Here is a 72,089-nt window from a genome sequence, read left to right as displayed (position 1 = left end):
TGGTGGGTAGAGTAGATGTCATTGTGTTATTGAGAGAATCAGCTACGTGCAAAACATTTAAACAGTATCAGATTCTCTGTCAGCATGTAAAATATGCAGTGTGAATTAAATGTTCAAACGCTGAATGTTTCTAGAAGAAAATAGAAGTGCTCCAATGACCCTAAGTAATTCAGTAATCTTTGGTAAGATAATTAGTGTGTTATTTTCAGTGAGAAAGGAAAGAACACACAGTCACATATTCCAAGCTAGCTGTGTTGATGTATTCCCATCTGGCCTTGAGCTAAGATGATGGCAGGAAGTAACAAAATACATGTTTATGGGCATGTGTGTGTGTTTAAAAGAGGCAAAGAGTGTACTTTATATATCAAATAACTAAAATAATAAATATTAAAAATGTAAAGACTTTCTATACTAATATATAAGACTTAGGATAACCATAGTTTCATGTTATTTTGCCATTAATTTCTCTTCTTGCCCAATCTCTGTTTCTTCCAGACAGAATTTTCTATTTGTTTCTTTCCCCTCCTATCTCTCATGCTGCATGCTTTACCAAATGCCTGATAATTCATAAATTTCTGTTCACTTTGAAGACTTGGAAAGTTGAAATTCAGAGTGAGAGTTCTATGTTCTTGTCAATTAATAATTTCGGTTTTAGAATGGACATTTAGGGAGCCAGGCAGTAAGCTTCCCCTCAGCCATGCGAGATGAAAGACATAGCTCTTGGATGCTAACAACTCCTAGCTTCCCTGCTTGCTTCAGCTTTTATACATTTTTAAAGAACAAACTTTTGTTGTATTTGTGTAGGGTTTAACACCTGGATGTTGGGTATTGTGGATGGAGGTGGATAAAGGGCACGTCTTTGTGCATTTGCTTTCAATCAAGTAATGTATCTATCTGTAAGAAATAAATGGTTTAGACAGAAAAAGATATAATTGTGTGTCTTTTTCTACTATTTTGAAAGACCACTAATAATGTAGGTTAGAAGTCCATAAATATAACTTCAGCATTAAAAAAAAAAAAAGCCTTCGGCCGGGAGCGGTGGCTCAAGCCTGTAATCCCAGCACTTTGGGAGGCCGAGGCGTGTGGATCACGAGGTCAAGAGATCGAGACCATCCTGGTCACATGGTGAAACCCCGTCTCTACTAAAAATACAAAAAATTAGCTGGGCATGGTGGCACGTGCCTGTAATCCCAGCTACTCAGGGGCTGAGGAAGGAGAATTGCCTGAACCCAGGAGGCGGAGGTTGCGGTGAGCCGAGATCGCGCCATTGCACTCCAGCCTGGGTAACAAGAGCGAAACTCCGTCTCAAAAAAAAAAAAAAAAAAAAAAGCCTTCAGCATTTTGACCATTTGCAAGTGGTCAAAATGGATTCCACAACCTTACAAGGTATGGGTTAAGAACTGAACTTTATTGTCAAAGAGGAAATCTCAGAAAGATCGGCAAAACTCAAAGGTATATTATTCTCAATCTTCATTAAAAACAAATCCACATGTCACACATACATATCATAAAATTCAACCACTGAACAATTCAATAGCTTTTAGTACATTCACATATAAGTGCAATCCTCACTACAATTTTAGAACGTTTCTTTGTCTCAGAAACAAACCCTCTACCCTTTAGTACCATCCCTGTAGTTGCTCACCCAACACAGCCCTAGGAATCCACTAATCTACTTTGTGTCTCCATAGCTTCCCCTATTTGGACATTTAATATAAATAGAATCTTGCAATATGTGACCTTTTTTCGAACAGCTTTTTCACTAAACATACTGCTTCAAGGATTATCCATGTGGTGAGACATATATCAGTACTCCTTTCTTTATATTGATGGATAATATTTCATCAGATGTATATATCATACTTCATTTATTCATTTGTCACTTGATGGACATTTGGAATATTTCCTCTTTGAATATTATAAATAGCAGTGCTATAAATATTTATGCAAAATTTATGTGAATATAGGTTTTCATTTATCTTGTTTACATAACAAGGAGTGGGAATCCTGGGTCATGATAATGCTACGTTTAATAATTTAATGAGATGCCAGACTGCTTTTCAAACTGGTCACACTATTTGATATTTCCACCAGTAGTATTTGAAGGTTTCAATTTTTCTATATACTCAACAATGTTTATTATTTTCTATTTGTTAGTGGTGGTGGTAGTGGTATTTTGTTTTGTTTCATTTTGCTTTTGCTATTCTAGTGGGTATAAAGTGGTATTTCTTAGTACTTTTGATTAGTATTTCTTGGATGAATAACAATGATGAACATTCATTTATGTACTAATTAGCCAGTTAAATTATTTTCTTTTTTCTTTTTTCTTTTTTTTTTTTTTTAATTTTTTATTGCATTTTAGGTTTTGGGGTACATGTGCAGAACATGCAAGACAGTTGCATAGGTACACACATGGCAGTGTGTTTTGCTTTCTTTCTCCCCTTCACCCACATTTGGCATTTCTCCCCAGGCTATCCCTCCCCACCTCCCCCACCCTCCCCATTTCCCCCCAATAGACCCCAGTGTTTAGTACTCTTCTCTCTGTGTCCATGCATTCTCATTTTTCATCACCCACCTATGAGTGAGAATATGCGGTGTTTCGTTTTCTGCTCTTGTGTCAGTTTGCTGAGGATGATGTTCTCCAGATTCATCCATGTCCCTACAAATGACACAAACTCATCATTTCTGATTGCTGCATAATATTCCATGGTGTATATGTGCCACATTTTTCCAATCCAGTCTATCATCAATGGGCATTTGGGTTGATTCCAAGTCTTTGCTATTGTAAACAGTGCTGCAATGAACATTCGTGTACATGTGTCCTTAGAGTAGAACGACTTATTATTTTCTTTGAGAAATGTCTATTCAAATTCATTGTCAGTTTTTTAATTGAATTATTTTTTTGTATTATTGAGTTGTAAGAGTTCTTTGTATTTTCTGAATATAAAGCCCTTATTAAATGAATGATGTATGATTTGCAGATATTTTCTCCTATCTCCTGAAGTGTATTTTTATTTTCTGATAGTGCACTTTGAACAACACTATTAAAATTTTATTTATAGTCAGGCGTGGTGGTGGGTGCCTGTAATCCCAGCTACTCAGGAGTCTGAGGCAGGAGAATTGCTTGAACCTGGGAGGCAGATGTTGCAGTGAGCTGAGATCTTGCCACTGCGCTCAAGTCTGGGTGACAGAGAGGAACTTTGCAGAGCTCTGTCTAACTATATATCTCTATATAGATAGAGATATATAGATACGGCATTATGTGACCCACATATATATTTAGATATTTGTTGCTCTACTTTTGGTCTTATATTTAATAATTCATTACCAGTTCCAAGGTGATTAAGATTTATTCTTACTTGTCTTGTAAGCATTTTATGTTTTTAGCCTTCTATTTAGATTTTTTTATCCATTTTCATAGGTTGTGAGATAGATGCAAGCTTTATTTTGTGGATTTCTATTTCGTCATAGTACCATTTGTTGAAAATATGATTATTTCCTCCCTGAATAATCTTTGCACCTTTACCAAAAATCTGTTCGTAATGGACACATAGATTTATTTATAGACTCTCCAATATTTATTGATCTATGTGTTTATTCTGTTACTATATACTATTTCAATTACCTTTCCTTTGTAGTGAGTTTTGAAATTGGGAAGTATAAATCCAATTTTTTTTCTTTTTAAGATTACTGAATATATTCTGAGTTCCTTGTGATTATATAGATATTTTAGAATCACTTTGACCATTTCTAAAAAACGATCAGGCAGAATTCTGCTAGAGATTGCATTGACTCTGTAGATTAATTTGGATTTCATTGTCATCTTAACAATATTAAGTATTCTCATCCATAATCATGAGCTGTTTCCTATTTATTTAGTTCTTCTTAATTTACTTCAACAAACTTTATTTCAACAACGTTTTATAGCTTCCAGCATATAATTTTTGCAATTTTGTATTAAATTTGTTCTTAAGTATTTTATTATTCTTAATAATATGATAAATATAATTGTTTTATTAATTCTATTTTCTAGTTTTTCACTGTATATATAGGGAAAAAAATTGACCTTTGTATATTAACCTTATATTCTGCATCTTTGCTGAATTCATTTATAAGTTCAAATAAATTTCTGGTGGATCTGCAGGATGTTCTATATACCAAGACTGTGTTATCTGTAAAAGAGCGATAGTTTTACTTCTATCAGATTTGAATTCCTTTTATTTATTTTTCTGGTGTCTAATTATTCAGACTGTTCTTCACTGTTAATCCATCCATGGAGACCTTCAGCAGAATCTAGTGACACCTGAACATGGTGTGGATTTCATTCCAGGTGAGCAACTCCTTCTTGAGGCACTACCTTCTTAAAAAAACAAGCATGAAGATTATGGATGCTGTTTGTTTTCTGCCAGCAGTCTGTGTTTAGGCACCAGTTGCATTCCATTATCTAACTATAATAAACACCTTAGAGTCCAAGTAGTTTCACAGTTCCTTGAAAGCTGAAGAAAGCTTGGCTTGAAAGCAAACTTTTACACTGGAAAAGCAGAACTTATCAATTCATTGTTCGTACAACTTTGAGTAAGGTCCTGAGGTATTTCCACGCATTACTCCAAACTATAAAATTAATAATTTTGGATACTCATTTGTTATGTGAGCGTATTATTATTATTACTGGATGATGCTCTTTTCTTGAGGCAAGAACCTGACCACGAACTTCATTCTGTAAGTTCACTTTCAATGTAGTATAAACCCCAGGGGATTTGGAACCTAACCTCCAAGAAAAGAAAACCTTAATATTTCATCTAAAGAAAATCATTTCATGCTATTTTTGCAACTTTGCCAAGTTAGGTGTTAAGAATAACCTAGACCCAATAATATTTAAAAATTATAATGGGACAGTAAAACTTTAAAGACACACACACACACACACACACACACACACACACCTACTCATTTAGATGGATTTATTTACTTAAGTAGATTCAAAATATTTGAGGTCCCTTTTCTTCTGAAGTGGTAATTCCAGCTTATATTAATGCCTACGTTTATGTTCATTTAATCATGGTTTTAAATGAAAAGTGAATTGGATTCTTCTATAGGAAAAACTCTGTGTAATAGATCAGTTTCTACCTACCTTCAATATTATATTTGTTTCTTTCATCTGTCAAACATCTGCTCCAGGGGAACTGCTCATTTCATTGATTTATGAAAAACACCATGCACATTCTACCTTAAGACCGTGTCATTCCTTAACCTGCAAGCTCTTCCCTCATCTTAAGATCTGACTAAACCTTAACCTCTCTTTCCAATGCAGTTTATATTGTAGCTCCTTTTTACAGCATTCCCTGGGTATATGGTATGGAGGACGCTCATTTTTGAATACCTATTCATCCACTCTTTTAACATTTATGAAATACTGCATTTCTTTACTTATTCTGTAATACAACTGTTGTTTCTTTCTCACAATTGGGTTAAAATATTATTAAAGGAACACATTTCATGAATGTTACTTCAATGCAGAATCTGTTAAAAACACAAAAAATTTATATATGTATATATTACATATATATGTATACAGCTATTGAATTTCCTATTCAAAATGGACAATAAAATAATACTCGATTTTTTTTTAATTTTTTATTGGATTTTAGGTTTTGGGGTACATGAGCAGAGCATGCAAGACAGTTGCGTAGGAACACACATGGCAGTGTGCTTTTCTTTCCTTCTCCCCTTCACCCACATTTGGCATTTCTCCCCAGGCTATCCCTCCCCACCTCCCCCTCCCACTGGCCCTCCCCTTTTTCCCCCGATAGACCCCAGTGTTTAGTACTCCCCTTTCTGTGTCCATGTGTTCTCATTTTTCATCACCCACCTATGAGTGAGAATATGCGGTGTTTCATTTTCTGTTCTTGTGTCAGTTTGCTGAGGATGACGTTCTCCAGATTCATCCATGTCCCTACAAACGACACAAACTCATCATTTCTGATACTCGATATTTTCTAAATGTCATTTGTAAAGGTTCCCTTTTCACAGAGCAGAAGAATCCATATAGAAGTTTTGTTACCAGGGAAAGATGATTAGGAAGAGGTTCTATCCAGACTTGTCAACTGATCATGATACTTCTACACAGACTTGACTGAGAATTCCTATGTTCCTAAGCAAAATTTGGTCTACTTAATGGTGAATTCAATTGATCAAAATGTATTACATGAAGCTCCCTAGAGATAGATAAAATCCAACAGTTAGATAAAAACTGAATTTCATTGACTTTTCTAATAGGAAACAACTAAAGCTACCCATGAGCACATTTATCACAGACAAACTTAATATCATCTTTTAGAGGCATTCTTTATTGAATCTTAATCTGATGGTTCTTATGAGGTAATGTGAGGAGCTTGGTAAAACGCAGTTTACAGCCCCTTTTTTCAGGTGTGATATAAGAGCAATCTCCCAAAATGTCAGAGGTGGATAACTTAACGTTGACTTCGGCTCATAATTCTTCCACAATAAGGAATTCTGATTGACCTCTTTCAACTCAATGTCTTTCATAAATACGAAATCTAATCTGAGACTCAAATGCAATGCAGGAAGTAGAAGACACCCGGGAATGGGTTATGAAATTCTTAACCAAAAAATGTTTAAAGCAGCAGAAAAGAACATACAGATCATAATCTGGATTGATTTTAAGGGTGAGAGGTAGCACAATTTCATCAAGTCATAAGATTTCACATCTGGCAGGTTCTTATTTGTGCATATGGAGCAGAAAAGTTAATTTTTATTATCAGTTTTTTCTCTTAAATTCTTAGTGACTTGAATGTGAAAGGACTGGCAGCTTTTTAGGAAAAATTGTTTCACCACATTATTTATTACTGCAGGATCGTTTTATAAGGCATTTTTAGTACTTGATTAATTTGTTAATGGGACAAGTCAACTTAGCTTATAACTTCATATTAATATTTCCTAAATGGGCCCGATTATGCAAGCAATAAAATTTTGAGACAAATCAAAGCTGCTGGCTGTATTCTTTCTCATTTAATTCCAATGAAAGTGGCAAAAGGATCCCCAACATAGTTACACAAAAAGGGTAAAGTCTGAGGTATTAGACATGATTAAATCATACTTATTTCATTAATAATTAAAACTTAATAATATACCCCAAGAAATTTGAGATTCACCAATTTGAATAAAATCATAGAAAAAACCAAAGAGGGTATTTTCCCCCTCTGGTGGGGAATTTTACATTTTTCTCATGTTTGTGGCCATCATGTCCCTGGTGGGACAGTAGTCTTGTTTTTGAGCAGCAACAGTTTGGACCCTAGTTTTCTCACGCAAACAAGAAAAGAACAGATCTTGCAAAATATTGTGTATGTCTCCACTAACCTGTCTGAGGTAGATTCAGTCATGATGGACTGAACATTACAATAACAGAAGGTTAAAATAGTAGGGGTTTATTGTATTATATATTCAAAAGAACTGAAATCCAGACTAGAACAGATATTTGTACACCCATATTCATATCAGCATTATTCACAACAGCCAAAGGTTGCCAAATTTCATCAAGAGATGATTGGATAAAGAAATGTGATACATATTTATAATAAAATATTATTCAGCCCCAAAACAAAATTCTGATACATTCTGCGACATGAATCAAACTTCAAAACATTATGATAAGTGAAATAAGCCAAACACAAAAGAGAAAATATTGTATGCATCCATTTACGTGAGGAATCTAGAATAGGCAACCATACAGAGATAAAACTATAATATGATTTACATGGGACATGGGAATAAAAAAATGGAAGAGCATCTATTTGGGATGATACAAATTCTAGAAATTGGCCAGGCATTGTGGCTGATGCCTGTGATACCAACACTTAGGGAAGCCACGGCAGGAGGATCACCTGAGGCCAAGAGTTCAAGACCAGACTGACTTCACGTGGTGAAACCCTGTCTCTATTAAAAAGAAAAAGAAGAAAAACAGCCCAGCATGGTGGCAGGCACCCATATTCCCAGCTACTGGGAATGCTGAGGTAGGAGAATCACTTTAACCTGGGACGTGGAGATTGCAGTGAGCCGAGATTGTGCCATTGCATTCCAGCCTAGAGCAAACTCCATTTACAAAACAAAACAAAAAAATTCTAGAAATACATAGTGGTAATAATTGCAGAATATTGTGAAAGTACTTAATGACACTGAATTGGACACTTAAAATGGTAATTTTATGTTATGTTTATTTTACTACAATAAAAATGCAAAACAGTCAACGTGTTATTTTGTAAGTAAGCATTTGTAATAAGATCCCAATAACTAAGATTCCAAAATATTGTTTTATTAAACATTCATATACATGCTTCAAGCATGTCAAATAATCTTCCAAGTGCTTTAGGAATTTTAATTCATTTAATCATTATAACTTCTATAAGAAATAGGTATTATTATCATCCCAGTTTTCCAGATGAATGAATTGTGGCACAGAGTCTTTAGGTTATTTGTCTAAGGTCATACATCTACAGAACACTATATCGAGGATTCGAACCCCTGCTATGCAGCTCTACAACGTGTACTCTTCATCACTGTGCTACCTTGGTTACCTGATTATAAGATCAGAGAACAAACAGATCCTTCATTTTAGAAAGCCACTTTTAGCATACAGTTGGGAAATATAATTCTCATTTTCGTGATACTCCAAATGATACATTTACTATTTATCTTGTTTACAAACTCAATTTGTGCAAAATTCAGATGTTTCCTAGATTAACATATTTTCTAGTAATAGTTTTATGTAATTTTAGAAATCATTTAATACCTTGTATTTAACTACTAAATAGTTGTTTTGGTTACTTGTTTCATCATTTTTTGTAACCTAGAATTTTAAATATCATTTATTCTATTAAGCCATTCATGAGTGTGTAACATATGTAAATAATTATGATATATAAGAAGAGCCACATATGTATCTACTCTCAAGCTTATCTACCAAAAATGCAGGCATATGAAAATGTGCTTATAAAATAGTTGTGGAAGAGATAGAATATAAGCAAAGGGATGCCTTAAAACAATATGCCATAATAGAGAGCTATAATGTTTGTATTTGCTGGAGTACACTGTGATTCTTCTATCATAAAGGCACATACACATGTGTTTATTGTGGCACTGTTTACAATAGCAAAGATTTGGAACCAATCCAAATGCTCATCAATGATAGACTGGATAAGGAAATATGGCACATATACATCATGGAATACTATGCAGCCGTAAAAAAGGATGAGTTCATGTCCATTGCAGGGACATGGATGAATCTGGAACTATCATTCTTAGCAAACTGACACAAGAGTAGAAAACCAAACACCACATGTTCTCATTCACAAGCAGGTATTGAATAGTGAGAACACATGGACCCAGGGAGGGGACCATTACACACTGGGGTCTGTTGAAGTGTGGCGGGCTAGGGAAGGGATAGCAGCAGGCAGGGACATTGGGGAGGGATAACATTAGGAGAAAAACCTAATGTAGGTGATAGGGGATGGAGGCATACATACACTGTGTCCTGTGTATACCTGTGTAACAATTCTTCAGTATCTGCGCATGTACCTCAGAACTTAAAGTAAAATTTTTAAAAAATTGAAATTAGAAAACACCTTCAGACAAACAAAACTAAAATACAGCATACCATAATTAATAAGATGCTGCCAAAGCAGTACTGACTGAGAGGGAAATGAATAATAATAAATGTCTATGTTAAAAAGGAAAAAAAAAATCTCAAAAATCTAGCTTTATACCTCAAGTAACTAGAAAAATAAGACAAACTAAACTGAAAATTAACAGAGAAAAAAGTAGTAAAAATACAGTAGAAATAACCAAAATAGATAATAAAAAGAACACACACACACATACACACACACACACACACACCCAAATGCAACTAAAATTTGGTTTTGAAAAGATCACTAAAATTGGAAAGCCATTAACTACAGTAAGAAAATAAGACAGAAGACTCAAAAAAGAAGAAGAAAAAATAACAGAGGAGACACTAAGCTGAAACCATAGAAATACAAAGGATCATATGGGACTATTATGAATAAAGACATGTCAAAAAATATAAGATAATCTAGAAAAAATGAAGAAATTCCTAGAAACATACAACCTATGAAGACAGCCATGAAGAAAAAGCCAGCCTAAACAGACCAACAATAAAGAGATTAAATAAAAAACCTCCAAATAAAAGAAAGCCCAAGTTCAGATGGTTTCACTGCTGAATTAGCCCCAATATTTAAAAAGAAATGCAAATAATATTTTTCAAACTCTTCCAAAAACCTGAAGAGGAGGGAATGTCTCCAAATCATGAAATCACCATTGCTCTGATACCTAAACCAGACAAATATAAAAGAAAACTGCCAGCCAGTATCTCTGGTGACTATAGATACAAAAATATTCCAAAGAATACTAGCTAATGGAATTTAATGACACACAAAAATAATCTTACAGTATGACCAAGTGAGTTTTATTCCTAGAATTCAAAGATGGTTCAACATAGCAAACACTCTTTATATGATGCTTGTTATTATCTATTAGAATCTCATTGACTACAAATCAACACAACCTACTCTTAGGTTAATCACAAGACTCTCCTTTCCATACTTCTAATCTCTCTTAAAATGTGGATGGGCCAGGGTCTAGGATGTGGGACATTTATTGGAAAAGAAATTGGATTAAGATTCTATTATCCCATGACATCTATTTGATTTACAGTGGCCATTCTGGAGACCAGTTCTTTATTTTTTTTCTTAGCATCCTTCACTGTTCATTTGGCTAAAAAATATAAAAAAGAGGTTGTAAAATGGTTATTTCCCCACTCTTGTTTACAAAATATTTTAGAACAAATGTGGGAACCAGAGTAGAGTAAAGAAAATAAACAGGTATACAGTTAGAAGTTATACTTAAGGCTCTATGCCTTAAGGAAAACCCATTTCTTAATACCTTTCTACTTATCATTTGAGTATTACTATGGGCTGCTTTAAGAATAATGACAACCTCAAACAGAATTAAGTTAAACATAATGGGCATGCACTACTTTTTTAAGCAGTGATCTCACTTCAGGTGGATATATGTCCAAAGAGATATATGACTGTCATCAATTATCTACCTCTCTTCCTGTAAGGAGAAAAGAAGCTATTAGAGTGAGAATATAAAAGTGTTTACTTTTACACTAAGCTATCATCCCTTGATAATTATCTGGAAGTCCCACCCATTGTAACAACAAAGACATGTAATGATTTGTATTTGTAAAATGCAAAGAAACTAAGTGATCAAATGTAAAATGTTATATAACTTTTTCAACATATAACACAGCTCATAGAACACAGTAGGTACATAATTTTATTTCAATTTGACATAGAAAGTAAAATAAGATATATATATATATATATATGGAGAGAGAGAGAGAAAGAGAGGGAGAGAGAGAGAGACTGGTGTATTTATGTGACTTTTATTAGAAGCAGAAGCAGAAGCTTTTCTATTTTAAGTAGTGAAGAATTAAGTATATTTATTGCAAACACCGAGACAAAAATATGACAAAGAGCTTTTATTCTTTAAAGGGGCTATAGGTATTGGGCAGTGTACATCCCAGATAAGCTCTAGCTGGCTCAATGATGTAAACTTTCCAGGAGCATGGACTAGGAAGAGTGTCAGTTTTTCTGATGCCCAGTGCTCTTGGGTTTGATTATAATGGAGACATAATGGGACTAACTGGTGTGAAGGTTGCATAAGGAAAACTCTAAAATACAAACCTGCTTATGTGCTCTTCTGCCTCAACTTTAGCATTATTGTAAGAGTTTTCAGACCTCTCTTCCTATTTTAACCTACAGCCTGTGTGTATTTGAGCCATCAAAGCAATTGACTGGAGTTATGTAGTGGAAAGGTTTCAAATGAGAGTTTCACTCACATTTAAGAAGTCATATTGCTGTAGCTTTCTCTGCTTAGCCTTGGGAAAAGAAAAAAAGTCATATATCAACATCTAAGTGCTGCAAAAATCACGCCATGCACTTTCTCCTTTAACTGCTTCATAAAACTGAATTTCTGTCTATAGAACAGAAGCTAAATATGAACTCATTCTGTAAGGGCAGAAAGACTAATTTTCTTTTTAGTGTTCCATATGGCTAAATTTCACATAAAAATCCTCATGTGACTAGGAAGGACTAAGGCAATTTCTTATGGTGCACCACCAAATACAAGGAAAATTTCTAGAAAAATAAGAAAATACATGAGTCAGATCAAGGTGTTAAGTTGCTCAGTCTCTTAACAATAGTAAATGCCTAATATGTGCTAAGAAATTTAAGACGCAGAAAGCAAAAGGCCAAATCTAAGACAGTGCACCAAATTATTAAGTGAATAACACCAATATGAGAAAAGAATGGTATAAGCAAGGATGGGATAATATGCTATAAATATCACTAACTTTGATAATTTCATCCAGTGAAAATGTATAGTTCAACCTCAGTTATATCTTTTGAAAATAGTATATATCCAAACCAAAATAGCTCCCTCTCAGTCATTTAACTGCTATCTCTAGTCACTTCTTTTTCATGTCAGGAACTATTACTAGTCATATATGAGGGACCAATAAGTGCTACTACTTCTTTAGCACTTTCTATCATTTAAAAATTAGTATTACATGAATTATTTCTCTAAAATCATGACTTACCCTAGGTTCTCTGATCTGTGTGTAACAAGCCTGGGTCAAAACCAAAATTATTTATGGGTTATAAAAACAACGAGACTTGAGAGATGGGTATCAGCTCTGGGTTTTACTATGAATATGGTGGTGGCTTGTATCAAGTTTTAGCAATTTTTCTCCCCAAGGTAAGGCTCACTTGCATAGTTAGAAGATATAGGTGCATTTTTGCATTTTCAGGGTGTTATTGAACCAATCTGTAGAAGCAATTCTCTGCAAAATCAAGTTGGTCTCTCAAATGGTTCTCCTTGACTTGTACTACGAAACTCTCTTCTAGCTTATTTTGAATGTTAGGGGATTCACACAAAACATTTTATTCCAATTCTTCAGAAAGCCAGAAACATATTATTCATTGCTTCATTAACAGTCTTCCATAGAAAGACCAAAAGAAGAAAAAAAAATCCATCATATTTAAATGCCAAGAAAATATCTGTTTCCTTGAGAAGCTTTCATGATTTTCCTTTGGACATTATGAATTCTGTAACTCATTGCTTCCATTTGTGCTTTGGCTTTCCAAATATCAGAGTTAAATTTATGATTTGGTTTAAAAACTGTGAATTTCTCTATAGCCTGGATATTATTGTTTTAGAGTTCTAATCCCACTTTCGAAATGGATTTGATATTCTTTTGTATCATTACATCCCAATCTTCTATTCTTTTTTGCTTCATGTTAGGTTACCCAAATCTAACAACGTATATGAAAAATACAAAATAAGTAATAAGAGATTCAATTATTTAGAATTGTAATTATCATTTGCTATGATAAAGCAAGCATACTATAAGGATTTGAACTTTTTACAGGGACTTTGCCTATCGAATGTAATTTAGAGTTTATGAATCTAGATTTTTAATGGAGACAGGTTCATGAATTAAAAGCTCAGTTCTGCTTAGTTACTACTATTTTGAAGGTGAATTTGATTTTTAGAATCTGATTCAATGGCCCAATTATATTGTCCTTCTATTTTTATCTCACTGAACTATTTTCATGCTTGTTGGATTAAATATCTATAAAAAATGCTTGGCAAAATAAAAAAATGCATGTATAATAAATTGAACACAATAAGTTCTCTACTTCATTCCTGCCTTGAAATGAAAGCAATATAGCACAATCATTGTAAAAAGTGACAGGGCAGACAGAGGCTTATTAAAAATATATTATCTTTACAGCTTTACATGCATTAAATATGTCAACGCTTTTCCAATTCTTTTACTTTTTCAGCCTAAAACAGAAGGGGATTCAACAGGGGAACATCTCTTGTGCCAGGGCTCGGCTGAGTTATCGCATTTCCTAATCCAAAAAACCAGATTTCATTATTTTATGCAAAGATAAATCTTGTTAAATGTCTGTGTTATATTTTTCTCTGAAAATAAGAAGCCGACTTCTTTCTAATACCACTTGGCAATCATTAAAACATATAAATTTAAAAAATTATTGTCTGTAAACTCTTGCTAAGTTTGTTCAGAAGCAAAACATCAGCCTCACCATGAAAAAATGAGTATGAGATCACAAACCAAAGTTCCAGAACCAAGGTGGAATGTGACATTCATGCGGGAAAATGAAAAGACATTCTATAGGCTCTGAACTGTTCACTCTACTTGGGCTGGTCTTCATAAGGCTGCCCTCCACTGACTGAACAAAATTCTCTAACAGGGAAAACATGCCTCTGGCTACTATACTCCTCCCAGCCACTGTGATATTAAGTCTATATCAAGCCCTCTTCCCACAACCATATCACCCCTCAGATCTTATTATTTGTGTAAGTATGTAAGAGCTTGGCACTACTTTCACAAGGAATTTGAGTTTTAATAAGAACGATAAAATATTAATAGAGTGATATTCAAGAATGCATTGTGGAAAATTGCCATTGTGGAAAAAGGAGTAGCAGACCCAAAATCATGCCACATAGAGAATCACCTAATATTGATGCTATCATCCTAGACCAGAAATCCGGGACTATGAGGAGAGATGACCTTTGCTAATGAAGATGTAATAATGTGCTCTTTACACTGGTATTTTCTATGCATTGCAGTGAAAATTTTGTAACAATGTAAATGCTTAATGGGTTAAACTAAGTATTCTGTACAACTACCAGGTAGCCATTCAAAGGAATATAGTAGAAAAATGTTTATTGGGAAAAATGTTCAAGATAAATTATTGACTAAAACAGAGGGCAAATATACAAACAGCTATTTTCCAAATTTTCTAAAAGTAGCAAGGTAATAACCTCATGTGGGGGAAAATACTCAAAAACCTTTATTCTATTTTCTTTTCCTAAAATAGAAAAAGACAATTTACTTTTTAAATAAGGCTTCTGAATGAAAAAGAAAAATTCTGCTTTTCTTAGTTTTCACTTAAATTTGAAAAATATTCTAATTTAGAGACCTAATTAGATACCTAATTTTGTTGATGAATTTCTTATCCCTTTTCTAATTGAAATTTGAGAGGTGTGGGTCTCACCTGAATACCTCAGGTCTATAGCAGTGATTTTAACCAATAAAAGCAATAATACACTTCAAGTAGCAGTGATCATCAATCTCTATCAAAGAGTTTTACATCAATAAACCACATACTGATTTAAGAATATCAATTAGGACTCTTACAGTTTAGCAAGAAGTTGAAAAGCTGCCATCTTGTTTCGGAAACCGTCAGGGTGATTGAGCCACTGATATAAGAAAGGCCCCTTATATGAGGAGGGAAAACAATTGCAGGGAAAGGGGAAATTTCTCATAGCCCTGGATCCTAAAGAGTAAATGTGACTTCACAGCTCATCAGCACATGGATTCTTCTCACTAAACTAATCTTGGTCAGGCAAATATTGCCTCAAGATGACACAATATCACTGCAGATAAGCCCATTTTTTTTTTATTTTTATTATTTATTTATTTATTTATTTATTTTAAGAAAGAAAGAGAAGGAGAAAAGGGGGAGAGAGAACAGGAGTCTTGCTCTATTGCCCAGGCTGGAGTGCAATCTAAAAGTAGGTATTGAAAATCTCTTTTATGCTGATAATTGTGCTTAACAGTGGAGGCAGGAAGGAAAAAGGAAAGAAAATAACAAGCAGCCAACCAATATTTCATTTAAATCTGTGAAATGCTGAAGAGTGATTTGCTTACATTTATTTGGTCACTTTCAAAATAGGTGTAATGTGATACTAAAAAAAATGTATGTTCTGTGGACCTGGGGTGAAGAATTCTATAAATATTCACTGAATTTACTTGTTCCAGGTCTGAGTTCACATCAGAAATGTCCCTGTTAATTTTCTATCTTGTTGATCTGTAGAATATTAACAATGTGGCGTCAAAGTCTCCCTCTATTATTGGGTGAGAGTCCAAGTCTCTTTATAAGTCATTGAAAACTTGTCTTATGTATCTGGGTGCCCCTATATTGGGTGCATATATATTTATGATCATTGACTCCTATTGTTGCATTGATCCTTTTATCATTATGTAATGTCCTTTTTTGTTTCTTTTAGTCTTTGTTACTATTGTAGTCTATTTTGTCAGAGACTAGATTTACAACTCCTGTTTTGTTTTGTTTTTCTTTTTCTCTTTTCTCTCTTTACTGTTTAAAAAAGCCCATTTTTTAACAGTACATTAGAGGATAATGGTAATGTCACATTTCAATCATCACACATGTTCTTGTTTTGTTCACATGGTGAGGTTTCTGCCAAAATAAGCTAGGGAGGAAAAAGAAAATTATCTTTTATTGGCCCTTGAATATGAGCTCCACCATAAGAATGGAGCAGGAAGTTCCCTTTGGGCCAATAGTCTTGTCTGTTTTGCTGACAATCAACTGTGTGCCATGATTTTTCCTTATGGTATTTTATTTTATCTCTGTAGTAACCCTATAAGATGGACACTATTTATTTTACAGATATGGGAGTTGAGGTTAAAAGGGATTCTCTGATTTCCTAAAAAAAGGTAGAGCCTAGATGTGAAATTTGTATCGATCACAGTGTGGTGAGGTTAAAGGGAACATTTTCTGAGACTATAAGGTATTGGTAATATCTTCAGAGGATTTCTACAATTTTCATATTTGGAGACTAAATTTATTTTCAATTAACATACAGTAATATCAACATTTTTTAATATGATATTTATAATAGAAAGCCTACTGTCGCTCTTTTCCCACCAGTTTTACCTGTGACATCTCTAATATACCCATGGGCCACTTCCAATCTGTTTATTCATAGTACCATGGATTACCTAAGACTGAATTGCTTTCATTCTCTTGTGAAATTCCATAGAATATTTGTTTATTCATGTATTTATTAGCTAATATCTTTCAAAATGTGTTTTCTTAGTTTAGTTCACTCTTACATGGCCTCTTTATCTTACTTAATTTTAATCTGCATTTTACTTGACTTAAATATGTTAACGATATCAACCGTTATGAATTGTTTTAAAAGATCATCTCATGTAATAATCACAAAACCGCTGTGATGAAATAGAGATTAAATGCTAATGATATTGTTTGTACATTTATTCACCCCAAATTTCATGCTGAAATTTGATCCCTATTATTGGATATGGGGCCTGGTGGAAGGTATTTGGGTAGGAGGTGGGCAGATCCGTTTTGAGTGGCTTGATGCCTTCCTCAAGGTTATGGGTGGAATATTGCATTATTAGTTATCTTGTGCTGTGGTTGTTAAAAAGAACCTAGCCCTTCCTCCACTCTCACTTGTTCCCTTGCTCTAGCTTTCTCAGGCCTACTTCACTCCACCTTCCACCGTGCTTGCAAGCTTCCTGCAAGCTGCTGCTATAGTGCTTGTACAACATGAGAGACCATGAGCAAAATAAACTTTTGTTAAGGGAATTGCTATAAAAAGCTATACTTGCATATCTCTTTACAACAAGACCAAACAGACTAATCTAGGTAGTATATTGTGGTGGAGGAAAAATATTTTCTAAATTAAATCTGAAGAGTAATTGCAAAATTACAAAATTAGAAGTTTGGAAATGCTCTTCGAAGTGACTAAGTGGCATATTTTTCTTACTGCACTCTGCGGCAGCTGCCAGTGATGCATGGTGCTATGCATTTGGGGACAATCAAAGAGCAGTAAGAAGTCACGGTTCCCTACTTCCTAGTTTATTAAAACACTTTTCCTCTGTCTGTTTTATATTGTATATATGAATAATTTCATTTAATAAAAGTAATCTAGGCTATGAAATTTTGGAAATGGACAACCAAATCTCCTAGTGAAATATAACATAAACGTCTTTAGTATTTCAACTGATGTTTGCATTTCAATTCTTCCAATAATTAGCTGAAGTCCATTTTTCTCATCTATTAAATGACAATAATTACTTTTAGTAGATTTTTAAAATAGATGTAAGAATGCATGGAAATTCATAGGTACGTGAACAACCTAAAACCCAACAACAAGTTGTTCAAATTACTGTCTGATTACCTTTATCCTACCAGAACATCCCATCAAGTAACATTACAGATATTTCAGCACACACAGAGAAAGAGAACCCATTGTCTATAGGAAAGAAATCCACTTCTCCCTTTGAATAGTGCTGACTGGAAGCAACACTAATTACATAACAATAAAAATTGTAATAGAAATACAAGTATACATTATTGCTTCTATTACAGCTAAAATTGAAGTAGTTTCTCAAACTTCTTTTTCAGTTCTTGCTCGGCATTTTTCCTTATTGTTGGTCTCTTTGCAAAGCATTATGTGATCCTGTGACGCCTTTGATAACCTGCCACTTGAAGGCAGAAGGTACTTGTAGTTAGTAGCACATTCACTAGATTTCAATTTTGCCTTCGAACATTTTTTTTCAAACATTGTTTGTCCTGCATTTTGTGAAGAGAATGTAGAAGAGTCTTCTCACAGCATTCTTCCAACATTCACATGTTGTATGCATGTGACTAAGTGGGTCTCCATGGCAGCAAAAGTAAGCAACCTCATCCAGTCTCAGAGGTTCAGTATCAAATTGGTAGAAACATGGCATCTCCTCCCACGTATTTCTCACTCATGTACCGTCGGCCTATCTTCATTGGAAAATAGCAAGTTGAAAAATAATACATGACATATGCTGCGTTTTTAAAAAGATATTTTCTGAATCCCAAATAATAGAAGCTAATTGTAAAGACTTTAAAATTGTTAAAGTGGAGATATAAGAATACAGCATAGAAACATTAAAAAAAATTTAAAAATTGTCCATAATCACATAACCCAGGTATAAACCTGGTCAACATTAAGATGGGTTTTTTAGGCTTGCAGTGTTGTTATCGGTCTCATTGTACTGTTTTTGAAGTGATGATGTAGAAGTTTATATAAGATTTATACAGTCATGTATGTACCTGTGCAACAATCCTGCATGTTCTTCACAGGTACCCCCAAACCTAAAATGCAATAAAATGTATATATATATATAATATTTTCCCAATCATTTTCTATATAATTAAAGATACTAACATATAAAAGACTGGATATAAACATACACAAAAATCAGCTTTGCAAATTTTAAAATTGTTTAATTTCCTTTTAAATTTATATATTTATTTTAATGCATTGATCAAGTTTTAAGTTCTGAAAAATTCTAGCTAATTGATGAAATGCACACACATTCTATCTACAAACTGACAACATAATAAAAAGAATTTGTATTGCATCAGATAACCTAACAAAGTTAAAACTAAGAAATTTTTAAGTTTCCATGGATTATAGGAATCTTATTTTAAAGATATTCCTGTTTTTTCAGCCCTAGAGAGATAAATGTACAGATTGACATCTAGAATATGAGGAAGGACACTAACATTAGGTACTGGGACTTCTCATCTTTCAATTATTCTGTTTTTCTTTATAAGTTTTATACTTTGCAAACAAATTTCTCCTTTCTGAATCTTTCAAAACTCTGAGAGAGACATTAAATCATATTAACTTCATTTATAGTATGAATAATAATTCATACAAATCACAAGAGTTAATTCTCACACATGACAAGGAGTGCACATATCTCTTTGGCACACTTACTTCCTGTCTTTTTGATATATACCCAGTAGTGAGATTGCTGGATAATGTGGTATTTTGATTTTTCATCTTTTGAGGATCCTTTCTATTGTTTTTCATAATGGCTCTACTAATTTACATTGCCACCAATGGTGCATAGAGCTACCTTTTCTCCTTTTCCTCACCAGTATTTGATACTTTTTGTCTATTTAATAATAACTATTTTAACTAGGGTGAAGTGATATCTCAATGTGGTTCTGCTCTGAAATTTTTTGATGATTAGTGATGTTGGGCATTTTTTTAAATTACACTTTATCTGTTGGGGTACGTGTGCAGATCTTGTAGGACTGTTACATAGGTATACACATGCTATGGTGGTTTGCTGCCTCCATCCCCCTATCACCTACGTTAGGTATTTCTCCTAGTGTTATCCCGCCCCAATCTCCCCAACCCCTGCTATCCCTCCCCTAATCCCCCACCCACCAACAGATCTCAGTGTGTGATGATCACCTCCCTTTGTCTGTGTGTTTTCATTGTTCAACAGCCACTTATGAGTGAGAACATATGGTGTTTGGTTTTCTGTTCTTGTGTCAGCTTGCTAAGAATGATGGTTTCCAGATTCATCCATGTCCCTGCAAAGGACATGAACTCATCCTTTTTTATGGCTGCATTGGATTCCATGGTGCAGAATACTATGTGCCACATTTTCTTTATCCAGTCTATCCTTGATGGGCATTGGGGTTGGTTCCAAGTCTTTGCTATTGTAAACAGTGCCAGAATAAACATATGTATGCATGTGTCTTTATAATAGAACAATTTATAATCCTTTGGGTATATACCCAGTAATTGGATTGCTGAGTCAAATGGTATTTCTATTTCTTTTTTTTTTTATTTTTATTTTTTATTGCATTTTAGGTTTGGGGGTACATGTGCAGAACATGCAAGACAGTTGCATAGGTACACACATGGCAGTGTGTTTTGCTTCCTTTCTCCCCTTCACCCACATTTGGCATTTCTCCCCAGGCTATCCCTCCCCATCTCCCCCTCCCACTGGCCCTCCCCATTTCCCCCCAATAGACCCCAGTGTTTAGTACTCTTCTCTCTGTGTCCATGCCTTCTCATTTTTCATCACCCACCTATGAGTGAGAATATGCGGTGTTTCGTTTTCTGTTCTTGTGTCAGTTTGCTGAGGATGATGTTCTCCAGATTCATCCATGTCCCTACAAAGGTATTTCTATTTCTATGTCCTTGAGGAATTGCTGCACTGTCTTCCACAGTGGTTGCACTAATTTACACTCCCACCAACAGTATAAAAGGGTTTCTATTTCTCCACATCCTCTCCAGCATCTGTTGTCTCCTGATTTTTTTTAAAGACCATCATTCTGACTGGTGTGAGATGGTATCTCAATGTAGTTTTGATTTGCATTCTCTAATGACCAACGATGATGAGCATTTTTTCATATGTTTGTTGGCCACATAAATGTCTTCTTTTAAAAATGTCTGTTTATATCCTTCACCAACCTTTCGATGGGGTTGTTTGCTTTTTTCTTGTATATTTGTTTCAGTTCTTTGTAGATTGTTGGTATTAGCCCTTTGTCAGATGGGTAGATTGCAAAAATTTTTTCCCCATTCTGTTGGTTGCTGATTCACTCAAATGATTGTTTCTTTTGCTGTGCAGAAGTTCTTAAGTATAACTAGATCCCGTTTGTCCACTTTGGCTTTTGTTGCCATTGCTTTTGGTGTTTTATTTATAAAGTCCTAGCCTATGCCTATGTCCTGAATAGTATTGCCTATGTTTTCTTCTAGGGCTTTTATGGTGTTAGGTCTTATGTTTAAATCTTTCATCCATCTGGAGTTAATTTTTGTATAAGGTGCAAGGAAAGGGTTCAGTTTCAGCTTTCTGCACATGGCTAGCCAATTTTCAATGTTGGGTATTTTAAAAATATATCTATTGGCCATTTTTATCCCTTTTAAAAAAAATTCAGATTATTTGCCCATTTTTCAATTGGATTTGTTTGCTATTTAATTGAGTTCATCATATTTTCTGGATATTATTCCTTCTGTTGGGTGTATAGTTCGCAAATAGTTCATCCCAGTTTGTAGCTCATCTCTTCACTCTGTTGGTTGTTTCCTTTATCACCCAGAGACTTTTAGGTTTGATGCAATTCCATTTTTCTACATTTGCTTTTGGTGCCTGTGCTTTTGAGATATTAGCCAGAAAATCTTTCCCCAGACCAATGTCCTCAACTGTTTCCCTTGTGTTTTCTGTAATAGCTTCATAGTATTCACTGCTACATTTAAATTGTGAATCCATTTTGAATTGATTTTGGTGTAGGGTGAGAGATTGAGGTCTAATTTCATTCTTATGTTTATGGATACCCTGTTTTCACAGCACATTTATTGAAGAGACTGCTATTTTCCCAATATGCTTTTGGCGTTATTGTCAATAATCAATTGGCTGTAAATGCGTAGCTTCATGGCATATAACATTTTTGAACAAACGCTACTGGGTCTAAAATTGAGACTGTTTCTAACTCATAGTCTGGGACATCCTTTAGTGCTGTCATTGCAGGAGGGAAGTCTTCCAAGAACAAAGAATAGCATGCAAAAGTCAATAATTAAAAAATTCTGCAGACACCACTGGAAAATTATGGTTTATTAGTATAAGGAAGGAGTGGCCCAGTAATGAAAAGATATTATGGACTGAAAGTGTATGTACCCAGGAACACTCCTATGTTGACTCCCCACCCTCAATGTAATGATACTAGGAGGTGGGGTTTCTAAAGGTAATTAGATTTAGATGAGATCCCTTAAGGGTGTAGCCCTCATGATGGAAATAGCATTTTCACAAGAAAAGACACATGACTGTCCCTTCCCTCCCTGAACTGATGCCCTCCACCTTCCCATCTCCACTTCTTATGGTGTGAAGACACAAGAAGACAGCCATCTGGAAACTGGCAAGGAGTCTCTCACCAGACACAGAATATACTGTACCTTGATCTTGGACATCCCAACCTCCAAATCCATGAGAAATAAATATTTGTTATTTAAGCCACCCAGTCTGGGGTATTTATAAGAGTTTGAACTTATCAAGATACCAAATATCATCACTAGTTTAAAAAAAATACCAGATGATTTTTATGTTTTAGTGGTTTAAGAACTAGTCTTTCAAAACATTTTAAAGTTCTTAGGTATGTATGTTATTCTTCTACTTTTTCCATTTATTATTCTCTAATCTTTCCTTTCCTTTGGTTTCTATACCTATGTGATATATTTCTGAAAGGAGAACCCCATCACCTTCCAGACAACTATGATTATAACAATACTTTAAATGTAAAGCACCAAAAGTGACATGGGACTCAGTGGTTTCTTATATGCTAATAGATTAAGTTAAATTAGCAAAAACAGAGATGAAAACAATGTTAAGGCGCCATTACAATAAAATAAATGATGACTAAACTGCAGAGAAGTGGTTATAAATGTAAGTTAAAAAACAAAGGAGGGGACATTGGAATTATCCTTACCTTTGGACAATACAATAAATCATGATTCGATTCTGAGATATTGAGAGATGTTAACTCATTGATTCATGAATACGTGCAATTACTTTGTTATTAACAAAATAGAATGAAATTGCTAAATGGAAAATTCAATCAAGAAAAAAAGTGCAAATTTTAATAATGACAATCTTAATGTTTAATCTTAATTATAACAAGTAGCATGTATTGGGAGTTTACCATGTGTAAAGCATTGTACTAAGCACTTATCTGCCTAGCTCCTTCCCTTCTCGCTATAATCCTAAGAAGTTACTCTCATTATTTTTTCTATTCTGTAGATTATGATGCTAACTACTAGAGAGGTTTGAAAAGTGACCCCAGTACCTTAAATTAGTAAATGTTCTCAGTAATCATGAATATTTTATATTATTGCTATCATATTTCTTTTGCCCAATAAATGCCACATTTTACTTCTTATTAGATGATTTTAAAATAAATGCTCTTAACAAAGAAAAAAATACAATGTTTTCCTTCTGAGTGTAATTGTATATTAGATTGACTTACGTCATTTAGGTATTACATAGTAATGACAACAACATTAATATACTTTATAAAGTAAAAATAGAACATAAAATTGGGCAAGTAGATTTCCTCCAATAGAGATGAAAATTGTGAATTGTAGAATGGGTGCTATAAATTAGAATTTTAGTTCACTACAGTTTATCAGTGTTGGAGACCTGCAAAAAGAGGAATAAGAATCAATGACTCAGCCTCTTGTATTGAAATTACTTGATTAGTGACAGACTACATTACCAATCTTTTTTCTACTCCTTGTGTGATCCTGTTAATTAGAAAAATTCCTCTTGCTCATTGAAAATATGACATAAATTCATTTGTGTTCTGAATATGTTGACCCAGAACAGAAATAATTTTATATTTTAGAAAACATGCACATTTTAGAATTGGGTCTTGTTAATACGATCACAAGTGGTCCTAGGTGAGCCAGCTTCTTTCTGTGTTGTCAATCACCAGCACAAGAAGCAAGAACCACACTCAATTAAATGAGATATAATCCAAGCTTAATGTTATTTGGGGTAAAATTGTTAAAATGTACCTCCTTTTGCCCTAATTGACATGTTGTGTCTCTTCAGACCAACAAGTTTCCATAATTACACAACACAAAAAGGAAAGGAACAGATTCAGTATTTTATTGTGAAATTAATTAAGATATTCTACTTTCTAAACCCTACAGACTTATGTTGTACAGCTGAAATATGTTTTATACACATAAAACACAACATCCTGGCATGTTTAATATTTACTGAGAGACATAAATAAATATCATTTATTTGAAATATCAATTGTTCCATAATACAATAAACCCAAACTATGGATTTATAGACTCTTACAATTGAAATTGTCTGTAAGTCTTCTATGACAATCATTCTTTTCGAGTAGAATTTATTGCCATTATCTATTTCACTCAGAAACTTAGCCCTCAGATGGCCCTTTTTTTAAATAAATTATTTGGTGTTGTCAAATGAACAGTTCCACCATTCAATAAGTATCTGTTGAAACCAGACATAAGACTCAGTACATAAGATAAATTGTGAACAAGATAGGCACAGGATTTTTCTTAATTTGGAATCTCAAATTAAGCAGATGTTACATAAACTAAATTAGCAATCACAGTGCAGAGTAATAAGTTCAGTAAAACGGAAAGTACAGTGGGTTACAAAAAACATGTATGGAGGATATACAACCTGGCCTTAGAAATTTAGAAAAAATTATTTGTGTAGGCAGTGGTTGAGTTGAGACTCAATGGTCAATTAAGGGTTAGCTTGGTGAAGAGGTGAGACAACAGAGTTTCATGCAGAAAGAACTGCATATACAACCTTCTAAAAATGGGGAAGGAGCACGAAAAGTTCAAGAAGAAGAGAAAATCTGAATGTAGCTGGATCTTAGTGTACTAATGGGGGCATAACAAAAATGAGATTATAGAGAAAGAGGATACAAATTATACGGTATATTTAAAAAATATATTTTAGCTTAATCTATATCCTAAAACCATGGGACACATACAAGAAGTTTTATTTGGGGCAATAAAATAAGTTTATTTATATTTTAAGTTAGGTATAAGCAGAAAGCAGAAAACATGATTATGTTATAATCAGTTCAGATATTTAACTTGGATTTCAAATTTCAAACTTGATTCAAAATAATTTGAACCCCTATGCTTCAGTTAATTTTGTGCTACTATAATAGAATACCACTGGCTGAGTAATTTACAATTAACATAAATTGTTTGGTTTACGGTTTGGGAATCCAGAAAGTACAACATCAAGGTGCCAGCTTCTGGCTAACGCCTTCTAGCTGCATCATAACATAGCTGAAGATGTTGTAGGGTGGAAGTGCAAATAGAGCAAAAGAGAATGAGCAAGAGGCAGAGAACACAGTTCCACCATAAGAAACCCACTTCCCAGATAATAGCTTTGTACATTCATGAAGGCTAAACCCTTATGACCCAAGACCTCTCAAAAGTCCCACCTTTTACTGTGGTTACAATGGCAATTAAGTTTTAACATAAGTTTGAAGAAAACAAACATTCATAAAATATTATCTCAGTTCATCTACATGTAACATACTAGGCCATAAAACTAAACTTGGAGTCACAGAGATCTTGATTAAAATTACAGTGTTGACACCAGCTGGGTAACCTGGATAAAGTATAAAATCTCAAATAACTTCCTTACATGTAAAAATAAAATAATGCCTACCTTATAGTTTATAATAGTTTCACATAAAATTAACTGGGATAACATAATGTACATATACATAAGTAGAATAATCACGTGTAGATAAATATATGATAGATAGATAGATAGTTAGATAGATGAGAATAATTCCTTAAGGCTATGAATACATACATAAAGAATAATCCCTTAGGCTATAAACAAGTCATATCTGTTCCACAATCCTCTGGCCCTATTCTCCGTAATGGGAACTTTTCTTTTGGTAGTAAAATACTCTATAATATTTCCAGAAAATTTACTAAAATTTGTAAGTAGACTTTCTTTTACCTTCTAATGTTTTTAAAATAGAAAAAAAAAACCCTTCATCTTAACTATATAAACAACTATGTAAAAGTATCTTTTCTGAAAGCACTTATGTCTGTTAACAAATTTAACCTGATGTCTTGAACAGTACCTGACATGCAATAGTCAAATATTCACTAAGTGCATTTCTTGCGATTCAGATATTTTCTTTAGTAATTACCACCCAATGGATGGTATATAAAGTAAATGTAATCTATAAGTATATGTAGATTATGGTATTGATAAAAAGCATAGAAATATAAAATATGTAAACACGTAAAAATATGTATATATGTGCAGCCTCTGTGATAGTTTCATATATTGGTAAATAAATATGCTTAGCCAAGTAATAGGATAACCACTCTATTTTCCAAGACCAATAACAAAAGGATGAAGCCCACATTTTTGTGAATAGATTATTTGAAATGAGTAATCAGTTGCTCCTAAACACACAAATGTATCACAATTAGATAATAATAAATCAAAAGTAAATTTTACATAAAAATATTTATGTAATCATATTAAATAAAATATTAGCAAATAAAATGTTAAAATGCATTTTAATTGTTTATTTAATAATTCAGTTAATTTGTCACTAGCTTGAAAAAAGATGTAAAATCAAAATCCGAGAAGAAATAGTTTAGGCAGGAAAGTCAGTAACAGAAGTCCTAGGATGACACCTATGCAGCCAATGTAAAATATAATTAACTTATTAAAAGGGAAAGTCTGAGGGAGAACAGTGAGAAAAAAGTATCCTCTAAGAGAATGCATATTCATACAGAAAATAGAATGACTAAAAAAGTGAAGGTTTGATATTTATTGTTGATAGAAAAAAGGTAAAAGAAATAAAGGTCCAACTATGAGGCAAATTAAAACGTGACATCATTTTGATCACCTTATAGTGATGTAAATTCAACACATTGGTTGTAAACACTTGTCCTATCTCCTTTGAATAGCACTGACCGGATGATAAAGAAGTGCAGAAATCTGTCTCACTACTTGGTTCTGCAATGAGTAGCATCTAATTATAATAATGCAATATATATTAGGACCCCAATTCAAATAATATAAGAGCAAATCATATTTATTTTAATTCAAACACTTTAGGTGTATATAACACAATCAAAACTCAAAGTATATTCATGAAAATAAGGACTCTGTTGACTCAATTAACATGGAAGCCCAAGGGTGAACCTGTATTTATTAGCTGCGGAATCTAAGGACACTTACTACATCTTCAGTTCTTATTTATTCCTCTATTAGCTGTAATCTCCTCTGTCACTGGTATCATTTTACAATTAAACTTCCGGAATATTGCAGAAAAGAAAGCTTCCACCAGCCCAAAATTTCCAATCTCCAAACTTGGAATCCCTAGTGGAACCAGGCATTGTTCTCACCAGCATTTATCCAGGAAGATCTGTTGCATAAGCCTCCAGTGATTATGGTTGCCATGGCAATGAACTGCAATGAATGATTTAACATGGAAGACACATGCTCAACCAGAGATCAGAAGAGGAAAGAAACTGTAATTTGTATTTCTTTTGAGACTAAAGAGGCATTTCTTCAAAATAATTAAAGAAGTCAAAAAGAAAATCACTGATACATTGCATAACAATAATGTAAATATCATGATAACCGACACAATGTGGAGGATGAAGAGAAATAATGACCAAAGTGTATTCAAAGGTATTAACTTGCTAGTCATTCTGCATAATCCTGAGTTAAATGATATGACAATTTGATCAGAAAATTGGGGCTTAAACTGTAAGAACTTGGAGACTTTGAACAGAATTTTGGAATCTATATAAAAAGAATGAAACTGACATTCTAGTAGTTCAAGCTCAGATACCTGAATGTAAAATATCATTGGATGGGAATGTAAAATCTTACTCGTTTTTAAAATGTTTTTCTAAGAACAATATAGAATTGATGTACTCTAAAACAGAAAAATGAAAGATACGGAAGCAGAGAAAACAAACAGCATAACTGAAATATAAGTAATAAAAGATCTAGCTTATGTGTAACTGGATTCCCATAGGGAGAGAATAGACACTGGGAGCATTAGCAATATTGAAGAAATAATGCAGGAGATGCTCAATACTATAGAAAGTCACGAAGATAGTAGTTTTAGAAGTATCTCGACCAAAAGAGTAAATACAGAGAAAATCTAACTTAGGCATATTACCGTGGCAATTACAAAGGCTTTACCTGACTAGTTTCCTGAGATTATGGAGCATGTGAGTATCCAGTACTTCAAGCAACATTTTTTGAAAAGACTATTTTTTTTCTTTATAGAATGTTTAGTTTCCCTTGTCAAATGTCAATTGACCGTAATTGTAAGGATTTATTTTTGGGAAATAAATTTAGTTTCATTGGTCTACATGCCTATGCTTATGCCAGTGCCAGACTATTTTGATTAATGTTGCTTTCTGTTAAGTTTTGAAATTGAAAAGGGTTAACCTAACAACTTTGTTATTTTTTCACAAGATTGTTTTGCTATTATAGGTTCTTTACATTTCCATAGAAATTTTAATATCAGCTTTACATATTTTGCCAAAAAATGTCAGCTAGGAATTTGATAGTGATTCTGTTGAATCTTTTGATCAATTTCTTGAGTGTAGCCATATTAACAATATTAAATCTAATTCACAAATATTGGATGTCTTTCCATATGTATAGATTTTCTTTAATTATTTTCTATACAGTAGAAGTATTGCATGTTTGATACATTTATTCCTAAATATTTTTTGTTTAATGCTATTATAAATGGAATAGTTTTCTAATTCTAGTTTTGTATTATACCTTTCCAATATGTAGAAAACCAATGATTTTGTAAATTGATCTTGTTTCCTGCAATCTTTTGCACAACTTATTTATTTACTCTAATAGGTTTTTGTGAATTCTTTATGATTTTCCATACACAGAACCATGCCATCGCATATAGAGAGAGGTATATTTCTTTTTTCACAATATGGTTGGCTTTTTAAATTTTTTCTTCTTGTCTAATTACCCTGGCCAGAATCTCTATTATAATAGTGACTAGAAAGAGAAAGAGTACACATCCTTATCTTTCTTATTTCTTGTATTAGTGAAAAAATAGTAAGTATGATGTCAACTGTGGGTATTTGGCAGATAGTCTTTATCAAACTGAGGAAGTTCCCTTTTATTTCTCACGTGTTGTGTTGTTATCTTGTAAATGCTTTAGACTTTGTCATGTTTTTTCTGTTTTTATTGAAGTAATCAGGGTGTTTCTATCCTTTATGTTTTTAATTTGTGTATTGCATTTCAGATTTTTTTAATTATTAATTTTTTATTATACTTCAAGTTCTATGATACATGTGCAAAATGTGCAGGTTTGTTACATAGGTAGACATGTGTCACGGTGGTTGGCTGCACCCATCAACCTGTCATCTATATTAGGCACTTCTGCTAATGGTATTCCTCCCCTAGCCTCCCACTCCCTGACAGGCCCTGGTGTGTGATCTTCCCCTCCCTGCATCCATGTGTTCTCATTGTTCAAATCTCACTTATGAGTGAGAACATGTGGTGTTTGGATTTCTATTTCTGTGCTAGTTTGCTGAGACTAATGGTTTTCAGCTTCATCCATGTCCCTGCAAAGGACATGAACTCATCCCTTTTTAGGGCTGCATAGTATTTCATAGTGTATGTGTGCCACATTTTCTTTATCCAGTCTGTGACTGATGGGCATTCGGGTTGCTTAAAAGTCTTTGCTATTGTGAACAGTGCTTAGTTATGGTGTATAATATCTTTTTATATATTGCTTAGATCAGTTGTTTTAGAATTTTTATGTCTATAATAAAGAGATATTAATGTGTAGTTTTTTATTTCTGTGATATCTTTACAAATTTTGGTATCAGAAAAATACTGCCTTCATATAATTTGTTGAAACCATTTCTTCTACTTTTAAAAGAGTTTGTGGAAGACTGGTATTAATTCACCATTAAATCTTTTACCAGTATAACTTATGTGAACCTGAGCTCTTTGTAAGATGGTTTCAAATAACTAATACAATACTGAAATTGTTATAGATATGGGTACATTTTTTTTAATCTAGGATATTTTATTTGTTGTTTGTCATAATTCATAGTATTTTCTTATAATTCTTTCCATTTCTATAATGCCAGTGATGCTTTCATTCCCACTTTTCATTTTAATAGTTTTAGTTATTTTTTATTAGCCAATATATTTACAAATAAATTATGATGATTTATGCTAAAGAAACAACTGATTTTGTTGTTTTTCTATCTTTAATCCTCCCATCTATTCTTATCTTTATTTTTTACTTCCTTCTGCTTCTTTGTGTTTAGTTTGTTCATCATTTATGTTTCAGAAGGGAAAAAATTAGGTTACTATTTAAGATTTCGTTTTGTTATTAAATATAATCATTCACACTACAAATGCCTTCTAAGCACTGCTCTGCTATATCTCAGACATTTTATTTATTTTTATTTACATTTATCTCAATTATTTTCTAATTTATTTTATTAAATATTTTTAGGCCCACTGATTATTTACCTATAAACTACATATTTACATATGTTATTACATTTTCTATTCTTTTCTCTGTTTTTACTTTTAATTAATTATGTTGTTGTGCAACATACTTTCCATTATTTTAATCCATTTAATTTTATTGAGCTTTTTTTTTAAAATGGCCTAGTTTATGGTCTATCCTGATAAATATTCCAAGTGTCATTGGGAAAATGTGTATTTGTTTCTGTTGAAGTAGTCTATGTCTTTCAGTGAGCTCCAGTTGATTAAAAGTATTGTTTAAATCTATTTCCTTGTTGATCTTCTGGGTAGTTGTTCTATCCACTGTTGAAATAAGGGTATTAAAGTCTGAAACTATTATAGTTTTTCTTTTTCTTTATCTTGAATTCTGCTGTTTTAAAAATGCATATTGGAGCTCCTTTTTAAAAATCTATATGTTTATAATTTTCCCCATGAATTATTTTATCATTATAAAATTCCCTTCTTTGTCTCTCTCAATAACTTTTGTCTTAAAGTTTATTTTGTCTTATATCAATTAAGCTTTCAGTTTCCTTTACTATTTGTATGATATATCTTTCTCTAACATTTTACTATTGGAATTTGTGATTCCTAATCTGAAATATTAGTTGAATCAGATAAGTTTCGTTTTTAAATGCATCGTGCCATTCTGCTTTTTTATCATATATTTAATCTATTTATTTCTCTGTAATTATGTATAAAGCAGAATTCATGTCTGTCATTTTGCTATTTGTTTTCCGTCAGTATCTCAGTCTTGCTCATTTTGGTTAATCGGTCTTCAGTTCTGCTGATGCTTTGTTCTGCTATTCTTTTCATGAGCCTCTTGACTAATTTCTTTCTTTCAACTTCACATTTTTCACTTGTGTCCTTTTATAATTTTATCTCTTCTCATTATTTTATATATTTGATGAGGTATTTTTGTCATTTTTTTTCTTTAAGATTTTAGACTTGGTTTTCTTTACTATTTTCAACAAATTTATAATCTGTGATTTGAAGTAATTTTTACTTAAACCCAACATCTCTCTCAGGGACAATGGCTATTGATTGATATTTGCTTGGCCATATTTTTCTTTTTATTTGTAATTGTTACAATTTTTGTCAAATCATGGAAATTTTAGGAAAATAGAGTATGTCAGCTCTGGAAATTATATTCTGAATATTTTTTGTTGTTGGTTGTTGCTCATTAGGTGTTGATTGTGGTTGGTTTTGCTGTCTGTTTTTTGTGTTATTTAATGACTTTACTGAACTAATTGCAGAGCTGGATTCTCTGCAATGTGCATCCATTGAAGTCTCAGCCAATGCTTTTATATTGATTTTCTCAAATTTCATGCACTTTTCTGGGGGACACTGTATATATGTTAAAGCACCTCTTCAAGACTCAAGCAGTTTAAGACACTGCCTTAGCCATCACTTCCTAATTGTACATACCCTTGAGGTCAGACTTACGGTTTTTCAGGTGTCTTGGACATTCATACAGTTTGTGTAAGCAGGCATCCTTCTGTAAGCCTAAGAATATAACATACTACCTGTACACTACATGAAATAAATTTATGATCTTAGACTTCAAGTGAAAAAAAACACTAAAAATGAAAGACAATATAATTTATTAAAATTATGAACATCTATTAAACAACTGATATATTAACAGAATTGAAATATAAATCACAAAGTGAGAAACTATATTTAATTTTACATACATGATAATAGATTCTTGTCTATGACATATAAAATGTACTACAAACCCATATAAGTGACAACAAAAATTGAGCAAAATATCTGATGAGAACATAGAGTATTACTTATAAACACAAGGTTACGTCAAGATTAAAAAATAGAAAATATCAATGTCTGGTGAGAATTTGTAGTAATTGGTACAATCATTCTGAAAATGATTTGGCTGTGTTTTTAAAGGTTGTCATGTTACATGTTATGACTCATCAATTTCATATCTAGAAATATACCAAGAGAAATGAGTGATAATAACTTTCAAAATATTTGTATTATGATAGCTCCAAACTGGGAATAAGCATCTGTTAGTAGTAAAATGTAAATTTTTCTTTTTGATATAGTTATATAATGAAGTACTACACAGCAATAAAAAATAGTCATTATTAATAGGTGCAATCACATGCATCTATCTCCAAAAATAATTATAACTCTATATTTATTAATTTGTTACATTAGAATTAATAAAGTAAATGTCAAAAGACTTAAAAACTATGAAGCTTAAAATTAAAACATAAATGTATTGAAGTTTTGGTAGGAAAACTATTTTTAACCTTTTACTTTATGTCATTTTATAATATTTTGACTTATTTTTATGTGCAATTATTATGTGTGGCATAATAATATTAGATGTGTGTAAACAATCTGTAGATATTTATGTTTACATGGAAACTAATCTGAGAATATCCATACCAAACTTCTTTCCTGGTAAGAGGTTTAACTGACAAGATATTTATAAAATTGACAGTTTTATTTTATATAATTCCATGAGATTATTTCCAAAACACAAATTGCATTTAAAATATGAAAAATAAATTAATAATTAAATCTTATGATCATTGTACCATTATAATTAGCAATCCAATAAAACTATGGCTCTATCGATTAGATCAAAGCAATGAGAAGAAAATAAACATGAAAATACAAATTGGCAAATTGACTCGCATCTAATTGATTGGCTATTTTTGAAAGTCACCTTTCTTCAAAGAAAATGGCATCTTTTTTTCGAATATTGTAATGTGTCATTCATTTTGTGCTCAGTCTTCAAAGCAAACATAATAGTAGGATTTTTTTCTACATTTTATAAACAAAAGTTTCACAATAGGGAATGCTAATTATTTATAAGGCTCACAAATATCACTGCTGATTGAACACACATTGAAAGTATATATAAAACCATGATTTTTTCACTGTATCAACCTACTTTTCTTTATATTTTTTTACCTATTCATTTGTTGGAAAGAGATATTTCCTATGCCTATAAAGATGCATAATCCAAAGCAAATTTAAACAGTATTTGGATATTTAAAAATATAAAATCTATTATTTAAAACATTGGTCACTAAAAACTTGCCATTGATTAAATTGATATAACAGTGTTTCAGTTTCTAAATCCAATATTGTTCAAAAATATTTGATGTCCTCTATGTTTATAGAATGAATCCTAAGATTCTTATCCTGATATTCAATGCCCTTAAAAAATGTCTTTTTTTTTTTTTTCTAGAGTTAATATGATGTCTCCTGTTCTCTACTTTTGCCCTAGAGATTTCTCATTGTTCAAAGTCACATCACACTGATGTCTGCAACCATGCTTTGGCTTAGGTTGTTTACCAAATAGTAATTACCCTTATTTCTCTTTTTACTGTCTCAGATTTTTCTCATACTGAAAGCCCAAGTAACCAGAACACCACCAAGTACATCGACCTCACGTGCATGTACTTTTATTTGTTTAAGTGTTTTCTCTTCACTTAAATTACTGGAGACCAGAGTTACTGGTTTGTTTTTTTTTTTTCCATCTGCACCTTGCATTTCCAGTCCCACTAGCCTAGCATCTAGTTGCCAATCAATAAATATATGCAAAATATAAAATGTGTAATTTCCCATCGAATACATAAAGGCTTCTAGCTATATTGATCTCTCTGTTGCCATTATTCTATTTCCTTTCTGTACCACAGGATTTAGTGCTTTTTAAAACAAAGCTCAATCAAACTTTCTGAAATTCTACCCACTTAAGTTTCCTTAACTAGATTATACTTCTTTTGGAAAGCATATTAATCTTTATCATAGGACAAAGTGAAATGTAAACAATATGCTGGAAAAATATGGGAAAAAACAAATTTGAGAAAAAGCCAACGGTTAATGTTTAAAGAGTTCAATGGTTAGGCCTTTTCCATGTTTAAACTCATGTCCTTTTATTCTTGCTTCATAGTTGTAATACCTTCAAATCTCTTTGACTACCTTAATGATTACTTTTTGAGACTTTCTTCTTTTTTTGTGTGTAGTATCTGTTTTTTCTTCCTTGATGTATTTCAGTTTGATCTTTGGTCTTTATCTTCCATGTTAGAGGCTTTTCTTAGAAATACATATTTACCATGTTAAAATACTGATAATGTTGGAATGCAACCTCAGCATAACCTACTTTGATTAATAGAGAACTTGGCACCTAGAAGAGGGTTGGTACCATAGCAAAAACTTGAAAACATGTGGCATTAGCTTAGCAGTCAAATTTTTGGTACCAAGGAAACTGTTTAGGGAAAGTAGAAGAAAAATGATCAATTTTCAGCAGTAGCTAAACATGACGTTGTCCTCAGTAACTTAGAAAGCCAACAATAAGCCTGATAAATTTTAAGGTCTAGAAGTTGAATACCAAAGATTAATGATGTATGTTAATTTCTGCAGACTTCATTTTACAATGGACAGAAAAAAAAATAGACAAGTTCACAAATGGCATTCGACTGTTTACAAGCATTACAGAGAAAAGAGGAAGTTCAGAAATTGGGGACTTAAGAGATCAGAAAATCTATTGCTTTTCAATCTGAAACAGTAAAAGCTAAAACTTAAAAAACTAGTTTATAAATTGATTTCAATAAAGCATTTGAAAATACATTTCAAAGAATAGATGTGCTAAATGCCTAACACAAACATAAAAACGTAAAGATACACTTTACTAAAAATTAAATAAATGCAAATGATGTCAACATTGGGTTTATTAATAGCTTTCTTCTTAAATTATATATACTTTTTATTAATAAGGTAACAATAACCGAAATCAGTGTAAAGTGTCAAATTATAACAAAGGTTTTAAAGCACAGTATTTATATATTTTCATCCATTGATCCCACACTTAAGATCACAACCCGAGTAAAAATTCAAGAATTTGAATTAAAATTTATAGAATAATAATTACTACAACATAATTTATAATGTTGGCAGTATGGAATGTGCAATGATAGACAATAGAGACTTTAAACAGTGAGGAGGCAGGAAGGGGTGGATGATGAAAAATCACTTAATAGCTACCATATATGTTACTTAGCTGATGAGTATCTTAAACACCCTGACCTCATCACTACACAATCTATGCATGTAATGAAACTGCACTCGTGCCACATTCATTTATAAAAATAAAAAGTTAAACACAAAAGCAAGCAAATATCTAATTAAATGATAACATCCTATTAACAGATTAGAAAACGTTATAAAGTGAGAATTTTTAAGATTATTCTACTGACATAAATAAATGTTTATTTTGACATCTTATTTTAAAACGAGTAAACAGAAAATGCATATTATAAAAGATAATACTCTATGTGTTATATTATTATTATTATGTTCATATTTAAGCTTTCATGCATTCTGTACTTTTTCCTGAAAATACAATGTATAGTTTTCAGTTATACATACACATATTTGCGAAAGATCATCTATTAAGATAATCCTGGCTGGAGGCAGTGGCTCACGCCTGTAGTCTCAACACTTTGGGAGGTGTAGGAGGGTGGATCACCTGAGCTCAGAAGTTCGAGACCAGCCTGCCCAACATGAGGAAACCCCGTCTCAACTAACATACAAAAAATTAACCGGGCATGGTGGCAGGTGCCTGTAATCCCAGCTACTCAGGAGGCTGAGGCAAACAAAAAAAAAAATCCCTTGAACACAGGAGGCGGAGCTTGCAGTGAGCTGAGATTGTGCCACTGCACTCTAGCCTGGGTCATAAAAGAGAAACTCCATCTCAAAAAATAAAAATAAAGAAAGACATTCCCCTGAGATCTATGCCTTAGATAAAATACATACTAAATCATATGCTCATTTTTTTTTTTTTTTTGAGACAAAGTCTCACCTTGTTGCCCAGGCTGAAGGGCAATGGTGCAATCTTGGCTAACTGCAACCTCCGCATCCCTATTTTACTGCCTCAGCCTCCTGAGTAGCTTGGATTACAGGCTCCTGTCATCACACCTGGCTAATTTTTGTATTTTTAGTAGAGACAGGGTTTCACCATGTTGTCCAGGCTGGTCTTGAATTCCTGATCTCAGACTATACACCTGCCTCAGCCTCCCAAAGTGCCTGTAATTACAGACATGAGCCACTGCGCTGGGACTCTCATGCATTCTTTTCACATGAATATATAAAATGGAGATCATGTCACGATGGCATCCATCACTCCCATTATGAATATGATGGAGTTAATATTCTCACTCAATCTTAATCTCACTCAGCTTATCTCAAATTTACCCATCTTCTGATTATAATCTGTCTTCCAGTGGAGATCTACTTGAAGAGAGAATATTATATATTAGTTATTTTCATATACTGCCTGTATAAATGATTGGCATTTGGGGCTTTATGTAATTGCTTATTAACTAAACAGATTTCAGATGTCCCTAGAAAACAGATCTATTCCGGTAGACTGACCAAAAATATTTTCTGTTTACAAAACAGCTTGTGGTGTTTTGTAACTTCACCAATGTGAATTCGCCTTTTAAGAAGACTCTGAAAGCCAGGGAGTTGTTATTTTCAGAGAATATCCTCCTCGGTTCAAATTCCAAATACAACATAACCAGATAATCAATTGTATAGGCTCTGGCCCTCTGCTTCTTGCTGTATGTGCCTGGTCCCATCCTTCGCCATAGGTACATGAATTCTCTGTGGCTCATTTTTCTATAACGTAAAATAATAGATAATAATTTTGCCTAACTCACAGTGTTGTGGGAAAAAAAGTTAATGTCTGTAATGTTCCTAGAATAAATCTAATATACAAATATGAAACAGATAGGTACAGATTGTTTTTACTATCATACTACTATATTCCACCTCCCCAAATTACTACTTTCTATCAGGCAATATTTGTGTATATTCAGTTTCTTCCACTGGTGTCTGCTTTCAGGGTACTGACAATGATCATTTTATTTCTTTATATGAATCTCTTCATCCATTACCTACCAAAGTGATTTGCACATAGCAGGGACTTGTACTACCTATGTACAAGTATTAATTTTTATTGATTGCATACATAAGCAATGTATATGACAAACCCTTAATAAATAATTATTTAAAAACTAGATAGCGGGTGCTAATTTTTTCAACTATAGCTTTAATCCTGAGCAGGCTGTCTTAAAGTCTTCTCAATTATATTATTCTATTTTCATAAAGATATATTATTCTTGGCATTATTATTTTTGTCTGTGTAATCAGCAAATTATATGTCTTCTCATTTTATTAAGTAATTTTCAAAAGGCCCAGTTATTTGTGCATCTAATGATTATGCAGACTATTTGTATTAATTATGAAAGCCAATGAATCAGAAATTGACCCAATGAGAGCAACTTATAGCTAAAGGAAGTAAATTAAAATAGGAATATGATTTAAGAGATATGGAAGGGATTAATGTTTTTCTCATAATTAGATTGTAGTTTATCAAATATAATTTTTATTATTATTGAATGTAAAGCATGGACAATATAATCTTAATGCTTACTTAACAAGATAACCCTAAGTCACTGAAAGGTGGTTTAGGATCAGTTTTTGAATCCAAAAAGAAATGTTCAATGTTCTTAAATAGATTGCTTTGATTCTTAGTTTGTTCAGATAACTGACAATCTTCCAAGGTATACTTCTGTACGAAGGAAAGCATTTCATTAACTAGAAATGATATATATACTAGTCATATTTGATAACAGTAAGTTGACTCAGCACAATGTAATGGGTGAATACACCTATGGTGATTGGTGGTTACATTTTCACATTCAGCAAAAAGGTGATCTACCGCTAACAAATAATTCAACTACACAAATAGTTATCAAGGGGAAATATAAATTACACTGAACAATTTGAACCACTGGAAAAGAATATTACCGTAAAAACCATTCTGATAAACTCAAGGCAAATTTATTTTAGAGCATGTGCTAAATATGAAATGCTAGCATTTTTTGTTCTTAAAAACATTCCAATTATGGGAGACTAACTTTTAGCCATTTTATTTTAATATTTCCAATTTTTAGTTTTTCTTTCTTATTTGGTTTGAGCATCAGTATTTTTACTTAAAAACACATTTCTTATTTGCATCACAATTACATTTTGTGAACTATTCACATGATATATAACACATAACATTCAGGTTGAGTCTGTTCTAAATTATTGTGTAGTGTTTAATCCTCCCATAGAGACCTAGAAATAACAAGAGAAAAATAAGCACCTGAGATATCTCCCAAATTTTTTACAATAACACACTAGTCTACAGGATATTAGTAGCCATCCTAAAGAATGTTAAAGTATACAAGTTTCCTTACTTTATGCTAACTCAGTGCCTTGTATTTGTAATTCCGCTTGAAATTCATAAGGTAGTATGGGGTAGTGTAGTATGCAGTATTTTTAATCATGTTGGCCACAGGGTGATATTTTTATAGAGTTTACAATAAAAAATATTTTGGGAAATAAGCTGGAGAGATTTTGATTTTGAAATGAAGCAAATTTTACTTTAATATTTCCTGAGGTATAATATGTTGTAGAAAATAATTATTGGACAAAATTCTTGGAGTTTGGGGCTCATGGGTTGATTCTGTCCCCTTTCTTCATTGGCTAAAACCCTTCACATTTCTTCACTTTGACTTTTCTTCCGTCTGGTTTCAGGCTGGGAACGAAAACATCTGCTTCTTCTATTTGTTCTTTTCTGAAAAGAGGATTACGTGTATCTCATATTTCCAAGTTTGTCTTTACTATAAAATTATGATGTTTCAATTACTTTGATATCAAAAGAATTGAAAAGTGTAGAAAACTGGACATTAGAATCAGGCAATTCTGGGTTCAAGTTCCTGGGCTGTCCAGTCCTGGCTGTGCATTCCATGATTCAAGACTCCACTTTTACGTCTCTGGGCATCCTTGCACTGAGCTCCGTCTATAAAGTGGCATGAAATGCTTCTACACATATCATCAAGGAGGCATGTATTTATGCCATCAAATAAAGCAAGACCATAGATAAATAAGTTAACATCAATTTGAAATAATTGGATTTTCACATTGCAAATAAATGACTAGTTTAAAATAGCAATCATGGAATTTTTTTCAAGTTCTTCATTTATTGTAGGTATTAATGTTGTTATTCTGTTTTGAATTTCACACTAGGAAGTGTTCCATCATTTTTAAATTGCCAAGGTCACTAGAAACCACATCTGTCTTTTCAGGTTCTCGTCTTTTTAAATTGCACCACATGTCCACCCACTTCACATCCTCTGCATTCCGCCTCTCAGGCATTTTGGGTTGTATCTCTATTTACTACCTTGAAGTATCTGCAGCATTTTCCCAAACATTTATTACAAAGCTGGACTTATTCAAATTTTCTTTAGAGTATCAAGGTGTAAGTGCCGAGTCAATAAAGGAGGAGTTTCTAAGACAAAAATAAGCATATACATGCATTAATTAATATTTTAAAAACATATTCTGGCCCCAGAATCTACTTTTGTTTGAATATGCACATGAACTACTGGAAATGCCCTGTCTATATCTATTCCTGAGAGTCTGTTTTCAAGTGTAAATGTCCTGAGGTAAACTTAGGAATTGCAGCATATGCAGAACTAATTGTGATATTTCTAACAGATTGTCACACTCAATGGAAGTTAATTAAGTTAACAGGTAATGGAAATGATAAATACAAATCTAGTAAGTCAAACACATTTTTAGATTTCTAATGTTCTGACTTGATATAAGTAGATATTAGCAGATTAAAATGTTTACTTGAAAAATATCAAAAATTTAGCAAGGTTCTCAAAAGACACAAGCAAGTTACTGAGTTTTAATCATCAGTATAATGTCTAATATTGCCAAAAAGCTTCAAAAGTCCTTTTAGTCAGAATATTTGTATGGGTAGTAGAATTTCAGAACTAAGGGGACACTATTAAGTAAAATGTTCCAGTTCCCTCACTTTTATAGAAATCTTTTCAACATCATGTAATAGTTAAGTTGCATGATAAAGTACATTAGGTAATATTGTTTTTCTTTGTAAATATGGAAATTCATCTCAAACAAATGGTTATTATTATGTAATGAATAATCTAAAACTAGCCAGTCCAATACTACTCAGAGGTCATTACTTGAAGATATTATCAAAGATCTAAGCTATTTATTTCTTCCTTCAGTGCTATCCTTAGCAAGTGATTTTCACCCTTGTGGATCCAGCACTGCTCAAATTCTTGCAAGCATTTTGTCACATTCCAGGAGGCAAGAGGCTGGAAAGGTCAAGTTTAAACATCAAAACAACATAAAAATCTCTTCGCCATTGTCAAAGACAAACAAAATTGGACACTAAAGTGGTAAGGGCAGATTTTAATCGATAATAAACTGTTGCAGTAGGGAAGATGATGTATTGTGAACTGAATTAAACTTCTATGTTTGTAGAGGCAATTGGGTACTTCCAAGGTAAGAGGGAGTTGGAAGTAGGAACTGTGCAGAGTCAGGGAAGCAGGCATTTACAAAAATCAAAAAGAGGGTATGAGTCCTAGTGAAGCCCATCTGGGTTTGTTAACTGGCTCTAAGTGAAATTAGGCTCCTACCCTCCTCAGAGGGCAGGATATGGGGGCCCTGTTTCCAGATGTTGGCTGTAAAAAATAACGTATTTTTCCGGCAGCCTTGAGTTTTCCAAGGCGGGAACTTACAGAGGCTGCAGTTGTCGTCCTAGGGATGCAGCACGGAGTTGTTAGAAAAATTGTTCATGTTTTTTAATGGGATAGTTGGGGGCAAATAATTTGTACTGACAGTCCATAGTTTCCACAGGTCAAGGTTGAGGCCTGGTAGAGAAGACAGCTGAGAGGAGCCTCAGGTCTATCAGAGAGTCTTTGTAACTGTATTTTGTCCTTTTATTTCAGAAGAGAAGTCTTCTGTGTTTGAAACACAGCATAAGGTCATTCTCATAGCTGTGAAATGACATTTTTCTCATCTGTTGAAATATAAATTTTATGGATTTTTATTAGACATTGAGTGTTTTTTAACTGTTGGTTTGTTATTGTTTTTACTAGATGCCTTCACACCCTTTGCACATGTTTTTCTTTTTCTTTTTCTTTTTTATTCCAATATTTTTCTACCTTTCTAGTTAAGGTCTATACTCTAGAGGGAAGACTGTGGGTATGGTAGAGCAAAGGCTTTTTCAGTTATAGAGTGTGGATATGAAAACAGGTCTCCCTACTTTCTTTTTTTATACTTTTTTTTTGAAAGAAAGAAAAAAAAGGAGTGAAGGAGAGGAAGAAAAAGAGGGAGAGAAAACGGGAATGTAGCTGTATTCTAAAAATGGGTATTAATAATGGCCGATCAATATTTAGCGTATTTAAGGTGGAGAATGTATATTTTATGTACTTAAAATGGAGAGCTCTATAAATATTTATTGAGTTTACTTGTTCCGGATCTGAGTTCAAGTCCTGGATATCCTTATTAATTTTCTGTCTCATTGAGTCTAAATCTCTTTATGAGTCTTATGTATCTGGGTGTTAGGATCATTAACTCTATTGTTGCATTGATCCTTTTACCATTATATCTTTGTTGCTTTGAAATCTATTTTATCAGATACGAGAATTGCAACTCCTGCTCTTTATTTATTTATTTATTTATTTCTGCTCTCCACTTGGTTGGTAAATTTTCTCCATCCCTTTGTTTTAAGTCTTTGTGTATCTTTGGATGTGAAATGCGTCTGGATGTAGCATATTGTTAGGTTTTGGCTGTATCTCTTGATTGGGGGATTTAGTCAACTTAAATTTAGGGTTACTGCCATTTGATGTTGACTGGCTATTTTATCCATTCATTGATGTAAATTCTTCTTTATGTTGATGCTCTTTACTTTTTGGTGTATTTTTAGAAAGGTTAATACTGGTCATTCCTTTCTATGTATAATGTTTCTTTCAGAAGCTCTTGTAAAGCCAGCCTGGTGGTAATAAAATCTCTGAGTACTTGCTTGTTCATAAAAGATTTTATTTTTTCTTCAATTGTGAAGCTTAGTTTGGCAGGATATGAAATTCTGGGCTGAAAGTTCTGTTCTTTAAGGATGTTGAATATTGGCCCCCACTCTCTTCTGGCTTGTAGAGTTTCTGCTGAGAGATCTGCTGTAAGTCTGATAGGCTTCCCTTTGTGGGTAACCTGACCTTTCTCTCTGGCTGCCCTTAGTATTTTCTCCTTTGTTTCAACCCTGGTGAATCTAACTATTATGTGCCTTGGGGTTGCTCTTCTTGAGGAATATCTTTGGGGTGTTCTCTGTATTACCTGGGGTTGAATATTGTGCTGCTTTGCTAGATTTGGAAAGTTTTCTTGAATAATATCCTGAAGAGTATTTTCCAGCTTGGATTCATTCTCTTCGTCATATTCAGGTACACCTACCAAACGTAAATTAAGTCTTTTCACATAGTCCCATATTTCTTGGAGACTTTGCTCATTCCTTTTTATCCTTTTTTTCTCTATTCTTGTCTTCTCATTTTATTTCATTAAGTAGGTCTTTGACCTCTGATATTCTTTCTTCTGCTTGATCAATTAGACTATTCAAACTTGTATGTATTTTGCTAAGTTTTCGTGTTGTGTTTTTCAACTCCGTTAGTTCATTTATATTCCTCTCTATATTATCTATTCTTGTTAGCATTTCGTCAAACCTATTTTCAAAGTTTTTAGTTCCTTTACATTGGGTTAGAACAAGTTCTTTTAACTCCCAGAAGTTTCTTATCATCCACCTTCTGAAGCCTACTTCTAAAATGGCACACAGTCCTTTTCCATCAGGGCTTGTTCCATTGCTGATGAGAAACTGTAATCCCCTGTAGAGGGAGAGGGGTTCTGATTTTGGGTATTCTCAGCCTTTTTAGGCTGATTTCTTCCCTTTGTTATAAATTTATCCCTCTGTCGTCTTTACAATTACCGCCTTTCTAGTTGGGTTTCTGAGTGGATGCCCAGTTTATTGATTCCCAGCACTGGAATCCGAGCAACCCACTGTGCCTGCCAAAACAGCAGCGATAAGACTAATGGTGCTCTTCTGCCCAGGAATCTCCTCCCGTTTACTCTGCATGAAGAGCTGCTGCACTGAGGTGCTGGCGAAACTGCTGCGCCAGCCACAGGAGTCACGCTGGTGACCCGTGGGGCCCCTCCACTGGGAGTCTTCTGGTCCCTGAGCGACGAAAATTCGTCTGAAAGTGTGGCGTCCTCTCATTCTCTGTGCCTTCACTGGGAGAAACAATCCCGAACTGTTAGCGATCAGCCATCTTGGATCTCTGTACATGTTTTTTTATTGGGTTTACTTTTTTTGAGACAGAGTCTAACTCTCTCACCCAGGCTGGAGTGCAATGGCAAGACCCTGGTTCACTGCAACCTCTGCCCCCCAGGTTCAAGCGATTCTCCTGCCTCAGCCTCCTGAGTAGCTGGGATTACAGGTGTGTGCCACCACGCCTGGCAAATTTTTGTATCTTTAATAAGGTGAGGTTTCACCAGGTAGGCCAGGCTGGTCTCGATCTCTTGACCTCAGGTGATCACCTGCCTTGGCCTCCCAAAGTGCTGGGATTACAGGCTTGAGCCAGCATGCCCAGCCCAGCCTGAAGTCTTGAATCAGTGGCCAGTCTCTGTACCAGAAACTTAGCAATAAAAAGCAATTGTCAAAACACACTACCCTAATTTTTAAAGTACACTGTACCTACATCTACCCTAGCACCAGCAAGCCACACTGGAATTGTCGGCTCCCATCCACGTGGTTGTTTACTACAGGACTGAGGGGTAGACAGTGGTGGCCATTATAAAAACGATGTGTTGAAAATATTTACCCTCATTCTGTGGCTTAATTTTCAGCTTGTTTATCTTTTATACAGTCAAGTGTATTCATATTTTTCTTTTCATATGGATAAGCAAATCTTTCTGACTTTTTTTATTTGATAAATGGCATCTTTTTTCCCTTCAAATATTTGTTTAACATGCCATGTTGCCATTATCTACATGCACTTAACATAGGACTTTGGAGTTATAACTACATCTATCATAGTTTTATGTTTATAAATTATTTTTGAATTTAGGACAATGTCATTTATAAATAAGAACCTATATTACTTCATATTCTGCAATTCTAATTATTAATAAATTATCAGTAACAGGACAAAGAGTGATTTATGCACTGAAGCAAGTATCACTTGTCAACATTATCTATTATCATTTGATTCGAATACAGTAGTAGTAGAAAATACATTATATATTGATATGATGATCACATTACAACAACTTAAAATCAAAGCAACTTAAAGTTAATTAAGTGATAAATAGGAAAGCTTGTCTGTTTATTAACCTTTTTAATAGGCTATCATGACCTCTTAACATTCTTTTAAAATCAGATTTACCTCTTCAAGAAAACTGGGAAATGTCAAACAAATTTAATATTTACATATCCTTCCAACTGAAAATCCTTCTCCTTTGTAAGAAAACATTTCCAGTATATTAAAAAACAGGAAGATATAAAACATACTTTTAGCTTCCAAGATCTAAATTTAATATTTTGAAAAATATATATTTTCTTAACATATGTGCATATTATTTGTTGTCTCTCTTTCCATACATCTGATACAGCTAACTACCACAATCTCTACACTTTTCCAGTAGAATTTTGTGCCCATCATTGCCATCTATGATTTAAACTTAATAATGTATGTGTTTGTGTGTGTGTGTGTATATATATATATACACACACCTCTTGAAATAATGAAAATGGTATGATACTGTACATATTCTTTTGGAAACTGTCATTTTCCCTCAGTGTTGTAGGATTTGTTTATGTTGATATGTTTACATAAAGTTCATTTATTAGCTGCTCCATAGGATTTCCATCTGATGTGTACAAATCAGCATATTTTTTCAGTCCCCTAAATTTAGCAAATTAAGATACTTTTAATTTTTCTGTATTATAAAAAATTCACACACACTGGGTATTAGCTGGAGTAAATTCTCAAAAGTGATTTTTTTGTTACTGATGCATGTAGTTAGAATCATTAATACTCCTGATTGTGAAGCTTGATTATTCCATTCCCCTACATTCCTGCCAATACTTCATGTTATCAGACATTAAGAAAACAAACAAACAAACAAAATTGTCATTTCCAATTTAATTCCGCTATGGTCAGAAGACACTCTTTTAACTATTTCTATCCTCTTAAATTTATTGAAGTTTGTTTTGTAATCTAACACAGGGTCTATCTTGGAGAATGTGCACTTAAAAATAACGTAAAGCCTGTTTTGGGATTGGGCATTTTATAGATGTCTGTTAGGTCTAGTTGATTTATAGTATTATTCAAGTTTTCTATTTCATTTTTAAATGTTCTAGCTTTTCCATTCATTATGGGAAGTTGGGTATTACAGTCTCCAACTATTATTTTTGAATGGTGTCTTTTCACCTTTGCCAGTTTTGTGTCACGTATTTTGTCACATACCCTGTTGTTACATGCATGCATGTTTAGAATTGTTAGGTCTTTCAGATTCGTTGATCATTTTAACTTTATATAATGTTCTCTTTATTTCTAATATCATTTCCATTTTAAAGTCTTAGATTCATTTTCTTAGGGATGCCCTAAAAAATACCACCAAGTAAGAGGCTTTAAAAACATATATTTTGTTTCCTGACAGTTACAAAGTCTACAAGTCCAAAATTAAGGTCTTAGCAATTTCAGTGTCTCTTCTAAGGGCTCTTTCCTTGGCTTGGAGTTGGTCATGTGCCAACCTTTCTTGCTATGTACTCATATTGTCTTTCCCCTGATTATATACACCCTTGGTGCTCCTCTGTGTTTACAATTTCCTCTTTTGATAAGGACACCAGTCAGGTTAAATTAGCACCATCCAAAAAGTCTAATTTTAACTTAACCGTCTTTGTAAAGGCCTTACCTCCAAATATAGTAATTGTAAAATGCTAGGTTTGGGGCTTCAAAATGTGAGTTTTTGGGTGCGGCGTGGTGTGGAACATAATTCAGCCCATAGCAAGTCTATTTTTTCTGAATACTATAGCTACTCCAGCTTTCTTATGCTTACATTTTCAATAATATATCTTTCCGATTCATGTACTTGTTTCTTGGAATTTAAGTGTGTCTCCTACAGAGAGTACATAGTTGAATCACATTTTAAAAAAATCCAGCCTGACAATTTTTGTCTTTTTATTGAATCATTTATTTTGTTCATATGTAATATTACTACTAACATAGCTTAAGTATTTAGTGTCATTACTATAGTTGCATTTACATCTGATATTCTACCTTTTACTTTCTACATGATTTACCTTTTGCTATGCTTCCCTTACTTTTTCTTGTTATAAAGTAACTATTTTCTAATGCAGATTTTAAAATATTTTTACTATATTTATTAATTATATTATTATATTTTACTATATTATACATTAATTATATTAATTAAATTATATACATACTAATTTGTCAAAATATGCTTCATATTTATATTAGTTATATATGTATGAAAACATAACTGTATGGCTCTATTCTATTTTTTAATTAAACTTTAAATTCTGGGGTACATGTGCAGAATGTGCAGGTTTGTTACATAACTATACATGTGCCATGGGGATTTCTGCACCCACCAACCCATCATCTATGTTAGATATTTCTCTTCATGCTATCCCTCCTCTAGCCACAAACCTGTTGACAGACCCTGGTGTGTGATGTTCCTCACCCTGTGTCCATGTGTTCTCATTGTTTAATTCCCACTTATGAGTGAGAACATGCAGTGTTTGGCTTTCTGTTCTTGTGTTAGTTTGGTGAGAATTATGGTTTCCAACTTCATCCATGTTCCTGCAAAGGACATGAACTAATCTATTTTTATAGTTGCACAGTATTCCATGGTGTAGATGTGCAACATTTTCTTTATCCAGTCTGTCATTGATGGGCATTTGGGTTGGTTCCAAGTCTGCTGTTGTGAACAGTGGCACAATAAATATGTGGGTACATGTGTTCTTATAGTAGAATGATTTATTCTGTTCATATGTAATATTACTACTCATATAGTTTAAATATTTAGTGTTATTAATATAGTATTTACATCTGATATTCTACCTTTTACTTTCTACATGATTTACCTTTACTATTCTTACTTTACTGTTTTTTTGTTATAAAACAACTATTTTCTAATGCAGATTTTAATACCTTTTATAATATATTAATTATATTATTATATTTTACTATACTTATTTGGTTTATATCCAAAAATGGGATTGCTGGATCAAATGGTATTTCTATTTCTAAATCCTTGAGGAATTGCCACACTGTCTTCCACAATGGTTGAACTAATTTACTGTCCCACCAGCAGTTTAAAAGCATTCCTATTTCTCCACATACTTTTCCTCAACTGTTGTTTTCTGATTTTTTTAATGATTGCCATTCTAACTGGCATGGGATGGTATCTCATTGTGGTTTTGATTTGCATTTCTCTAATGACCAGTGATGATAAGCTTTTTACCCTGTGTTTGTTGGCTGCATAAATGTCTTATTTTAACAAGTGTCTGTTCACATCCTTCACCCACTTTTTGATGGGTTGTTTGTTTTTTTTCTTGTAAATTTGTTAATTAGCCCTTTGTCACATGAATAGATTGCAAAAATTTTCTCCCATTCTATAGGTTACCTGTTCACTCTGATGATAGTTTCTTTTGCTGTGCAGAGGCTCTTTAGTTTAATTAGATCAAATTTGTTTAGGCTTTTGTTGCCATTGCTTTTGCTGTTTTAGTCATAAAATCTTTGCCCATACCTATGTCCTGAATGGTATTGCTTAGGTATGTTTCTAGGGGTTTTTATGGTTTTAAGTCTTATGTTTAAGTCTTAATCCATCTTGAGTTAATTTTTTTATAAGGTGTAAGGAAAGGGTCCAGTTTCAGTTTTCTGCATATTGCTAGCTAGTTTTCCCAGCACCATTTATTAAATAGGGAATCTTTTCCCTATTGTTTGTTTTTATCAGGTTTACCAATGATCAGATGGTTGTAGATGTGTGGTGTTATTTCTGAGGCCTCCACTCTATTCCATTGGTCTATATTTCTGTTTTGGTATGAGCATCATACTCTTTTGGTTACAGTAGCCTTGCACTATAGTTTGAAATTGGGTAACGTGATGCCTCCAGCTTTGCTCCTTTTGCTTAGTATTATCTCAGCTATACAGGCTCCTTTTTTTTAGTTTCATATGAAATTTAATGTAGTTTTTTCTAATTCTATGGAGAAAGTCACTGGTGGCTTGATGGGTATAGCACTGAATTTATAAATTACTTTGGGCAGTATAGCCATTTTCACCATGTTCATTCTTCCTATCCATGTATATAGCTTTATTGTTTTTACCCTCTTTCATCTATTATTTTATGTTTAACATTTATCACTGTTTCACATTTAAAAATGCATTTTTTATCTCTAGTCATTTTCTTAGTAAAATGTAGCCTGGTTCATTTCAACTACCTCTTTTGTGCTGTCATTTGCAAACATGTTTCACATGTTTTGTTTCTATAGATGCAAAACAAAAAAATTATATACATATAATTGCATTTAATTTCTTTTTAAATAAATTGAGAAAAGCAAGGAGAACAATGAATTAAACTGTTGTTTTACAATTACGTGATTACATTTTTATTTACCAATGCTTTTTTTCAAATGCTTTTTTTATTATCTCTTGCTTTCAGCCTGTGTTACATCTGTTAGTATCTTTTGTAAGGCAGGCTTATTAGCCAAAGATATAACCAGTTTCTGTTCATCTTGAAAAGTCATGACTTTACTTTCACTTTCAAAAAAATAACTATATAGGCTTATTGATTAATAGTTATTTTTAGATGAGCAATAAAAACATGTTATCCCACTGCTTTCTTGCCTCCAATGTTTCTAGAGAAAAATCAGCTATTAATATTATTGAGCTTTGCTTGTAAGAAACAAGTTATTGTTTTCTTGTTGCATTTAAGATTTTCTCCTCATCTTTGACTTTCAATATTTTTACTATCACAGTGTATTTGTGGATTTCTTTGTGTCTTGCAGTTCGTTGAATATTCTAGACGGGTAGATTATTGTTTTTTAATAAAATAGGGAAGCATTCAGCCATCACTTCTTTGAAAGATATTTCTTCCCTTTCTCTCTTCTTCATCTAGTCCTTTTCTTATGCATATGTTGGTGAACTTAATGGTATCCCAAATTTCCCTGGGGCTCTTTTTATTTTTCTTCATTATTTCTCTCTCTGTTCTTCAGTTTGCATTATTTCAATTAGTATAACTTTGATTGTAGTTATTCTTTCTCCTGTTTGTTGAAATTTACTCTTGAGATTCTCTAGTGATTCAAAAAATGGCAATTTTACTTCTCAACTAATTGATTGCATTCAATAGTAAATTAGACACAGCAAAAGACTGAGTTAGTAGATTTCAAGATGGGAATAATCTGAACAGTGAAAAAATAATAATTAAAACATACAATGCAATAGTGTTGAATAAACATGGACAGAAGTCTCAAAAGAGAGAGAACGAAACATAGCAGAATCAATATTTGAAGACAATTATTAAGATTTTTAAAAATTATGAAGGTTATCTATCCACACATATCATAAGCTCAGTAAAAAAAGCAGGATAAATATCAAGCAAAATGAAACAATTATACCTAAGAAAAGGAGGCAAAGCATCGCTAAAACACCATAGTCAATTCCTGAAACTAAAACAAACAAGAATCTTGAAACCATGCAGAAAAAAAAAAAAATATTAACATAATGAGAAAGTCAAGTAAATAGAATAATATAGCAATGCTAAATAAGTATTTATCTAAAAATATATCTTGAAATATATATGATAGAAATGATAGAATTAAAAAAAGAAACGGACAAGTCTACATTCAGAGCTGAAAATTTTAGCACATATCTTTTTGGCAATGATAGAATAAGCAGGCAATAAATCAGGAGAAGATACATAGATGAATTGATCAACACTATCAATCAATATGGACTATTTTGATCAACCAATGATGAGAAAAGTAGAAATAGTAGATCCTTCTGAAGAATAGATTTTAAAAAGTAAGACACTTTATGAAATAAAGAAAGGTCCTATATGCTGTCTGGGCGAATGACACATAAACATATAAAAACATCACTAATATGCACACAAAAATATTATAGTTGTGCACTTTACTGTTTTCAATTATTCTTCAATTTAATAAAAGATAAGTGTTTAAGAGAAAACAATGAAACCCGGAAATGTGGAATAAGATGTTAGAAAGAATGGCAACCAAATTACTTATGTTTATGAATAATTGTATAAGCAAATATAGAGAATTGTTGACATCAATTTATGGAGTGAAAAAACAAGGTAATAATAAAATACTGGAATGAAGGGATTACTAAATTTAAAGGATTCTAAGTTTCTTTTATTTTGTGGCTGTGAGTGGTTAAATTAGTAACTTCCAGCCTTATAAAATCAAATATGTCTGTTAAAATGCAAAGCTAGCTCTTTACTTTCAGAAATGGCAGACATGGTAATTAAAGACAACTGTACCAGTGAAGACCCTAGAAAACAGACAGTGTGTGCTTAAGGCATCCTAAACCACCAAGACAGACATGATTTATGAGACCCTGATTGAGGAGAATCAGATACTCAGACACATGGACCATATATGTCCACCTCCTTTTAACTTAGAATAATATGTAGCATCAAAAAGAGAGGCTGAAAATAAATGCATTTCACAGGTCTTTTTAGTAAGGGGGCCAACACTGGAATCTAGATCAATGGATGGAAAATGTGTACTGTATTCTGAAACCTCCAAAACAATACTCTTTGAACACTTGAGCATATGTAAGACAGCATTCTTAAATTCTTTGTCAGCCAATCTGGTCATCTCTACCATTATTAAATGGTTTCTGTTGACTAATTTCTTTTTTTTTCTGGTCATAGGTCAAATTAATTGTCTTATTTTTATATCTAGTAGTGTTTGCCCAGGGATAGATATTGTTAATACTATGTTGCTTAATATTTATATTTTATTTATTTTTTGAAACTGTGATAGACCTCTTTGCAGGGAGGGTGGGCAGGCAATTACACTATTTAGCTTGATCCTTTAGAGGTGTTTGTTATGGTGGGAATAGAGAAGCTTTCTTTGTAGGAATAGTTTAGCCCTGTAAACTGTGCTTGTTTTCTCACTGCAAAATTAGAGTAAAATAGCAGTAGTGCTTATATTACAGTTATTCTAATAATGAAATTATGTAATCAATAAAATTTCTTAGAATAGTGCTCTGTTCTCCTGTTATCTATTATTAATACTATTATTAATGCTATATTATTTGAACCAATAGAAAGAAGAAAAAAAGAAGTAAACACCATCAATAGAATTAAAAGGAACAAAGAAAGAAGAAGAAGGAAGAGAAGGAGGAAGAGGAGGAAGAATAAGGAGGAAGACACACAGGAGGTGGAGAAGGAGGAGGAGGAGTTAAAAAATCAATTGGAAAGTCTGGATAAAAAGAAAGCATACATATAACATGTTTTATATAAATTCAAATATTTAATATTTACATTAACTAAGTTACAGTAGGAAATTAAAATAAAAAATGATTTTCTAATGGCTTCCTAATAAAAAGTAAATTTCAAATATATTCTACTAATAGGTAATACTGCTAAAAACATAGAAATAAAAATTGATAAAAGAAGATAAAATAGAGTTTAAAAAATAAGATGAAATAGAGGTTAAAAAATAATATTATTGGCATAAAAAATGTGCCCCTGTATCATTCTTCTTTCTTAACATACAATGTAATGTAATACCATAAAATATAATAAATAAAATAAATAATATATGTATTATATAATATAATAAATATTACAATATATATTGTATTAATATAATGAACTCCAAACTTGCAGTATGATTCTTTTTTTCTTTTTTTTGAGATGGAGTTTTGCTTTTTGTTGCCCTGGGCTGGAGTACAGTGCTGTGATTTTGGCTCACTGCAACTTCCACCTCCTGAGTTCAAGCGATTCTGCTGTCTCTGAGTCCTTAGTAGCTGGGATTAAAAGCACCCACCACCATACTTAACTAATTTTTGTATTTTTAGTAGAGATGGGGTTTCACCATGTTGGCCCTGCTGGTCTTGAACTGCTGACCTCAGGTGATCCCCCCACCTAGGCCTTCCAAAGTACTGGAATTACTGGTGTAAGCTACCATGCCCAGCCAAGTATGATTGTTAAACATCATCATTCACAAATTTCTTTCAGCTAAAATGACCATCTGATCATCTAAGCACAACGTTAAAACTAAAAAAAGAATAAACTTAGAAGGTCTATGGACTTATTCTGTAATTTCTAAAATAGTTTAAGTTTTTAGAGATTAAATACTTAATGCTAACCGTGTTTTTGGTAACAATTTAGCTAAGAATGAACTATTCATCTTTACTACTACTATTGACTATTACATGGCAAAACAACATTATAGGTAAATAGCTTATATCTGGTTGAGTACATAGATATTTAGTATGATAATTTTCAATTCACAACCAATTCTGATTGTATTTGTTATATTATCATGTCTATCTCATATGTAAATAAGTTTAATTGTTCAATTTTGGGTTGACCATCTAGTTTTTCCACATTAATTTCCAAGTCAGAGATAGATAATTACTTAAAGTGGAAACACTCATTTCTAGAGAAGTGCAAATGAAATCTTTAATTAGCAAATTTCCAAATGGCTATTCCTAGCTGTAGCCATTAACAGCCGTTCTATGCCTTATTCATAATATGCAGAATTTAAGTCAACCAACATTCATGCCTAATGCTTTCAATGATTAGGTTTCTCAAACAATGAATAAATTACCAAAAAAAGGGGAAATTTAAAGTGAATTGAGTAAATTGAGTATTTGAATCTATTAATGTAGTGGTGGAAAAGAGCTTCATTCTTAAAATTTAGGAGAGAAAAAAGTCAGAAAAAATGCCCAGAGGTATGGAATGCTTTTCATTGTAAGCATTAATTTTTTTTTTAACTAGATAGTGTCAATACTTTTAAAATTCCAATTCCAGTAAGAGTTACCCTTTGGATTTCATCTGGCAGAATACAGATTTAAATGACAAGGCTTTTGTTGAATTACTCTTAGACAGACTGACGTTTTGGAGGAGTCTGGAATGTCAGGACACATCAGGGCTCTGGGTAAAGGCATGACCAGAGCAATGCAAGATATGCACTGAAACTTTTAGCAGACTTTGTTGTAGTTATCTGGTATCTTTGCCTACTCTCTGTCTTTCTAGGATTTGTATGTTTAAGACAAATAAAAGGTATAGCTAATTTTATTTTAATTATTTTAAAATTGGGCACAGAGTGCCTAAATAGACACAGGTGTTATCAGCTGAATCATCATTTTAGGTCACCAAACTGATGAATTTTGACTTATGCCTCCGTACATTACCAGTCAATCTGCCCCATGGATTCTCCATGCTCAGTAGGGATATCTTGGTAGGCCTGGACTTATATCATTTTTAGAAGCTCTTTTTCAGAAATATAAATAAATAAAATAATAAATAAATAGTTATAAAAGTGAATACTTATTTAGAAAGACGAAAGCAATCACAAATACAATACTTAAAAAGATGGCAATTCCGAAAAAGTAAGTTTTCTCCTGCAACATTCAGAAAAGTAGAATAATTATTGTTCAATTAACCTTTTTACACAACTCTATGATGTGCTTTTAATATATATTTTAAGTTTTCAGTCTTTTATTGCCCTTTATATAATTTTCTCATGCATTTTGTAGCTGAAACAAAGTATTTTTTTCACTTTCCTTTAGCATGACTAATTTAATTTTTAATAAATATTTCTTTAAGCATGATAACTTGGTAATATAAAAAATCAGACTACTTTTAAATTTGAGGAAAACTCTATGAAATTTCTTTTACATATGAGCTGTAAGATTTCAGGACATTTTATTAGCAATTACATATGCAGTGACTATTGCTATATACTCTTTGAATTAAGGATTCCTTACTAACCATATTGCCAAGCTCTGGGATTCTGGGTAAATCCATCATGGCTGCTAGATATCTCTCACATTTCTTCCTCTTTTGCATTTCCACTGCAAGAGGGGCTTAATTTAGGACATTCATTATTTTTCCTGAATATCCTTGCACATAGACTAAAATCCAAACTTCACAACAGAATAAGAATAATTTATCCATTGCAGTTCTTCAAGCCTTCCCTAGAGCTTTTAGTTAAGTTCAAAATTTCTGGATTTCACATTTTATCAGATATGATCCTGATGTTCCTCTCTAGACCAGTAGTTTTCATCATTTGGTGAATAATAGAATCACCTGGAGAGCTTAAAAAATATCTCGTAGACAACCAAATAAATGCATATTCTTATTCCTGGACATAAAATATATCTGTGTATTTTAAGCCACCTATGTGGTTGCAATTGCATAGCCAGAATTGGAAATCTCTATTAAAACTAATCTCACACTATCCTCTTTTGTGGGATCCTTTACCCTATCTGGACAAAAGAGCTTGAAATTTATGAACTAGTGTTTGAGACTTAAAACACACTTAAAACACATTCCAGCAACTAGGCTTGGATGCCCCTTCTCTCACTGGCTATGATTTTGGAGACCCTACTGACTATACCTGCAGGAAGGCACAGGCTAATTTCCCCTATGACCCCTTCCCATGAGTTTCCCAGAAATTCAACCATACCGTGATGTATGCCGTTTTGATAAGCCTCTTCATGACCCTGCTATTCATTCCATTGTTAATCCCATTCCTTATTTTGTTATCCCATGGTAATGGCTTGAGATTAAACCATTTAATAGTTTACAATATACATTAATGTAAATATTGCTACAATAATGTCTTACTTTTCTAACAGGACGTAAATTATAATAATAAAAACCTTCAGAGTCCCAAATGCAAACATATACTTTCTTTTGTTCTTAAAATATTTTCCATATTTTATTTTGTACCCTATTTTCTGGGACCCTTCAAAACTCATGTGAGCATAACTTCCTCTAAGACACTTTCGTAGAGTGAGAATGAGGTTAACCTACAAGTTCACAAAGATCTGTGGGAGTTTCTCCTTCAATCACAAGGAATAGTAAACCTCCTACAAGCAAGAAAATTTCTATGAAAGATCCAGACTCTCCCAATATCTACTACTCTAGACAAAAATTCAAGGAAAGACTGAGGTACTGAAGATATTTCAAGCAATTTTTTCTTGTTTCCTTTTTTACTTCTGATGTATAATTGCTCTCTACACATTTCACCTGTTCATCACCTACAATGACTTAGAAATAAGACCGTGGCAAGACTATCTTTAGAAAATAGTGAGATGTGGGGATAGAGAGGAGTAAGGAGAGCCAGAGAAAGATGGGGAATATAGGGATAGCAAAATGCCCAGAATTGGGTCAGACATCTTTGGGAAAAAATGTATTTTAAAATGTTAAATATATTTCTTTAATATATATTGCAGGAATTGTTAAGTCTCTAATAATAAAATTATAAATCTTTGAGAATATAAAATAGCAGATCTTTCAAAACAAATTTAACCACTGAATTTTTATTTTTTATGTTACCCCTCTATTGTTGTACCTTCACTCAGGTCCTCCTACTCTCTCTTTTGATCTCCTGCCTTCCTTGTGGTTGCTCAAGTATGTCAGACATGTTTCTGCCTCAGAATCTTCTTTACAAGTGAGTTCTTCTGCCTGTACAAGGGTAATCTCATAACTCCTTCAAACATTCACTCAAATATGATCTTGCAAATAAGACCTACCCTGACTTAATAATCTGAAATGGCAACTTTGTCATATCAACAACTCCAGATATTCTTTACCCTAATTTATATATTTTTTATTTTTAGTCTGACTTCTGGAACTGGTCACATAATCCATATTAAAACTCCAGAGTGTGGCACCTATATGCTGTTCACTGAAGCCTAGCACATTATCTAATACATAGTAGGCATTCAGTTGGAATCCCTGCATGTCTTAGTATATAGCTCAGATACTTGAAAATACACATTCATTATTCTGGTTTAAAGCAGTAAAAACAATAAGAATCCAAAAACTAAAGATTGATTTGGAGAATAGAGGAGGAGACATAAACACCATCTATAATTTTTCTTATTTTTCTCAGACTTAGCAAATTTGCTATCATGGAAACATCAATGATACAAACAAACCACTATATTTGGAAAAGAAGGGCCAATAGAGTACAGAACTTCCAATTTTACTGATAGTTGATGAGTATTAGCTGATTGACAGTCTTAGACAGTGACATTGTAAACCCCAGCAGAACTCATCAGTCACTCTTTGTCAACATATGAAGGTATTTTATTTGATATGAAGGGCATGACAGAGAGCAAAAGACTTTTCATTCTTTCCTATTTGGAACCAATTTTTTCCATACACCACCTGTCCATAGACATAATTCTCCATAATTTATTTTAGTTTGCTTTGATCAACTGCCCCTTGACATTTTGTAATTTTGTATATCCTAGAAGTTGATGGTGTTTATACGTCCGAAGTAAGAATAACATTTTCTGTAACTGTACCCCGTGTCCTGATTCTTTGAAACACACCAAAAAAAAGGTAATAGACTTATTTCTACATTTGCAGATAAAACTCTCACTCAATTCTTTTGTTCAAGTAAATGAGAAAAAAAATGTACCCTAAAAAATGAACACTTTATAGCACATTCCCTTACTCTTTTAGGGAAAATTCACTTATTTTTTTATTTTTCTACTTGAAATGACAATATCTTATTTCAAGTATGTGCAAACAAAATTAAATGTACATAAACTACTTTGCCCTCATAAACTCATAAATGTAATTACTTATAAATGGGATGTCTCATTTACTGATAATTATCAATTCAGAATAAGAGGTAAATAAACCCTCTAATGCCATGTTTCTCAACCTGGACCTAAAGCACTGGCCCTACAGATAGTCTTCTTACTAAAGCTAAGGCACTATTGTCTTTTCTGAAAGCTCAATATTCCTGCAGTCTTCATTACTTTATATAACAAATTTCAGCCAAACACTATGAAGGGTCAGTACGTTTTTCTTATGATAATTGATACCTACTCTTAATCTGGGTTTGTCTACATTGCTTCCAGTGTGTCTGTTGGTGCAGCCTTCTGAGGGCTTATAGGTGCCCAATACAACAACACGAATTTTAAGTGAATTAGATGCTATCCAAAAGACCATTTTCTGTCAGAGAAGGAACAACTATGCATACTTGGCATTAGGGAGCATTTGTCTTATCATATCCTACATCACTGAAAGTAGCTAAATTAGTAGAACAATGGCATATTCTATTTGAAATAAATGGAAGCACTTATTTGCTACAGTCCTTAAAATTTGAGGGGCCATTCACTTAGATGTAATATTTATATTGTACTAACAATCTATATATGAAACTGTGTCCAAAAAATAAGAGTATATGGATCACACAAGCAACAGGTAGAAACTTCACATCATCCTGACCCCAATTCTTAATGTATGCATCCTGTACTGGTAATTGAAGCTAAGTTGGAACCATTTGTTCCTAGAACAGGCCATTTTTACAAGGGGACACAGTTTGAGTTTCACCAAACCTGCAGCTATGACCATCATGTAGCCACTTGAGCTACATTATGTGCTAGCGGATTAACAATCAATGAAATGTGTTAAGATATGGATGGTGTAACTAACCCAAAGAGCTAAGGTAACTTAAACATAGTAGCAACAAAGAGCACACTTAGAACCCAAAAGACTAATCTCTTGATGTTGTCATGCCTAATGATTATTGTAAACAGATAAATAGAGCAACCACAGACTTAGAAAGGGTAAAGTAATGACTCCCAATCCCTTTGTGGTAAGCTCTGGAGTACTCCATCAGCCAAGAAACCTAGTTGTGTTAAAGTGCTGACTGATAGTTAGGAAAACAAGATTGGATGGAGGTAAAGGAAAATGATAAAAACCAATGACTGACTTTGACAAATTGTAGCATAAAAAACTGTATCATATTATACTATCTCTCCTGTATTAAGTCTTGCACAGATTTATATGGTTCTGTGATGGTTAGGACTCTATGTAAGGCAGAAAGGGATCTGAATGGTGCAACAGACACTCTATGGAATAGCATGCTTATTGTGTCTTGTCACATATCCTGTTGCTTCACAGAGTTGCTGCTACAATTAATTGCACATGGGTGTAAACAGAAAATGTGTCATCTAAGTAAAACTTCATCTCTCTGCTCAGGACTTGTGGATAGTTGTTCACCCAATTTGACTCATGTGCACACATTTAAACGCTATATACAGCTGTCTTTAAACAATTGAAAACAGAAAATGTTGGAAACATCTCTGGAGTTGACATTTCCAAAGTTTCTTCCACACAGCTCCTCTGTTTCACCTAATTCAAGACCCAATTGTCCACAGCAAAGACCAACTTTATTATGCATTTATTAATTATCTTAGCTCCTTCCTCATTTCATGCCACCTAGTTTTTGCTTCTGTTTCTTGGAATCACTTAAAAAATAAATGACATTAAGACCATGTCTCAGAATCTGATAATAGGGTAACAAAGCTGGTGAGCCTGTTGCAGTTAACCAAGTAAAATATCTTACTCAGATGGCAATGTGGTTTAAAAATACTCTTAGGAAGATGCTAAGTTTATTCCAAGATTATATATTATTTGCATATTCAAAAAATCAATTAATGAATTAATATTTAGTTATAAAGTTAACTTACTCTACTCAATTATAATAAGCTTTCAGAAATTATTGGAACTCAGGCTTGAAAGTGTTGGCTTTTTGACTGATGATTTTAATAAGATAAACTTAATATGTTTAAACATATTACCTGAGTTTTGGATTCTAATGATGTTCTGATAAAATATGGTTTCCCAGAGTAAGATTGCCTAAGCTCACACCATTCTGATAAAGACTCCACTGTGCAAGCCCCTCAGGTCACTAAAGAAACTTGTTGAATGACATCCCCATTTCAAGTTTTTAGCCACCTTGTTGTTGAATGCCCTTCTATGGTGAAAGCTAACATGAAAAACAGAAATGTACATATATTGAACCCAATCCCAAAGTAAGGACTCCATAAATTTCTATGTATAACTATTTTAATTATACATTTAGGGTCAGGTAATAATATTAAGCCAATTATGAGATAAACACGGGCCCAAACTTCATTATCATCTTGTCTCCATAAGATTTCCTAAAAATACTCTTCCTTGGTGGAGGTATTTTGATACCTGATTTCAGTATCAGCTAGACTCTATATTCAATAACCCTCAAGAAATCTAGCTATTCTCTTTTCTCCATTATATGGATATTTTTGAAAATAACAAATACATATGAAGAAGAATTTGGGAAATACTGCTCATATATGCATAATTTGTAATAAATCCACACAATTGAAATCCAGTCATAGTTTCCTTCTCTTTATTTTTTATGTTCCTGAATTTTGCATAGAAGGCCTATGGATGTAGTTTATTATAAAATATATGTCATTCATTATCACATATACTTAAATATATATATATATATGTATAAAACAACTCATGAGCTAGGTTTACTTCAATGCTTTATAATAGTCTCAATATTTTAAAGAATCAAGCAATTTAATTTACAGCTATAGTAACACAAAAGAATAAAAATAGTATATTCTCTTTGTTACTCACACAAAAAATGATGAAACTCAACATCAATCCCTGATTTAAAAAAAAAATTTCTTGGTAATCTAGGATTATACACAAATTCCCTCAATAAAGTAAAAGGGAGCTGCAGCTAATATCATACTTATTGGTAAAATAGTGAATGATTCTTCCCTAAGGTATAGAATAAAGCCTTAATTTCTATCCTCACCAACAAAAAAATCTAGACAGTGACATGTGGCAGGAGAAAAAGAATAAAGATAAGAAAATATGTGTTTTTTAATATGGCATAAGTATTAATATAGAAATTTCTAAGCAATCTAAAAAATTGTTATTGAATTTAATTCTTGAGTGTAGCAAAGTTGCAGAATATGAGGTCAATGTAAAAACAATTATATGTCTATATAATAGTAATAAATATATATTTAAAGAGAAAGATGTATTTATAATAAAGACAATAATACTTAGAAATTAAGTGAATAAACTAGATGGCATTTATCTGCAAAAACCTGTGGAGAGTTCTCAAGGAAGCGCCAAATAAATAGAGGCTATTCTATGCTTATAAATTGAAAGATTGTGGTGCTAAGACATCAGTCATCTTAAATCACCTTATATATTCCATGCAGTACCAAAGATTTTCTAGAAATTTTTTAAATGACAAGAAGACTTAAAATTTAATTGGAAATTTAAAGGATATGGAAGAGTCAAATAATTTTGAAATAGTTTGCTTGCCTGTACTACCTGCCATGAAAATCAACTATAGTAATCAAGAAAGCATAGCTATAACAGAAGGAAAAACAATTAGAACTTTGAGACAGAATAGGAAGTCCAGAAATAGACTTATGTGGTAAAATAGACATATATGGTCAAATGATTTTTGAGAAATTTGATGGAATAATTAAAAGGAGAATGTATAGTCATTTCAAAAATGGTGCTGGAAAAATGGAAATCTATATTAGTGAGACATCAATACCTATTTTGAAGCAATAATTAACTTTATGGATTAGTATATGAATTGTCAAATGTAGAAAAATAATCCGTTCCAGAAATTTACATCTACATATAATTCAAACTGATTTATGAAACAAGCGACAAGGCTATACAGAAGATATGTATTTTTTTAATAAAGGTTTAAATCAATTAAGTTTCCATATAAAAAAATAAGTTCCAATTGGATTATTGTGGTGTAAGGCCTAAAAGAAAGTCCCACTGTTATGTGCTACCTTTACCTCTGTCAAAACCTGTGAGTCGGAGGTCAAAGGAATAACCACAAGATCCTTCTCCTCCTTACTCCCTTAGAAAGAGCCTTTAAAAAGGCTAAACAACTTTCCTTATCAAGGAAACAAGGCACAGTTCCTGCTTATCCTTGAGTAGCAGATTTCAGCTCCCTACCAGCCCACAACACATTTAAAACAAGCCAATCATATTCTCCTATGGGATCAGTAAACAACTACCCTCTTGAGACTACTGCCACTCAAAGCCCCTGTTTTTTCATTTATTTATTTTATTGTGCTATACCTTCTGGGGCACATGTGCGGATCTTGCAGGATTGTTACACAGGTACACACATGCCATGGTGGTTTCCTGCCTCCATCCCCCCTTCACCTACATTAGTATTTCTCCTAATGTTACTCCTCCCCAATCTCCCCACCCCCCGTATTCGCTCCCCTAATCCCACACACCCCAACAGACCCCAGTGTGTGATGTTCCCCTCCCTGTATCCATGTGTTCTCATTGTTCAACACTGACTTAAGAGTGAGAACATGCGGTGTTTGGTTTTCTGTTCTTTTGTCAGTTGGCTGAGAATAATGGTTTCCAGCTTCATCCATGTCCCTGCAAAGGACATGAACTCATCCTTTTTTTATGGCTGCATAGTGTTCCATGGTGTATATATGCCACATTTTCTTTATCCAGTCTATCACTGATGGGCATTTGGGTTAGTTCCAAGTCTTTGCTATTGTAAACAGTGCCACAATGAACATATGTATGCATGTGTCTTTATAATAAAATGATTTACAATCCTTTGGGTATAAGGATTGTAAATATAACCCAGTAATGGGATTGCTGGGTTAAATGGAATTTCTATTTCCAGGTCCTTGAGGAATCGCCACACTGTCTTCCACAATGGTTGCAATAATTTACACTCCCACCAACAGTGTAAAATTATTCATATTTCTCCACATCCTCTCCAGCATCTGTTGTCTCCAGATTTTTTAACAATCACCATTCTGGGTGGCATGAGATGGTATCTCATTGTGGTTTTGATTTGCATTTCTCTAATGACCAGTGATGATGAGCATTTTTTCATATGTTTGTTGGCTGCATAAATCTCTTCTTTTGAAAAGTGTCTGTTCATATTCTTTGTCCATTTTTAATGGGGTTCTTTGTTTTCTTCTCGTAAATTTCTTTTACTTCTTTGTAGATTCTGGATATTAGCCCTTTGTCAGATGGGTAGATTGCAAAATTTTTTTCCCAGATTCATTGCCAGTTCACTCTAATGATTGTTTCTTTTGCTGTGCAGAAGCTCTTAAGTTTAATTAGATCCCATTTGTCTATTTTGGCTTTTGTTGTCATTGCTTTGGTGTTTTAGTCATGAAGTCCTTGCCTATGCCTATGTCCTGAATGGTAATAACTATGTTATTTTTTAGGGTTTTTATGGTGTTAGGTCTTATGTTTAAATCTTTAATGCAACTGGAGTTAATTTTTGTATAAGGTGTAGGGAATGAGTCCAGTTTCAGCTTTCTGCACATGGTTAGCCAGTTTTACCAACATCATTTATTAAACAGGGAATTCTTTCCCCATTGCTTGTTTTTGTCAGGTTTGTCAAAGATAAGATGATTGTAGTGTGTGGCATTACTTCTGAGGTCTCTGTTCTGTTACATTGGTCTATATCTCTGTTTTGGTATCAGTATTATGCTGTTTTGGTTACTGTAGCCTATAGTATAGTTTGAAGTCCAGTAGTGTGATGCCTCCAGGTTTGTTCTTTTTGCTTAGGATTGCCTTGGCTCTGCAGGCTCTTTTTGGGCTCCATATGAAGTTTAAGATGAAGAAGGTCAGTGGTAGCTTGATGGGGATAGCATTTAATCTATAAATTACTTTGGGCAGTATGGCCATTTTCACACTATTGATTTTTTTCTAACCATGAGCATGGAATGATTTTCCATCTGTTTTTGTCCTCTCTTACTTCCTTGAGCAGTGGTTTCTGGGTCTCCTTGAAGAGGTCCTTCACTTCCTTTGTTAGTTGTATTCTTAGGTATTTTATTCTCTTTGTAGCAATTGTGAACGGCAGTTCATTCTTGATTTGACGCTCTGTTAAAGTCTGTTGTTGATGTATAGGAATGCTTGTGATGACTGCACATTGATGTTGTATCCTGAGACTTTGCTGAAGTTGCTTATTATCTTTTTTTTTTTTTTTTGAGACGGAGTTTTGCTCTTGTTACCCAGGCTGGAGTGCAATGGCATGATCACAGCTCACCACAACCTCCACCTCCTGGGTTCAGGCAATTCTCCTGCCTCAGCCTCCTGAGTAGCTGGGATTACAGGCACGTGCCACCATGCCCAGCTAATTTTTTGTATTTTTAGTAGAGACGGGGTTTCACCATGTTGACCAGGATGGTCTCGATCTCTTGACCTTGTGATCCACCTGCCTCAGCCTCCTGAAGTGCTGGGATTACAGGCATGAGCCACTGTGTCCAGCCCAAAGTTGCTTATTATCTTAAGGAGATTTTGGGCTGAGACAATGGGGTCTTCTAAATATATAATCATGTCATCTGCAAAGAGAGACAATTTGACTTCCTCTTTTCCTAATTGAATACCCTTTATTTCCTTTTCTTGCCTAATTGCTCTGGCTGGAAATTCCAATACTATGTTGAATAGGAGTGGTGAGAGAGGGCATCCTTGCCTAGTGCCAGTTTTCAAAGGGAATCCTTCCAGGTTTTGCCCATTCAGTATGATATTGGCTCTGGGCTTGTCATAAACAGCTTTATTATTTTGAGATATGTTTCATCGATATCTAGTTTATTGAGAATTTTTAGCATAAAGCGCTGTTGAATTTTGTCGAAGGACTTCTCTGCATCAGTTGAGATAATCATTTGGTTTCTGTCTTTGTGTCTGTTTATACGATAGACTACATTTATAGATTTGCATATGTTGAACCAGACTTGCATCCCTGGGATGAAGCCTACTTGATAGTGATGGATAAGCTTTTTGATGTGCTGTTGTATTAGAATGCAACAGCTCCTGGTTTTTAATTTTGTTTACAGGTAAAATCTCCATGTGAAACTGCATGGCATGGCTTCCTCCCTATGCTGTGCATATATGTGACTAGCAAATTTTTGTCAATCTCATCATTTCATTGTAGAGTATCATGTGTTTGCAGATCCCCATAAGTCTCAGGTCATAATGCCTCTTTCAACAAAGAGATGAATGGGAGGTGATTAAAACAGTAGATAGAAATGTGAAAGATAAAATAATAAAGATTTTATAGCAAAACAAAGGAAAATACTTAATGAGATTGGAAGAGGCTCATATAATCTTAAATCTGCCATTAACATCTACTACCCCTAAGGAAAAAAGTATTGTACCTTAAAAATTAAAATATTTGTTGATTCAAAGACACAATTTAGAGAGTAAAATTCTAACCACAGACTGAGAGAAAAATATTGATACAAAAGATTTGTATCTCAAGCTCATAAAAAATTCCTAAAAGCAATAATAAAATAGATAAATACAACAAAAGAAAGAAAAATTTGGAATAGGCTTTAAAAGGCAACAAGTCTATGAAAGATTTTCTTTTTTTTTTTCTTGAATGAAAGGAAAAAAAGGAGTGAAGGAGAGGAAGAAAGAAAAGAGGGAGAGAAAACGGGAATGTAGCTTTATTCTAAAAATGGGTATTAATAATGGCTGATCAATATTTTGTGTATTTAAGGTGGAGAATGTATATTTTGTGTATTTAAAATGGAGAGCTCTATAAATACTTAAGATTTTCAACATCATTAATCTTCAGTGTACTCTTTTTAAAATAATTGCACACCCAAATGCTGGTAAAAATCTAGAGCAACTGAGACTCACATGTGCTGGTGGTGGAAGTAGATACTGCTTTGACCACTTTTTGTGGCAATTAGGTAGAATCTAAGAAAAGGGGAATTTGCATACTGAAGATAATATGCATATTATATTTATATATGCATATATCTTTACTGATAACATAGTCAATTCGCAAATTTTTTGCATGTTATATGTATTATTTAAAAATAAAATTTTACTAAGATAATCATAAGATACAGAAAATATATTTACTATTCATTAAGTGGAAGTGGATCATCATAAATGTCTTTATACTTATTATCTTCACACTGAGTAGACTCAGGAGCAGGAGGATGAGGGGTTTGTCTCGCTGTCTCAGGGGTGGAAAAGGCAGAAGAAAATCTGTGTATAAGTGCATCTTTGCAGTTCAAACTCGCTTTGTTCAAAGGCCAATGGTTCAAAGGTCTTGTGTGTGTATATATATAAACAAACACGAGATTGTCCATACATCACTATGTGTAATACCTAATCATTTGAAACAACCCAAGAGTTTGTTTACATCAGAAAGCATAAATAATAATTGCCATATGCATTCAATTAAGTAATGTGATTCCAAAGCAAATATAACTAAATTATATGTAACAACATGAATAAAACTCACAAACGAAATGTTGAGGCAAAAATGCCAGACATAGAAGTTTGCAGATAGTTTGCTTTACTATATTCACATAAATTTAGAAAACACATTAATCTTTGTAATTACAGTGGTTATTCTAATATGTGGCGTTCGTTGTCTATCAAAGAGAATAGCTATGTATGCTCTAATTGCATACAAGAGTATTTGATCATGAGAAAATTAATCTAATATTGTCATTCTACTTTTCTGCATATATGCTATATTTTAATAGTATACTCTTTCTTGAGACTATACATATTGAGACTAGGCAAAATGAGATGTAGTAGAATACAGGTGGTTTAAGATTAACACTCAAAATAGAGTAAGTTAAATATTGGATATTTTAAATATCTTAGTGAAATCTTAATATTAAATAAAATTATACCTAAAGGTATGTTTTCTATAAAATATTAAGCCCTTTCACGGGGGGGGGGGGGGAAAGAGAGAGATTCTTGTTTTATAAATGAGAAAATTAAAGCTTAGGGAATTGTCCCATAAAAAACTATAGTTGAATACACAATTGTATCCCAGGCCCATTTCATTCTGTCCACTGTACTAATATGGCTTTCACTGAAAAGTTCACTTAAATTATTTATCATGAAAGAAAACAGAAAACTTAATGGTCTATATTGAGTCTATCTTCCATATTTCATTCAGTTTTTATTTCAGTTTCTGCTCCATGTCCTCATTAAATACCAAAGTGCTAACCATAACAGATTTATCCTCTTTTGGAATGTTTTCCTTTTATACTGTAAATGATGCAAGTCAAGAGGAAATTATATTCATGTTGAGATTTTAGCAATTTATTTTTAAGGGTCTGTGGGTATAATTATTTGTAAATTTTTATGAATAAAAATATATGTATTTAGTTATACGTATTTAGACCATAATCAGCAGGGCTCATTAATTTAAATAGCTGTTTGTGTGTATTGGTTTATTCCTCTTAAAAACACGTAGAGCTTAGAATTAAATAGTCATGAAAAAGATTATTTTCTTCCCCTAAGGCTTTCCTTTTTGTTACCAACAGCAATCACTTTCACAAAATGAGAACTGAATTGAGGAATTGTAAAGGCAAATAGACCATAAGCACGTTTAAATACAAGGATTGAGTAAGCATTATGTATTTAATTATTGTAATATTTCTCCCTTTAGCAGGGATTTGTGATAGAAGAGCAGATCTGTAGTGATGTTACACTATCACCAAAACTCTCTGCCTTGTCATTACTAATAGTAGTAAGAATAATGATAAGAATTGTCAAAAGCAATAGCTAGAATATCACCTCCTACTGTCAGACTATCAAATACTACATTTTTTCTTCAATCTCTCTAATAACATACTTCAAACAATTCAATTGCCCATCTTGGACTAGCAGCCCTTTGATCCCACTAATTATTATGCCTGTCAAAGCTTCAAGGCCTCTCTTTCCTACTGAGATAGGCCTGACTCTATCACTGTCTTGCATACACTCGTCCCTGATTCCTTTGTTCTTCATAATACAGAACAAACTGAAAACTCTGACAGCATTCTTCTCTCTGTCAACCCTGCCTCTGTATTTTACAGCTGAACTTAAATTAATGGGGGAAAAACCTGCAAATATGACAACTGCTATGGTTTGGCTATGGCCCCCAAAACTCATGTGTTAGAAACTTAATCTTCAAAGCAACAGTGTTGGAAGGCAAGGCTTTTGGGGAGTGTTTAGGTCATGAAGGGTCTGCCCTCACTTATGAATAATGTTGCTATCAAAACAGCTTGTGGGAGTGGGTTTACTTTCTTCTGCTCTTTCTGCTACATAAGGACAGTTTTTCCCCTCTAGAGGATTCAACAGTTACTGCACCATCTTGGAAGCAGAGACTAATAATCTCCACATTGCTAAATCCAATGATAAATTTTCAAATTCAGATTCAATCATATTTAAATTCTCAGCAACATTTAACATACTTGATAATTTCCTCTAATGTAACATTTTTTTTCTAAACCATGAAGATACTATCCACTCTACGTTGCTGGCAATTCTTTTTCAGTCTTCATTTTTCTCCTTCTCTTTCCAAATTTAAAATATTGACATGCTTCTGGCTTAATCTTAAAATATCTACTTTTATTGGTTTACATATGATCATTTATTCCTCTCATACAATCTTGTTTTAAATACTCAATTCTCATGGAGTCAAAGCTTTTTTTTCCAGCCAAGCCGTCTATCTTGACCTATACAAATTTATATTCAATTGCTTATGCAACATTTAGAACTAAATTTCTGATGGACTTCAATTCAATTCAATGTGCCCAACTATACTTCTAATTGTTCTTCTTACCCTGGTCCTTTCAATCTAAGTAAAATGTGATCCCATTCTTCCAGATGCTCATTTCTACCTGTTAGTCACACACGATCTAGGTTATTCTGTAGTAACAAAAAACCTCTAGAATTTCAGTTAACTGGCACAACAAAGTTAATTTTTTTCTTACTTCAGAATCCATGCTGACACAAGAATCAACATCTGTGACCTTGCCAGTTTTGTCAGGCAGATAAAGAATATTTGATGAATTAAATATTGTTAGTTAAAAGTGTCACCAAAAAGGATCACATACCCTTTCTATTCACATTTCAGCAGACAAATACATTTATGAGTCTATATCCAAGGCAAAGGGTAGGGAGTACATTTCTCCTATGTATCAAGAAGAGGAAAGATACTCCTAGTTTGAGAACAATCAGAAATACTTGGTGAACTATATTAATGACTAATATGAGAGTCATCATCGACTCCTTGTAACCACTGTGTGTTTCTAGCCCTCTGATGAAGTTCCTGGGCTCCACTTTCAAAATACATCCAGAATCTAGACATATTGCCCCTTCCACTGCCATCACCCTGGTCCAAGCCCCATCATTTCTTACCTCTTTTGCTACAGTAGCCTAATAATTTGCCGTCCTCCTTCTGCCTTTAGTTCCCTAAAATCTGTTCTTCACACAACAATGTAATGATGTTTTAAGATTTGTCTGATCACCTTCCTCCTCTGTTCACACACTAATATTTTCTCCTCTCAGTCTAAAGTGATATGCTTTTATCTTGGACCACAGATCTAAAAGAGCAGAACCCCTGATGTATCTCTGACCTTGTTTTAATTACTTTCCATCTGATTTATTATACTGCAATACACAAGCTTTTTATTGTAGCCTTAATTCAAATAGTCTTTCTTCCTCAGGGTCTTTGCACTTGCTGTTCTTCCTACAGCATGATTTTCCCTAGGGTGTCTGTATGGTTCATTGCCCCCCTTCCTTCAGGCAATCTTTATTCAAATACCACTTTTTCAATGAAAAACTCTCTGAAAACTTTTTACAAAATAACCTTCCTGCCTTGACATTCTCCGTTTTCCTTACCTTATCTATAAACTTATTATGTGACGTATATTTGATCTTTGGTTTATTTCTTGTTTCCATCCTTTAATGGATAAGCTCCATAAGGAAAAAATGTGTCTTGCTCACAAATATATAGCTCCTAAGATTTTTCTCTGTATAGTAGATGCTTAAACCATACTTGTAGAATCCATAAATAAATGGAAGAATAGCTGCATATTTATGCACCAAGATTTTAATACCTTATATTCTAAATAGTGTGTTAGGTATACTTATGCACTGAAATGTAATAAAATTTTCAATGTCAGCTTACTTGTCAATGGAGAAACAAAGAGTGCAAAAGGCAATTACAAAAAATAAAAATAACAGCTCTGATAGTTTAAACTATAGCTGAGAAAGAAGAGAATATTAGTTTAGTTTTGCCAATGGTTTTTAAGGGAAGAATTAAAATGATTTGGGCCTTCCAGAAGTTTATGCTTCCACCACACCTTCTCTTCCTTCTGACCCTCTGGAAGCAGATAATGCAGAGAGAGGATTGCCCGAAGGACTGGGTGGAGCCTGGGTCCATGAGCAGTTTTATTCATTATACATCTTGTGTCCATGTAATATTTTAGCTTAGTAACAAGAATAATGACTACACTTTTTTCCACCGGATGAGAGTTATTAAGGGGGTCTAGAAGGAAGAACAAATTTGTGAAGGGAAGATGGGAAATGATAAGCTCGTTTCTGTTATTTGCTGATTTTGAAGGTATGTGTGATACTTGAGAAGATATATCTATATCTGGAGCTCAGTTCAGAGACTGAGATAGACACTTTTGACCATCATAAATACACACAAATTAAAACTCACATGTGGTACAACCTGAATATGATAGTGTAACCTAATAGGGTGAGTAGTGAGGATGAGGCCAGTAACTAGAAAGAGATGTCAAAGGAAAAGGACCCTGAAGAAGACTTGCCATGCTTTGTATCCAATATTCTACCAGCCAGGAAGGAAAGTATTTTCTCCCTCATATGAGGGGTAATGGAGCAGGCATTTTGTCTTTATAGACTCCAGACACTAATTTATATTGTGTAAAAAAGTTGTTAGAATGCTGTAAGACATGAATACCTGATAAGCGGATTTATGTTCCAGAAGCTCAAAACTGTTCACATTAAAAGTTTATTTAGACCACAGTACTTTTAATTGAATTCATTTTTGCAAACTGCTATATATTCTAATTAGAGTTGGTATTCAATGGAAAAAAACCTCTGAAATATACATGTGAGCAGACAGTGGCAACTGGTACTTTATTGTCTATAATACAAATACTAGTTCATCTTCTTGAGGGTAGTTTCAACCCCCAATAACATGAGGGGCCAATCACGCAAATCGTGCTTTTTTAAAAAAATGGAATCCAGCACTAAATTATAACTTCACTGAATACAGTGACATTTTCTTTATTTATTGCAGCATCGCAAGCTCACAGTTCTTTTTAAAATTTACTTTTTATTACTTTGGGTACATTATAGGTGTATATATTTATGCAGTACATGTGAGGTTTTCAAACAGACATACAATGTGTAATAATCAAACCGGAGTCATTGGGATAACCACATCTCAAGCATTTATAATTGTGTTAGAACATTTCAATTCCTCTCTTTTGGTTATTTCAAAATGCACAATGTATTACTGCTGACTATATTCACCCTGTTGTGCTACTGAACAGCACATCTTACTCATTCTAACTATATATATATATTTTAAATTCCATTTTAGGTTTTGGGATACATGTGCAGAACGTGCAAAATAGTTGCATAGGTACACACATGGCACTGTGTTTTGCTGCCTTCCTGCCCTTCACCCACATTTGGCATTTCTCCCCAGGCTATTCCTCCCCAGCTCCTCCCCCCGGCTGTCCCTCCCCATTCCCCCCAATAGACCCTGATGTGTAGTACTCCCTTCCCTGTGTCCATGTGTTCTCATTTTTCCTCACCCGCCTGTGAGTGAGAATATGTGGAATTTCATTTTCTGTTCTTGTGTCAGTTTGCTGAGGATGATGTTCTCCAGATTCGACCATGTCCCTACAAATGACGCGAACTCATCATTTTTGATTGCTGCATAGTATTGCATGGTGTATATGTGCCAATTTTCCCTGTCCAGTCTATCATCGATGGGCATCAGGGTTGGTTCCAGGTCTTTGCTATTGTAAACAGTGCTGCAATGAACATTCATGTGCATGTGTCCTTATAGTAGAACGATTTATAGTGCTTTGGATATATACCCAGTAATGGGATTGCTGGGTTAAATGGGATTTCTATTTCTAAGGCCTTGAGGAATCGCCACACGGTCTTCCACAATGGTTGAACTAATTTACACTACCAGCAATAGTGTAAAAGTGTTCCTATTTCTCCACATCCTCTCCAGCATCTGTTGTCCCAGATTTTTTAATGATCGCCATTCTAACTGGAGTGAGATGGTATCTCAATGTGGTTTTGATTTGCATCTCTCTAATGACCAGTGATGATGAGCATTTTTTCATATGTTTGTTGGCCTCATGTATGTCTTCTTTTGTAAAGTGTCTGTTCATATCCTTTACCCATTTTTGAATGGGCTTGTTTGTTTTTTTCCTGTAAATCTGTTTGAGTTCTT

The 72,089-nt window shown here is 33.3% G+C and overlaps 1 long non-coding RNA gene across 1 annotated transcript; it reads left to right on the top strand.

Moving 5' to 3' along the window:
* The first annotated feature begins 14,319 nt into the window (after positions 1-14,319).
* LOC118154795 (uncharacterized) lies at positions 14,320-52,315 on the top strand. The gene is made up of 3 exons (XR_004745059.3): positions 14,320-14,487; positions 40,948-41,121; positions 52,090-52,315. It is a non-coding gene; the product is annotated as an uncharacterized LOC118154795 (long non-coding RNA).
* The last annotated feature ends 19,774 nt before the right edge of the window (positions 52,316-72,089 follow it).

Source organism: Callithrix jacchus, chromosome 6 (assembly GCF_049354715.1).
Source record: "Callithrix jacchus isolate 240 chromosome 6, calJac240_pri, whole genome shotgun sequence".
Taxonomy (NCBI): Eukaryota; Metazoa; Chordata; class Mammalia; order Primates; family Cebidae; genus Callithrix; species Callithrix jacchus.
Note: the sequence above shows the minus strand (reverse complement) of the source record. Positions and strands in the feature narration are given on the sequence as shown.